This window comes from Ornithodoros turicata, chromosome 7 (assembly GCF_037126465.1).
Source record: "Ornithodoros turicata isolate Travis chromosome 7, ASM3712646v1, whole genome shotgun sequence".
NCBI classification, from domain to species: domain Eukaryota; kingdom Metazoa; phylum Arthropoda; class Arachnida; order Ixodida; family Argasidae; genus Ornithodoros; species Ornithodoros turicata.
The window spans coordinates 1,963,561-2,035,649 of NC_088207.1; the positions used below are offsets into that span (position 1 = coordinate 1,963,561).

The following is a 72,089-nucleotide window of genomic DNA, read 5'->3' on the forward strand; positions in this document are numbered from 1 at the left end:
TTGTATCTTCCTAACCATTAAAGGGACTCTGAAATTTGCCGAACCCGCCATATATTTTTTTCCAGGAAGCGGTGCTTCCTGCAGAGAAACTAATATGGTAGAAACTTTTCCGGGCAAAATCGCTCCACTCTGTGAGAAGCGAGCGCTTCAAGTTTCTCTTCCGCATTCCTCCTCTCTCGCGCGCATTCTCCTGCCATGGAGGTAAGAAACTAAGGAGACGCCCTAAGCGTCTCTCCCAATGGAAGCAGGCGTGCTCTGATCCGCGCACGGCATTGCGGTTAGTTGCCCACAAACGTGACCCATAAACGTCACGGCAACGAGTCATAAAACATGGCTTCCCTCATGCCCGTGGCGGGTCTTACCCGAATTCAGAGACGAGCAGTGGCCGAATAACTTGCTTCCGCTTTCATAAGATCTTTGGAGTTAGAAGTTATCATATTGAAACACAAAATAGACGATATGAGTGTGGAAGCAATGGATCACTAAATTGCTAGAAGATACGTACGTCATCGTGACATTGCTTGGCTTTCTTCTATTTTGCTGAACTTTTGCTGTGACTTATCACGCGGCAAATGTTGAAACACCCCATCACCTTCAAATTGTTGTAAAAGTGGACTCCTTGAAGGCCAGAGGTTTGCTGAAGATGAGGTTTGCTAAACTTCCAAGCCTCCGTGCAGACCGCCATAACGCCGAAACATGTGGGGATCGCGTGACCGGGCAACTAGATGGGCGTGGCATTGCCAGGAGCGACCGCTAGAGGAGCGCCTCTTACCTCCACGTCTCCTGTGGACCGATCAACTATGCGGGCTGTGCTGATGGCCCCCGTTACGTTACCGTTGTTGCGCAATGCCAAGCGATGCTGGTGCTGCTCCTGCCAGTTGCAATGTCACACAAGGTCTCTGGTCGCGTCTGAGGGCCGAAGCATTAAAGGACAACGGAAGCGAAATATGCCCATTGCAAAAAAGGGTCCGAACAAGGCGTCAATACTACGTAGAATTATGATGTCACTAATATTTTGGAAGTACGCTGTATGGGTGGGCATATTTTTAACGATTACGAGCGCGCTGGGCCGTCCATCCGACACGATCGTCCATGGAACGCGCCCGCTGCCGCAGAGCATTGCGCCAAAATCTGAGGAGCGCGTGACGTCAAATATCTCTTGAGCTGGAAGTGCGGCTTCCCGGTGAATGGGATAAACACGGCGAATTCCGGATAACGTCTGAGGATGTTCGATTCGGAGATCTCATGGAAGTCTGAATGCGATATATTCTTATGACAGATGGGTTCGTACCTATGCTTCTTCGTCTCCCGTTTTTTCCCAGTAGCGGGAATCAGACGTACGCCGAAACGCAAAGCGGAGGTGAAGATTTGTGCCTTTCGTTTTCGTGAAAATACAGAAGGGGTCGCTCCTTTTTTTCAGCCTGATGTACTTCCTTGACAAGCCAAGGCTGATGCGCGGCGAGAATAAGATTCCTTTCCTTCGGAAATAAATGAAATATGATAGTCATCAAAAAAGTCAGACATCGGCGGAATTTGAACTTCGCATCTCTCGATTTCCAGTCGAGCGCCAATGGCCAATACGGCCACAGAAACAACCACAGACTAGTAGAGCGTCTTTGTTCTGAAACATATCCTGGCCGAACACAAGGTAAGACAGCCAGCAAAGTAAGCACCAAGACTCTGACCCCTAGAGAGAATGAGATCACCTCCCTTCGGATGGATTTTGGCGGCCAGCCTCGGTAGTGTTGCCTTTGTAATAAACGTCAGTCGATGTTTAACGCAATGCTGTCTATCCGTCTGTCTTTCGTGCAAGGAACACTAATCCTCGCGTTGCAGAAAGGAAGTTGGCAACATGCTGTAACACAGCCAGGAAAGACTTCACAAGCATGTACACTTTTTCTTGTCGCGAAAATCAACCTCCGATCGCAAAACAACCGCGAAATGAAGGTCAGGAACTCCAACAGGACAGACAACGTGCGTCACTTCCGCGGTCTGCTACGGCGGGGCGGCGACGCTCACCAGGGGCTCAGAGTGCTCAGCGGCCGAGTTTTATATTGAGATTATGGCGGCATTTCAACAAATATACGTATGCACAAACATGCATACAAATATACACTTGCGCTGGCAGGTGTAATACTAATACTATAGTATGTACTAATATAATACTAAGCTCTAATACTGTAACTAAAATACGAAATAACTAGTAGCTGAAACATCTATACGTAGCAGCTGCCGTTCACGCCCGTGGTTAATATAGAATATCTTCGGTATTTGAGCCATTTTCAACTTCACAGAGTGTATTCTTTAGTACAGGGGAACAAATTAAAAACGATCCTGGGCTTGTCAAATATCCTTTCATGGTCCCTTTAAGCTTCCGCCACACCGGCAAACTTGGATAACTAGCACTGACGATATGTGGCCGTGGACAGACTGCAATACACCGTTCGCGGCAGTCGCCGCACTAACAATTCCTAAGCATTACTTTCGACGACAAGCACGAACAGCTATCCTTAAAGTGACAGTCGCATCCGTTTCGGGCGATTTCGTAACTTTAGTGTCATTTTATTCCTTATGGACTGCTGAACATGCCATCGAAAACCCCACACCAAATAGTGGCGTTGTTCGGCTGTTATTCGATGGAATACACGACAAGAGCAGACGACGGATGTTGTTGTATTCCGCTAATCCCTCTCTCAAAAAAGTGTGGAAACGTATTTATCTAAGAACCAATCAGGGCGCGGCCTCAAGAATCTGGACCGGGACGCTTTCGATCCGCCGTCGTCTGCAAGCTCTGCAAGGCATTTGGATGTCAACATGTCCGACGCGAGCGAATGTTACCTGTCGTCGCTATCAAGAGATTTCCTCGCGAGGACAGCAGTGATGCAGTAATAGAGGACAATGATCCTTATTCTACGGATCCTTTGCAACGACACTAGAGATATTGAGACGAAAATGGTCGCGACGATCATACGCCGTTCGTCAGTTCGAGCAGCTTCTCGATTCAGGGCTTGACAGACGCCCACTTCAAAAACAACAGCCCAACAGCTGCCTCTGCAGGTTTTGCAATCAGAGGAGCCGAACGTGTACTGTGTTGCCGTGCAGTGGGCCCGGTAGCGACGCTCTGCACTAGCACATTGTTCTAGTGCATTACGGAGCATCCTCTTTTTTCCCCGACCTATGCTACTGGCTGCAACTTCCTGCTCCAACAGACAACAGGTACAGTTAATATGTTTTTTTTTTTTTTCAATTTCTTTGAGGGGCGCTGGTTATCACTTTCAAACGATAGCTAGATAGCTAGAAATCTCGCAGACATCGCTACAAATTCCGTATCAAATCTTGCGTCTATCTCTTCCTTTTGTGCTGTATTTCGCATGAAATGCATGTTTCTCCATGACTAGCACCCCACTTTTTATCGCCTGAATTCGGAAAAGCATCTCATTTGATCCAGTCCCACCCTGCTTATTGTATTACGTGAAACATCTTGTTGGGCATGTTGGACTATGATGTTAACTGTACAGGACAAACACTAAGAAGGGTCATACACACACACCAAACACGTTTCAGTGGCATACTTTGTATATATGTTGCTTCATGTTTATATCCTGTGTAGAGTTTAGCTTGGTTGTCTTTCATGGCACAAGGTATATTTTAGTGCTTTTACCCCTTTTAATTGACACAGCAGATTTAAGAGTTTTTGTTTCTCACAGGTGTCTATGATTCACCAGCTGGATCTGGGGCTACCTGGATGTGCTGTTGCTCGTCCAATCGCCTTATGAGGGTACTAACAGATTCAGAAGGATAACATATTCCATTTACATGTTATAACTTACCTTACTATGGATACCAATTTTTTTTTTACAATGCAGTATATTGGTGACACTATGAGTTTTGCTACTTGCCTGTATTCGGAGCAAACTTGCGAAGTGGAGTAGTTTGTACAGAGCCAGCATCCTCCAACAGGAAGAGACAGGGACACGAACACGCACAGCAAAACAATCTGCTTTACTAGCAACTAAGTAAAAGATTACTAGAAGAAGCTGCCCACAGTTTTTCCAGAAGAGATCCCAGATTTTCCAGGTCTTGCACTTGTGTTCTTTGTTGTATTTCTTTCTGTTGTTCTCTGTGTTTGTTGTCTTTGTTGTATTCTGTCACACAGTTGCTATAGTGAAGTAGATAGTCTTGTTGTGCATGTTTGTGTCCCTGTCTCTTGCTGGTTGAAGATGATTGCCTGTATTCGTAGGACATGGAAATTATGTGAGTGTACATGTGTTCGCACACTTATTCCATTTTATGCAGGTTTCTTTCATATAAATTGCTGCTCTTTGCATCCTTTTGCTCCACAGCAATCCCGTGTTGTAAACTAACAAGCTACAAGTAAATCTTTCTGATCAGTCCAGTTGTAACTCATGTCAAGCAGCATAACATTGAGGCCTGTCTCATTCCTGCTGTCCATGTCTTGTTTCAGCTCTGTAATGTGGTGTAGATGTACATTGAACTGCACAATAAAAGGATAAGCAAAGCATGACAGAAATTTTGCTTTATCTTGAAAACTTTACAGTGCAACAATGGAGCATGTCTGTTTGGACTTAACATAATGGAGAATGGACAGGGACAAGGACAACAAACACAGTGTTCAACTAGTAACAGATTTATTTGGACTACGGGTGTTTGTTCAAATAAACCAGATGCTAGTTGAACACTGTGTGTGTTTGTTGTACTTGTCCGTGTGGGTTCTCCACCATGTTCAACTTCACAGTGATGCATTCAGGTGCAGTGCCCTGGGTCCCAATTTGCTTGTGGGATGGGTTAATGTACCAAGAGCTAGCAGCCTAGCCAGGAGGTCCAAGGTGCATGGGCATCAGATGTGCACAGGGGAGGGTCAACCTAACGACCCTCCTGAGGGATCCCTGAAATGCAACAGCAGTACAAGTGAGAGGCAAATGAAACAGCAACTGACTCACACAAAATATGTCTGCAATAACAAGTAGTTTATGAAACACTTTCTCCCTGATGCTACTTTGGACATCTTTGTCCATAAATGTAAACTGGTAAAAAATACAGCGAATTGGTTGGGAAATGTGAAGGAAAGTGCCTCTCGAGGACAGCTACCAATATTTTGACTGTTGTCCTTCTGTGCACTGTCCTCATCATTACCACAGTATTTAAACAAATACGATGGGAGAATTAGAATTACAAGCCCTGTGCAGAATATGACAACACCTGAACAAAAGACACATAAGACAGCATCAAAGTTTCGCCTCTCAGTGTGCGTAAGTCTTAATTACATGTAGGAAATAGAAACAGTTACGAGCATGAGACTTGTACCGTCCAAAGTTGTACCACATTAATGCACTCATGTCATTCACAGCAAGAAATAAGAAATGCTGTTTTGTGCCTTTAAATACTGCATGTGATTTCGTCAGGGTAGACACTTTCATATGTCAAACATGCGAAGCGCCTTTGCAACATTCATGCCCTAAAAGAGAATGGCTGAGCACAGGAGGGTGCTTCCCAGTGACCTATTTTCTACCCAGGGATGGCTTGACCATGTGCTCTGGATGCCGCAACTGCAGGCAGTTGTTGCTTTCAGCCATGTGCCTCTTGTTGTTATTATGATGTGAGTATTGCTGTTGGCGCAAGATGGGCCCTTCAACAAGGGTTCTATAGTCTTGTTCGACATAACAAGGAAACAAAACCTAGTTCGTCAGCTCTCAAAATATTACTGCACGGCAGATAGGATGGTTGGATGCAGAGAAGCTACGCTGAATCGCTACGCCCGATAATGTAATTGTATCTATTTCACTATTGCCAATTGCATCTTATTTTTGTGTGAGAAAACTCCAAATTTTACTATTGCACCTCCTTATTTCCAACAGCAGATGTCTCAACTCAGCCATGAGATACAAGCATTCTTTTGGATTTAATCTCAAATGTAGATGAGCATCTGTATAGTTTATGGGCATACTGTGGAAAGTATGTCCTACATCACATGCACACGAGATTTCGCGAGGCTGCGACTGTAACTGTTTTTTGTACTCCTCACTAGACAAAGTGTATTCAGATGAGAACTGCCAGCACAGGACTTAAACGTGGTTTTCAGAATGTGAGCTCCCTGTTGTTTCGGAAAGGGGGAAGCTCAGATCCTGAGGGTCAGCCGGGCTGCACCAAGGAAGATTAATTTGTTTTTGCCATGCTATACATGCCACAGTGATGTGACATGTCTAGCATGACAAAAGCAAATTAATCTCCCTTGGTGCAGCCCGACTGACCCTCAGGATCTGAGCTTCCCCTTTCCGAAATAACACAACATCAGCAGTACATAGACTGGTAGAAACCCAGCGAACCAGTATAAGGAAGTATAAAGGGAATTGCCTCAAGATGAGAGCCGCTGATATTTCTCCTAGGCACCGTCCGGATCATTGGCATGGTATCTAAAGGGTTACCTAACCCTTTAAGTACCATGCCAATGATAAGGATGGTGCCCAGAAGAAGAACAGTCTCTGTTCGAAATATAAGCGGCTCTCGTCCTGAGGCAATTCCCTTCAAATATCAGCAGTAGTATCGCCAAATAATTATGCTTCTACAACATATGCTTCACCATACCACGTTGACGCAGCTGTTATATCAGGATCTCGAGGTGCTGGTGTGGAACAGCTGAAAGCGCCAAAGGATGCCAGCTGCACACTTTTAGCTGTGCTAGTCTCTGCATACCCCAAGAACGACTGACACTATTGTTGGAGGGTGCTAGAAGGTGGGAGGCTTGCCCTACTTGGCATCAGGAAGTGGGTCTGAGTACCTGCAAGGCAAGGTTGCAAACAGTTGTGGGTTTATGAAAAGTGTAACTGTATCGTAACGTGGCATCAATTCATGATAAAATGACACTATAATACTATTTGGGTGAGTCACATTCTACAGCGGAGATGTTTCCTTATGCAGTCTATTGTTTTAGGCAGTGATAATCCAATATTTCTCTGAACAAGAAATATTATTTCATGCTAATAAGGGAGTACTATTTATGCTCTGTGTCATAGATGGAACCCCATTCAATTTGAAGCACTTTTTATTGTGGGAAAAAGTTACGTCTAATCTGATCAACTGAATTTATTCCATAAATAAGATCAAATGCCCCTAGCTGAAATTAATCAACTCATTCTGCACCGATTTGAACCAGTGGGTGTGTTCCAAGTGCGCACTACAGCATTTTACGTTTCACGCAAATCTTAACTGCAAAAGTGTCATGCAGTACTACTGAGTGCGCAGGTTGGAACAGCTATATATCTTTCTCGCATGGTTTGAGGCTGAGCCCCTGCTCATTTTATTGTTTTACGACGGGCCGTACATCCTAGCCGGCACACACGAATTCCGTGAAAGCGTCGTCGTAGTACCATATCTTCAAATCATTATAGCCCATTGGGGCTGCGAAAGAAATGTCACTTACCTCGGGCAATGGCATGCTGAGCAGTTGCCTTTGTTCAGTGGATATCGGCACGGCGTCAACTCAAACGGTTTCTTTTTTACTGGAATCCCTACGCGCATTCGCTTAATGTCAGTGGACCTGTAGACGTCGTCTGAAAAATGCGAAGAACAGACGCGTAGTTTTTCTCGTATGTCAGGGTTTGCACAGGAAATTGCATCTTCCCACTTTCGCTTCGTCTCGCAGTCCCTCGGCTCGTGAAACACCACTGGGTTAGCTGTGGGCGTCTTCATATAACCAGGACCGTAACAACGTGCACTGCCTGACATGATCACTTCGGAGCTCCCAGACGTGAAAGAAATGTCAGCGAATTTCCCATTATTCACAAGTGTCGAAAGCAGAGCAGACGAATTTCGAGACAATAACAACACGGTCGACTGCTCCCAGCCAGCGCAGCCCTCTGGTTCGCTTAGATAAATACGTCAAGTTGATGTCGGTCCCGCTGGAGCCTCCGCGGCTGCGGAGGCGGCTCTGATCTTTAAAATTCGTTTATTTAATATCTAAGCAGTTCCCAGTCATGAAAATTGGTCAAATAGACCAATGAACGATACCGAACATTATGGTATCAATTTGATAGACCCGTTTCCGGATGCGACTGTCACTTTAACGTTACGTGATTTCACTAGCAGGAGCTGGCATTGCACTAGTTCTAGTTTTAATCCTAGCTTAGATGGGAGCCAGTCTTTGTGACTGGTCTTCCGCCTCGATGCCAATACAGAAGTGCTGTTTTTAAATGTCCAGCGAACCTGTGCTGCACCGTTTCAAGTTCTTGTAAGACCTCAGGTTGAAATCCTGGGAGTTGTTTTTGACAGTGCAGGGGTCTCAGCTGTCAACTGGCCTCGAGTATTCACCCGCTGTAGTGCTGTGCTGCAAGAACTTAAATTTGTTGACCTGCCGATCACTTTAAGGGCACGGCTGTTAGCAACATGGTATTACAGTCGCTTCTGGTTTTTAGCGGCTGTTTCACCCCCGCCAGCGGTAACACAAGCTGCTATCACACGACACGCGTTCCGCTTTCCGTGGGGCGGATCCGTTGAGTGGGTCTGTAGGTCTCAACTCCACGGAAGCCGTGATCTGGGTGGCTTGGGAGTACCGGCCGTGCCAGAAAAGTACTTAGCGCTTCACTCGCGTATTCTCTTTGCGGCGCTCCGTGCGTCAGAGCACCCGGCCTGCTCATTATTGCAGTATTTCCTAGGATACGCCACCAGGTGGTTCCTCGAAGGTCCCGAGCTTCGTCCCAGGGCGGAAGTACTCCCTGCTTTTTTTTTTTTTTTTTTTGCGTGGGTTGCTGTCGTGCGGCGCTTGCGTGTCGAATGCTCAGACAAAGACATTTCCTTGTGGAGCGACCGTTATTTCTACGCCGCCTACATGGAAATGCGACCGGGTCCCGCAAGGCCAACAGTGCCAACGAAATTGGCCTGGCGGCGTATCACTGCTGGCTGGCTTGATGCACGGCGCGCTAGTCTCCAGTGGAAGCTGGCCCATTGTGTCTTCCCACTGCGTGAACGTTTGCACCGTTTTCGGATATGTCGCACGGACGGTTGTCAGTCTCGTGGCATGTCTGAGACAGCAGAACATTGTTTTTTGTGATGCCATATTCCACTTTTACTGTGGAGTAGGGCGGCGCAAATATTTGGGCTCCCAGCACTTGATTGGGCCACCGTAAAGTACCTGGAGCCCTTGCCGGTCGCACGCGCAGAGCGGAAGCAACTAGCATTGCTGATATCAAAAATTAACTTCCAAATTTGGATTCGCCGGTGCCGGCTGTCCTTTGGTGGCCCAGATGTTGAGGGCATGGCTATTTTTAAGGCAGTGAGAGCCGGGCTACGTGCGCATATCATCCGTGTGCAGTCACTATTTGGGTCTGTGGAGTGCTCTCGCCGCTGGCTTACAGCGACTCGGCTCTTTGATCATGATCAAGGTAAGTGGCATATCAAGTTCTAGTAAGCCCACTAGGACTGTACTTCTCCCACGTAGCGACTCTTCCGGAGTTTCAGGATTGTTCGCAGGGCATCGCACATACAAAAAGCAATCTGCCTTTGGAGCGTTGTTATCTGGTACATAAGATATAGCTTGTGTAAAAGAGCCTACCTCCATAGGTAGTTATCTTGCTTGATGACAATACGCACTCTAATCCATTATTACGCAGTTCGCCCCTGGGTGGACCGTGTCTTTGACTGGTACGGCCGATAAAAAGGTTGACGGGGCAGTACCGCTTGCGGTGCTGTTCCGGGAACGAATTTTATTCTTTCGTCAATGATTACTCTGTGTCAATCAGTATGCGGTTGAGGGAGCCGAAGGGGAGCCGGGTCCTTCATATATTGGAGAATAAGTAAGTAGTATACGACCTGTGTTAAACTACGACAGGTCCAGTTAGCAAGCTGGACCCCTGGGCCCTGCCCCTGAGCCCTGCGCGTATTTTTCCCCGCGTGGCGCGTGTGCGGAGGGTTGTCCACGTGCTTATCGGCGGGGGAGGGCTGCGTCGCGCTTACCCTCTCGTATTTTTCAGCCTGGGCCGACTTCTTTCGCCATTTTTTAGCTTTGGCCGACTTGGGTCGCGTATTTTTTCCCGCACCCGGCGGGCGGCGCTAGGGTGGAGGCGCTTACCGGTGGGTGGCGCGTGGCCGGAGGGCTGCGTGCGCGCTTACCAGCTCACATTTTTCAGCCTCGGTCGACTTCTTTCGTCATTTTTCAGTCTGTGCCGGCTTCAATCGTAATTTTTTTTCAGCTACAACAGGTGTCCAGTAGGCTGTTTACATGCAAAGGATAGCCATACACAAAAGTACAAGTGAAAATATATTTATTAAAGTCATTAGTGTCAGAAATTATGTTATGACTCTGTGTGAAGGAGAAAAACCCAGCCAAGAAACCTGATGCAGAAGAAACACAATACACGTAACAAATGATATACTTATTACAGGTGCAATACAATAGCATTGAATAGGTATCACAGATCAAACACAATACTTTTTATTAACTGTTATCATACACACAAGTTTTCAATGAATCAGAAGGGATAGCACATTTAATCAAAGAAGATGTTCTTAATCAATATGATTACAATCAAAATTACAAGTTTTATTATAAAAAGTCTGAGATGTGAGAACCTGATAGATGTAAGTAATTTCGAGCACAATATGGAAGCTAAGTTTAATATTCCAATATGACACAAATTTAATTAATCAATTTCTATTGAAGTGAATAGCGCAGACATAAGGTAATAATTCGAATCAACACATAGCATTAATATAGAACCTATCATCCAACATGTAGGGAAATAATAGCTACACCATATCAAAACGAGAAACGATCACCACATTTAATCAAAGAAGATATTCTTAATCAATATGATTATAAACAAAATTATAAGTTGTGTTATAAAAAGTATAATATTCCTATACGTGAGAACCATCAGTGCAATAGCGGGAAGTTCTGATAGTTGTATGTAATTAACTGTGAACACCAGAGACCTGGAAGACTATGGGACAAGATCACAAGAGTAAATAAAATCTATACCACTACAAAAAAGTTATTCTTAATCAAAACAACATAGTAATCTATCATTCAGAAAATCAGAAGGAAAAATCAAACTCATTAGAAAATAGATATGTTAAAAATGAACTTCACCACATAGCACGCTCCTAGCCAAAAAACAGAACTAATGATATCTGCCCTGATTTGTTGAAGACTGGTGCCAATAGATGTATGGAAGACCACGGAACACGAACGACACGAACACAAGAAGAAATAAAATCTATACCACTACAAAGAAGATATTGCTAATCAAAACAACAGAGTAGTCTATCATTCAGAAAATCAGAAGAAAAAATCAAACTCATCAGAAAATAGACATGTTAAAAATTAACTTCACCACATAGCACGTTCCTAGCCAACAAACAGAACTAATGCTATCTGCCCTGATTTGTTGAAGACGAGTGCCAATAGATCTATGGAAGACCACGGAACACGAACACGAAAAACACCTTGCATTTAGCATGGTTAGACTGAGAACAGTGATCGCCAAGGAAACGAATATTTCACAATGTGTGTAAGAATTCTCATACGGAATCAGAGCTGACCACCAAATAGGTTTTACTCGACTACACTCTGTACAAGTTCAACACCCGAAGGATAGAATTGCCGGAGAAGGAGCGGTCATTGAAATTTAGACGCATGATACATCAGCCTATGATTACAAAAAAGCTAATCTTTTGCGAAAACTTGTAATATTTCAGGAATTAAATTCCACTGTGCATGTATATTTCTCAAACAGTTGCACTAGCCCAGACGTAGTAAAAGAAGAACAGGCGTCTTATTTTCGACAACAAAGTCGTCCATTTGTATGACTGGATAGGAAAAATGAGCCGTTCGAGATAGGGCAACACGGAAATAAGGCAAGATAAGTGATTGCGGCGGGAAAAGTCAAAGCGTTCGCGACGCAGTGTCATCAACTTTTACAATTGCATTCGGGTTCACTGCCTGCGAGATAATACGAAGCATTCGCGAAAAGCGAATCTATTATCAAGTGCCGCAATGCAAATGGAGGATTTTACAAGCATGATGTGCAGGCGAAGTCTACATTTCTAATCACGTAATCTCCCTAACACACGGCACACAAACGTATATGAAATAATTTCCAAGTGGCAGTCCGATTTTGGGAGTAACGGATCACACAACCGCTATCAGAAATGATTAACCAGTATACAATGAAGATGAGCGTTATGCATAAACACAATGGAAGATATGTTATATTAATTATAATAAGCAGACCAGCGCAGGTCACACATAAACGTAGATCCAATTCACAAAATATACTCGAGATTTCCCGCGGCCATACAGAAAAACTAACAAATTATTTTAGTGTCATAGCATCCGGGCACTACAAATGGAAAGGCCATACTTTAATTTTATAAGTCTTTAGCTCATAACGTTGTAAAACGCAAATTCCACACTAAAGATCTTTTTCTTCTTTAAATTTTCAAAGTCAAAACTGCACACTATTTCTTGCATTTTTTTTAAAGATATAGATATAACATATAGATATATAGTATAACATAATGCGAATTCTTTATGTCGTGGATATTAAAAGTTACGAATACTTTTCGAACGAAATTTACTTAAAACTCGAAGAAAGGGTCACCCGCGTCCTCGAAGACGTTTCGGCAACACGCCGGGCCGCGTTTCCCCAATGCCGTACCCGAAACCGAACGCGATTCTGCGCCCGACGCGTTAACGCGGTACCGCACGCGAGCGTGTTGCTTTCTTTCGGAAACGGATTCGTCGACGCGGGTGACCCTTTCTTCGAGTTTTAAGTAAATTTCGTTCGAAAAATATTCGTAACTTTTAATATCCACGACATAAAGAATTCGCATTATGTTATAGTGTATATAGAAAATATCAATCCATTCGATTAAATTCTTTGTCATCGTGAAAGAGTGCTCGTCAAAGTGAGCGAACTAAAGCTTGCGTATTGTGAAATGACACATTCTACAACACTGATCATAAATCGCAACACCTGTTCAAATTTTAATTAAACTCTTACTCATGTGTGGTAGTTGCCACTTCTCCTGAGTGTGAATCGATAAATTTTAGCATTTAAGCCACAATCAAATATCTTGCATAGTATGTTTGAGTATATGCACAGATTTTTAATCTATATCTTTAAAAAAATGGAAGAAATAGCGTGCAGTTTTGACTTTGAAAATTTAAAGAAGAAAATGATCTTTAGTGTGGAATTTGCGTTTTACAACGTTATGAGCTCAAGACTTATAAAATTAAAGTATGGCCTTTTCATTTGTAGTGCCCGGATGCTATTACACTAAAATAATGTGTTAGTTTTTCTGTATGGCCGCGGGAAATCTCGAGTATATTTTGCGAATTGGATCTACGTTTATGTGTGACCTGCGCTGATCTGCTTATTATAATTAATATAACATATCTTCCATTGTGTTTATGCATAACGCTCATCTTCATTGTATACTGGTTAATCATTTCTGATAGCGGTTGTGTGATCCGTTTCTCCCCAAATCGGACTGCCACTTGGAAATTATTTCATATACGTCTGTGTGCCATGTGTTAGGGAGATTACGTGATTAGAAATGTAGACTTCGCCTGCACATCATGCTTGTAAAATCCTCCATTTGCATCGCGGCATTTGATAATACATTCGCTTTTGGCGAATGCTTCGTATTATCTCGCAGGCAGTGAACCCGAATGCAATTGCAAAAGTTGATGACACTGCGTCGCAAACGCTTTGACTTTTCCCGCCGCAATCAGTTATCTTGCGTTATTTCCGTTTTGCCCTATCTTGGACGGCTCATTTTTCCTATCCAGTCATACAAATGGACAACTTTGTTGACGAAAATAAGACGCCTTTTCTTCTTTTACTACGTCTGGGCTAGTGCAACTGTTTGAGAAATATACATGCACAGTGGAATTTAATTCCTGAAATATTATAAGCTTTCACAAAAGATTAGCTTTTTTGTAATCATAGACTGATGTATCATGCCTCCAAATTTCAATGACCGATCCTTCTCCGGCAATTCTCTCCTTCGGGTGTTGAACTTGTACAGAGTGTGGTCGAGTAAAACTTATTTGGTGGTCAGCTCTGATTCCATATGAGAATTCTTACACACATTGTGAAATATTCGTTTCCTTAGCGATCACTGTTCTCAGTCTAACCCTGCTAAATGCAAGGTGCTTTTCATTGTGATGCGTAGAATTCATTATAATGATGACAAAGATTACATTTATTGTTTCAGTTATGCACTTGTTGATTTCGATAAATTACAGTTCTATTTCAAACTCTGAAGTTTTCGTTTGTTGTCTTCATTGATGAATTCCGAAGACATTAAATAGTTTATTCTGATTATTGGGCGCTTGAATCCAGCGTTGATTAACGCAGGCGATATGTTGTCGCCGTGTTTGTATTGCTTCAACAACTTGCACTTTGTCGCGATGAACTTGCACAGTCTCTTATTGATGTTTCCTTTCTTTGTATGAAGACTCTTGAATGGCGTACAAGAGAGTATTAGATGAAAATCGTCTGGTGGTCCACCACAATTGATATGTTTGTTGAGTTTCAACAAATGATAATACATCAGACCTTGCACGGCAATATTGAACTTCTGCTCATTCGACATCTTTGCAGAGACTGGTAGAAGAAAATAATTGCGTTGTCGTGGTATTGGAACATATCATGTGATAAGATTTTATGTACTTCCCATCTCAGATATGTGTAATTTCAACAAATCTGTAATGAATCGTGTGATACAGACCGCCTGTATATGATAATTTGATCCGACTCCTTGCTTGATGAATGCAATGCCCATTGCAATGATTACAATTACATCTGGTCTAGTGTATTTCAATTCTTCGTTAGCAAACATCAAAAACTCCGTCATCAATCCTAGTGGCCCTTCCGACGTTGACGTGCAGATATAGTATTGTAGATTCGGCATATAAATTCTTGCACCTTCAGTTCTGTAGTTTGTAGCATATCTCCGAATAGGACCATGTCTAGGACGTATTGAAATGCAGCGATAATGAAATCGCTTCGCGGCTCCTCTTTTTCGAAGCAGTTTTTTAATCACATCTTCCCATGACTTATGGTATCGAGTACAAAATCTGTCCATCATCTCAATGCAGAGCAATTGTCTCTTCTGTTTTCAAGTGCACGTCTACACTTCATTAAAAGCATATCTATGTTTATTTTATTGATTAAAATTTTATTATCTGGTTTAGAATGCTATAATCTCCACCTGTCGTGAGAATTATTGTTTTGACTCTGTTTCAAGTATTCACTCGACTGATATTCTATGAGTTGTGAACTTATTGCCCGAAATAATTATTGTCTTGTATTTGTTTCACTTGTTCACTCTATTGATAAAGTAAGTACCTCTAAGATGGGAATGCCTCATAACCCTGAGTTACATTTCACATTTGATATTTCTGTGTGGTTCATTAGAAATTTCTGTTGCAAGATATTACAAAAATTGATGTAATTAAATTTTTTTCTCGTTTTTGATTGAGTATCGTTGCTACCAATTAATAATTTGGACTTCCTCTACATGTTCAATAACAATATCGCATCTCTACAAACTTAGTCGACTTGACAACCACTTTGACGAAAGATTTCCGTTTCAAGGAAAGGATGCGAAAAGATAGTGATCCCCGCGAGTGATATCGACATCTATTTGCGCTGCACAATAAAATATATTGCCTTTGAACTCTCTTATCTGACCTCTAGAGAGTCCCGTTTGCTGGACGAAGTAATATATCCCCTAACCCTTTGAGTGATAAAGCATGCGGGGTGCTATGGTCACATAGATAGAGACATAAAGTCTCCCGGCTTTGAGGAAAAGAGTGAAAACTGAGATGAAAACAGTGCATATTTTCTACGTCTTGGATATCTCCATCAAGGTTCGTAGTGTTTGTTAGAATGAAAATTGTATATTGGTCGATTTTATGACGGTTCAATGATAGATTATTTTCCTCTGTTGTTGTTTACGTGTCGCCACGTGTTCCTCTGTTCTTCAGCGTTAAGTCTGTGCTATAGTGTAATATTTCGCCTTTGATACATTGATTAGCTATTACTTCACTATGTGTTGGATGGTGCGCAGGTTTGGCTCTCTATTAATTGTAGCTGTTGATTGTGTTGTTTCTCGTTCTTTCCTTACGTCTCTGCTGTTCACTTAATAAGAAATGGATTAATTAAAAGTTGAGTAATGTTGGAATATGAAACTGAGATTCCCTATTGCGCTCGAAATGTTATGACAGATATTCACGCTATTGCAATGATGGTTCTCACGTATAGGAATATTAGGGATTTTATAGTACAACTTGTAATTTGATTGTCATCATATTGATTAAGAATATCTTCTTTGTAGTGGTATATATTTTATTTCCTCTTGTGTTCTTCTCGTTCGTGTTTCGTGGTCTTCCATACATCTATCGGCACCCGTCTTCAACAAATCAGGGCAGATATCATTAGATCTGGTTGTTGGCTACGACCGTGCTATGTGGTGAAGTTCATTTTTAACATGTCTATTTTCTGATGAGTTTGATTTTTTCTTCTGATTTTCTGAATGATAGATTACTCTGTTGTTTTGATTAGGAATATCTTCTTTGTAGTGGTATAGATTATATTTCCTCTTGTGTTCGTGTCATTCTTTGTCGTTCGTGTTCCGTGGTCTTCCAGACAACTATTGGCACCTGTCTTCAACAAATCAGGGCAGATATCATTAGTTCTGTTTGTTGGCTAGGAGCTGGTGAAGGTAATTTTTAACATATGTATTTTCTGATGAGTTTGATTTTTTCTTCTGATTTTCTGAATCATAGATTACTCTGTTGTTTTGATTAGGAATATCTTCTTTGTAGTGGTATAGATTTTATTTCCTCTTGTGTTCGTGTCGTTCGTGTTCCGTGGTATTCCATACCATCTATTGGCATCCGTCTTCAATAAATCAGGGCAGATATCATCAGATCTGGTTGTTGGCTACACTCTAAGAAAAAAAGGAGTACTTTTACTCCTTTTGGGGAGTAATTGCATTGCCACAAAAAATAGTCCATTTCGGGAGTAAATGTACGGGAGTAAATGAATGTCACAGAGTGAAGACCGCATTTCACGCGCTGTTGTAAGAGTCCGAGGTACATGATTGGTGCGCATGCATGAAAATACTTTGAAGCAAACCGTCAACGGTGATATATCGAGTGATATAAAATCTTGCGCCATACTAGGGCACAATTTGCGAAGAAAGATGCGCTAACTGTTTATTACTCTGTGTAGCTGGAAAATTGCTACGTTGTCTGAGTTATACAGCCTTATGTCGTTCAAATTGACCAAGGGCACATATTTACGTAGACTGTTGCATTCAGGAGACCATTCGCGAAGTTTAGTGACAATTTGCAGTCCTGGGGAGTAAATGTCGGGACTAAATGTTGGGTTAGGGGACTAAAAGGGGGAGTAATTGCAGACTAGGGGAGTAGAAGCTGCAATTACTGCTCGTTTTACTCCTTTTTTTCTTAGAGTGTAGGAGCGTGCTATGTGGTGAAGTTCATTTTTAACATGTCTATTTTCTGATGAGTTTGATTTTTTTTCTTTTGATTTTCTGAGTGATAGATTACTCTGTTGTTTTGATTACGAATATCTTCTTTGTAGTGGTATAGATTTTATTTCCTCTTGTGTTCGTGTCATTCTTTGTCGTTCGTGTTCCGTGGTCTTCCATACATCTATTGGCACTCGTCTTCAACAAATCAGGGCAGATATCATTAGTTCTGTTTGTTGGCTAGGAGCGTGCTATCTGGTAAAGTTCATTTTTAACATGTCTATTTTCTGATGATTTTGATTTTTTCTCCTGATTTTCTGAATGATAGACTACTCTGTTGTTTTGATTAGGAATATCTTCTTTATAGTGGTATAGATTTTATTTCTTCTTGTGTTCGTGTCGTTCGTATTCCGTGGTCTTCCATACATCTATTGGCACAAGTCTTCAACAAATCAGGACAGATATCATTAGTTCTGTTTGTTGGCTAGGAGCGTGCTATGTGGTGAAGTTCATTTTTAACATATCTATTTTCTGATGAGTTTGATTTTTTCTTCTGATTTTCTGAATGATAGACTACTATGTTGTTTTGATTAAGAATAACTTCTTTGTAGTGGTATAGATTTTATTTCCTCTTGTGATCGTGTCCCATAGTCTTCCAGGTCTCTGCTGTTCACAGTTAATTACATATAACTATCAGAACTTCCCGCTATTGCACTGATGGTTCTCACGTATAGGAATATTAGACTTTTTATAACACAACTTATAATTTTGTTTATAATCATATTGATTAAGAATATCTTCTTTGATTAAATGTGGTGATCGTTTGTCGTTTTGATATGGTGTAGCTATTATTTCCCTACATGTTGGATGATTGGTTCTATATTAATGCTATGTGTTGATTCGAATTATTTCCTTATGTCTGCGCTATTCACTTCAATAAAAGTTGATTAATTAAATTTGTCTCATATTGGAATATTAAACTTAGATTCCATATTGTGCTCGAAATTACTTACATCTATCAGGTTCTCACATCTCAGACTTTTTATAATAAAACTTGTAATTTTGGTTGTAATCGTATTGATTAAGAACATCTTTGATTAAATGTGCTATCCCTTCTGATTCATTGAAAACTTGTGTGTATGATAACAGTTAATAAAAATATTGTGTTTGATCTGTGATACCTATTCAATGCTATTGTATGGTACCTGTAATAAGTATATTATTTGTTACGTGTATTGTGTTTCTTCTGCATCAGGTTTCTTGGCTGGGTTTTTCTCCTTCACACAGAGTCGTAACATAATTTCTGACACTAATGACTTTAATAAATATATTTTCACTTGTACTTTTGTGTATGGCTATCCTTTGCATGTAAACAGCCTACTGCACACGTGTTGTAGCTGAAAAAAAATTTCGATTGAAGTCGGCACAGAATGAAAAATGACGAAAGAAGTCGACCCAGGCTGAAAAATGTGAGCTGGTAAGCGCGCACGCAGCCCTCCGGCCACGCGCCACCCACCGGTAAGCGCCTCCACCCGAGCGCCGCCCGCCGGGTGCGGGAAAAAATACGCGACCCAAGTCGGCCAAGGCTCAAAAATGTCGAAAGACGTCGGTCCAGGCTGAAAAATAGGAGAGGGTAAGCGCGCACGCAGCCCTCCCCCGCCGATAAGCACGTGGACAACCCTCCGCACACGCGCCGCGCGGGGAAAAATACGCGCAGGGCTCAGGGGCAGGGCCCAGAGGTCCAGGTTGCTAACTGAACCTGTCGTAGTTTAACACTAAGTCGTATACTACTTAAGTAAATTAAGCATATAGGGAGTGGTAGGCTAAAACGATAAGGAAGATGGGCTCACTTATTTTGTGACTCATCTGACCAGTCAACAATACAAGAAGGGCACTCTGATAACACGGTTCGGCCCTAGATGGGCCGTGTCTTTCAAAACACGGCTGATAAAAAGGTCGTCGGGCAGTATCGCTTACGGTGCTGTTCCGGACAAGGACACAGATGGATGAACACGAAATTGACAACCGTAGAGGTCATGCAAAGAGCGCATTGGTGTACTGCTCAAGAAACATGCAAACCGAAATCAATTAATCACTTGGAAAAATTACGAAGTGCCGACGCCTTTTTCTTCTTTTTGAATAGGTTTCCCTATTCAAAGGTCCCGGTGCGTAGAACAGAGGTTCCGTAAGCGTGCGAAATTAAACACCCGCTACTCGGTTCATAGCCAATGTCCCAATGATCTTTACTAAAAAGAAGTCTCTTGGCTACCGTCAACTGTTCACGAATTACTGAGCCTGGGTGGGAAGGAGCTTCATGAAACACCTGTTATCGACCTCTAATACTTTCTCTACCTGAGAAGTTTAACGAAAGGTTTCAAATTATATTTGTGTCCTACGCGATAAAACAGCGAATTCTAAGAGTCCGTTTTCATTTAAGTCGGTGAGCACGGCCGTAAGGACAACGCTCCTTATACACCGTTTTCCAACCAAGCCTCGTCCCCAGCATGCTCGCAGCGCGCCAAGCACTTTCCTCCTCTCTGGAATGTGCGAACACTCCTCCTGACTTCCGAGCGGCTGTGTTCCGTGTGTTAACTGCGTACGTTGACGTCGTGATACAGTTGTCCTAATGCGTTTCCCTGCGTACTAGTGCTATGTCAACTAATGTACGATCGACGGGTAACCACTGTGTCATCTTCGGATGCACGAACAACTACCGGAAACGAAAAATGCTGGAGAATGAAGTCTGTGAAGTGCACGGCCAGCAGCGCGGGCATTGCGGTTGCAAACTGTTTCACCTGCACAGATTTCCGCATGACGATGAGGAGCGTCGGCAGTGGATAGCATGCGTAAACAGAAAGGATTTTACGCCCTCACAGTCATCTCGCGTGTGCTCTGAACACTTTGTCGATGGAAGAAGAACAGAGAGGAACCCGACGCCGATGATCAACCTTGGCTATGAAAGAAAGGTGCGTCTCTCTGGGAGTTCACAATGCGATTGTTTCGCCTTATTAAGCAATGTCTCACATGCTTCATGCATATCTCAGGTGAAGGTCGGTCGACGGCGCATTCTAAGGCAACCCTACCTGCCGAGAAAAAAACGAAAAGTGAGTAACCGGAATCACGTTGGGTTTCAATTGTGAGACCGTGAAAAGTACTGTTGAGATTACCCGGTGTTTGAACACCCTGGCAGATTTCGTAAGCCTAAGCACTGGAATATCTCTCTCCTCATGATACATTTGTCAGTGACTTCTCTGAAAATCGTTGTTAGGTTCGTCCCGACGAAACGCAACCAAGAACAGTTCCCGGCACGGACTTTGTGGAAGGTGCAGCAGATAGCAGGGATCAGGTGCCTATTGCTACTTCGTTTCCCGGCATGGACTTGGTGCAGGTTGCAGCAGATAGCAGGGATGAGGTGCATATCACTACTTCGTTTCTTGAGCAATATGTACATAATAGCATTGTCCGTACACAGCTTGCTTCACACACCATAACCTTGCTGTCCGACGTGCAGTTACTGATAGCATGTTTTCTCATACTTTTACTTCTTCTTGAAGTGTGGCTCTAGTGCAGAAAGCAGTCCCCCTGAAGTGCAGCACTGCAACACCGGTGGACCTGGCACATCACAAATATTTCATGTATTTCCATCTGTGCCAACAACTTCTGTTGAAACACAGACAGACAATGACTCTGCAAGTATCTTTAGTAGTTCTTGTCTTTACCCGGTGTTTGAACACCCTGGCAGATTTCGTAAGCCTAAGCACTGGAATATCTCTCTCCTCATGATACATTTGTCAGTGACTTCTCTGAAAATCGTTGTTAGGTTCGTCCCGACGAAACGCAACCAAGAACAGTTCCCGGCATGGACTTTGTGGAAGGTGCAGCAGATAGCAGGGATCAGGTGCCTATTGCTACTTCGTTTCCCGGCATGGACTTGGTGCAGGTTGCAGCAGATAGCAGGGATGAGGTGCATATCACTACTTCGTTTCTTGAGCAATATGTACATAATAGCATTGTCCGTACACAGCTTGCTTCACACACCATAACCTTGCTGTCCGACGTGCAGTTACTGATAGCATGTTTTCTCATACTTTTACTTCTTCTTGAAGTGTGGCTCTAGTGCACAAAGCAGTCCCCCTGAAGTGCAGCACTGCAACACCGGTGGACCTGGCACATCACAAATATTTCATGTATTTCCATCTGTGCCAACAACTTCTGTTGAAACACAGACAGACAACGACTCTGCAAGTATCTTTAGTAGTTATTGTCTTTAGCAGCACAGGCAATATAGAAATATAGTTAACACAGAAATTCTCTGTGTTCATTCAGGATCGCAACCGTGACGTAGCCACACAGTGGGAGGATCTAGCCTCAGCGGACCATACATACAGCTTGCCACTGAACTTGGGAACTCTCCATTCATCCGTGAGGTCTCGGATGTCGACTTCTGACATTCTGTTTTACACAGGACTGTCAGAGGAAGTGTTTCAGAAGATCCTTCTATGCCTCGAACAATCATTTCGGCCCCTCTCACAATTGCCATTGGAGGACCAGTTACTGCTTGCATTGATGCGCCTCAGACTGGGGACTTTGTACCGAGATCTTGCTTGGCGGTTTTCTATATCTCCATCGTCTGTTTGCAAGATATTTAACAGTGTCCTGAAGTCACTGAATGAAATTATGAAATACTCCGTGGTTTGGCTGCCGAAGTCAAGGATACAAAGCAGCATGCCAGATTCATTCATTCAGAGCGGTTACGAGAACACCAGGTGCATTCTAGACTGCACAGAAGTTTTCCTCCAGAGACCGAAGAAACAAATGGCCAGGGCACAAACGTACAGTTCCTATAAGGCACATAACACACTTAAGTTTTTGATTGTTATTGCGCCAAACGGCTTTATAATGTATGTGTCCAAAGCATATGGGGGTCGGGCCTCTGATAAGTTCATTGTGAAGGATTGTGGAATTCTAGAGTACTTCGCACGAAATGATGAAATCATGGCTGATAGGGGCTTTACACTGGACCCTTACCTGGCAGCCCAAGGGGTGAAGCTAAATGTCCCAGCCTTCACTAGAGGTAGGTGGATGCTGAATGTGCGAAGTGTGCTTGTGATATTGCTGTTAATTCATGCAACAGCTTCGCTTATCTCAAACTTTCCATTCCATTAATGTTCTGACATTTAATATTTGAATTTTTAATTTCTTGTGATTATTCAAGCCATAATACCTAGTTAATGACGTTTCGCTGTACATGGTCTCAGTGCTCAGCTGAGGCTTGCTAACCAATACCAAAAGTGTTAGTTAACCTACAGAGTACTTGGCAAAAAAAAAGTAACTGAGCCGAGTACCAAATAGCAATACAATTTTTTCCCCGGCTATTACCGTTGTAGTAGTGAAATCCGGGATGTGCTTTTTTTTCCTGAAAAATAGTGTGAGGCGGACTTGGCAAACTTCGGAGTTCAATTTTGAAAATACAATTTCTCAAATTAAATTTCATAGAAGTGCTCAGAAGTCATGGCAAAATCTCCCCCGAGATAAATAGCATTACCCCATAGTCTTCAGACAAGTAGAATTTGTACTACTTTTTTTCTTGTCCACATCGGGTGAAATACTGTGTTTGTACCCCCTCAAGGCAAGGCACAGCTGTCTGAAGAGGAGGTCACCAAAACCCGACGGATTGCATCCGTTAGAATCCATGTTGAGAGGGCCATCAACCGGATGAAAACCTATCGAATATTCAAGTCATCCCTTAGCATCAAATGTAAAAAGACAATCGATATGATGATTTTTGTGTGTGCAGGACTGTGTAACTTTAAGCCACCCCTTATTGCTGAAGTAACAGGCACACAGGAGCAACAATGGGGCCAGACTGCACATGAACCATGAATAAAATACTTCAGTCATTGAACTGTATAGTTGAACTTTACTGTGTACCTGGAAGAACATTTCAATTTCTCAGTTCCCGTGGTATCTTTACATCTGTGACAGCTGCCCGTACTCCAAGTCCATGTCCAGTGTACCTTCCCGGCCCATTTCCTCAAGCCGTGGTAACATACTTCCAAAATAAAACTTCTTTAGCCTTGGAGTTGTTTTTCTTACATAACTTTCACTGAAAGGTACCCTTGCAAGTACTGCAGTTGCTACTGACCACACATAGAAGAAGCACAGTTTTTTCTGAGTGCACAGCATTGTGTACTGAACTTGACTGTAGTAGTTGTTTGGACCGCTTTCTACGAGAATGTAGTCCTTGCCTTTCTTGGCTATGTCATACCGCCCGCTGCCAATTAATTCCTCACAGTCCTCTACGAAGGGACACTTAATTTCCAATATTGCATCACAGGACTCTACAACACCGTCCGGCGTGGCCGAAAGCCACGGATAGTCTTTGCACACATGTGTACCACAGTGTGTAACACGAAGCCCAAAGTCAGATTGGAACTGTTGGCGAGCAACTGCTTCATTCCTTATGCCGTGCTGTGTGGCAGCATTTCCATGAAAACTTGGAGAGGTGAGAGACTGCAGTGCCTTGGCCGTTGATGTTGTTGCTCGCTTCGGGACCTTTTTGATATTCGAGGCAGTTATTCGCAGCTTTCTGGATATGTACCACAGGGAGCTGTTCTGTGTCCTGGTGGCTTCCTCTAAAGTGGTCATTGCAGAAACAGAAAGATCAATATATCTGTTGTAAAACGTGTTGCATGGACCACAAGATGCTGGCAAACTGGCGATGTCCTCATGTGATGAATGCTGGACAGCAGGAATGCCTGCTCGATGCTGTGGCTGCCGTGCTGGAGCTGCCATTGTTGCATGAAATAATGTGCCTGCAGTGAAGAACACCGGTCACTATGGTGCGTCATACATTAAGCACACATTTTAGTATTATTATTTATTTTATTTTCATACTTTTTATTATTAAGCATACACTTTATTAAGCTTCCAGGCTCAATGAGTCTCTGTATGCTGTGCTCCTACATATGAAGGCGAACGCATTTCAGGGCTATGAACCACAATTTTTACTTACATGTTCCCAGACTGTTGAGACTGTTCCCAAATACAAAAAAGAGGTAGCATTTTTCACACTCAGTTAACTCTGCAACTGCAGCATAATACAACAGATCATGTCACATGATGATGCTCACCAGGTATATTTATAATGTTGTGAAATGGGGACCTCTTGTAAAACTCCTTCAGATCGTTGTCGTTCCCACACAGCTGTGGCAAAGGGGGCTGCGGCCTTCTTGGGACATCTTTGTCTATGGTTCTCGTCTGTACTTTGAAGTTGATATCTTGAAGAGCTGCAGGCTCCATGTTTCTTTTGGTGCCCTTATTCCATGCAGCTGCTCTATCAGTACACGCCTCCCCAGTGAGGCCCGATGCCACGGCAAGATCCACCTTCCACAACAGGGCCCCAACATGGCTGCATACTTTGCCTTTGCCTGCCATACATGTGCAGCCACTGTTAACTACCTCACCAGCTCGCTGACAGCACACCCATGAGTCATGATGTACTTTAACTGATTGTGATGCCTGTACTTGACATTTCAGTAACACAAGAGAGCTGTCAATCTCATGCACAAACACTGCACCAACCCAGCCACTCTGAAGGTATGTGTACGAGTCCATGCTTCGAAAGGCGTTTACATCCTTCAGGTCGCATGCCTTGTTACTGACAAGATAACACACAATGTGAGGCATTCGTACCTGCGGCCACTTCTTCATATCGTCACTCCAGCCTGCGATAGAGCTTGGGTGCTGATATACTTTGTTACCTGTGCAAACACGAGAGAAATCAAGCATCGCAATCAGTAAAGGTGCTTATCTGCGCAAGATAGAACAGGCACGTTCACACGCAGTATTCACACACATGTGGCATACGATATTGGGGCTCATATGTGCATGGCTTTGTCACAAATGGCAACTGTACAAACAACCGCCTCAAGTTAAAATAAAAACAGCATTCCCATAAGCTTTTCCTGAATAATAAATGGAATAATTTCCATCTGCACATCCTCTAACAATAGTGCTTTGGGCTGAACCTCCCAGAGAGACCCAGGCGTCTTATGCCGTTAGTTTGCGTGGTGCACCATTGCGCGAACGTAGCCTGAACGAAAGAAACGAAAACTAGCGGCGCACAGTGTTCCGCCAATATGATGAAGAGATAACAAATATGGCAAGCATTCAATACGAAGAAAGGAATAAACGCTCACCTCCAATGCATATTGTTGGTTGGACAGATCTTCTTCCTTCGCCTGTGTCGGCTCCGGCCGATACGTCTGTATTATTCATTCTAAGCTGTCATAGACAACAGTCACCGTTTTGACAGGTTTTTCTTCTCTCTCTGTCTCACGGAAAACTCCACGCAAAGGCACAATCCAAGAAGCTGCTAGTCGAACTGGCAAACACGTCGATACGTGCAGCAACCCACAGCACGCAAAGGCTTTCCCATTTATCCGCACAAGCCAGCATGGCGCCGACGCCCCTTCGCACGCTAGACGGCGCTGCGCTGCCAAAATGGCGACGCCCACAGAAAATTCATCCTCGCATCCTCGCTAAACGCATCCTCGGCGGACGGCTTGCCAGGCGGCGGGTGGATAATGGAGGGAGAGGAATATATACATTAAGAAAAAAAAGGAAAGGTCTGCCAGACGGAGTTCGGCTTGCTATGAAAGGAAATGAAAAGAAATGGAGAAGAAAAATGGATAAAATGGGAAAGCAAAGGAAAGGAAAAGAAGAAAAGAAAAGGGGAAGACAAAGAAGAAAAGACAAAGAAGATAAGAAAAGGAAAGGAGGAACACAAAACTAAAACTGAAAAGGACCCTTTTTCACATATGCGCGTCGTGTCCTGGGAGCTCTTCGGCTAACCACGTTCTAGGCGCGTCCGAACAAATGCACGTGGGTACCACAAAAGGACCAAAATCGGTCCCGAGTTGCGCCGTTCGTGCGGTCTCCCCACTGGTCCCCCGCTTCTCTCGTCCCCGCACGTGATCAAAGAAAACGCTTGGCGCTAACAGACGAGGCACGGACAAAGTATACACAAAAAAGTGCGCTAAGTTCCCACACATTTATTTGAAGAAATCACCCCCACATTTATACAACCTCGATCGTATATACCGGGTATTCTTCCAACGCGCGTCATGGCCATGCGCATGCGCTAAAGCCTTTGTGAAAAAAAAGGCAATTTGAAAGGCGTCCTTGACGTAGTTAAGACAAAATGGCAGGAATGTTAATAGACAACAACAACTTTAGTTCAGGATAAGGGGTGGGGAGTTTCATCACCGGGGGCGATACTCTACCCCACTGCTGGAGGTGAAGCAGCGAATGAAGGAATGGGTCCCGTTACATTGAGGATCGAAGTCCTATGGCTTCCAAAAAGGCGAAGAGAGGCCTTTAGGACAGAGCGTTGGTGTGTTGGATGCGGCCAGGGGCAAGTAGTTTGGTGAGGGAGAGGGGACGGGAGTCGAGCTCGTGGAAGGAAGTGGAGAGTACGGAGCGGGAAGGGTGGTAGTGTGGGCAATGGAGAAGAATGTGCTCGAGACCGTCAACTGCACTGCAGTGACTGCAGTGGGGAGAGTAAACTTGTCGCAAGCAGTAGCGCCACTGAGCTGTGAAGGCCCCGTCGAGGCGCATTCGATGAACTAATGCGTCGTCTTGACGAGAGATATGTGCTGGCATGCGGAAAGCGAGCGCTGGGTGAACTCTGCTCAGCATTGCGGGGTGTAGTATGTCGGCGGTCCGTTGGCGGGTAGCCAGAGGAGTCACAAGGCTTCGAAGTATGGACCGCCGATCGCCTCTGACCAGTGCAATACGCGTCCGTGTCCGAGACGAGAGAGCTGCTTCGGCGGTGCTGTCCGCCAGTTCATTGCTTTCGACACCGCAATGGGCGGGAAGCCATTGGAGAGCGAGCCTATGTCCTGCTTCGTAGACAAGTTTGGGGCGGAGGAGCCTCGGATGCCAGAATTTTCAATTGCTTGCAGCGCACAGGCTGAGTCAGTAAAGACCACCCAATTCCGGGGGGAGAAAGGAACGATGTGCTGCAAAAAGCAAAGTATGGCGTAGAGTTCCGCAGCTGTGGATGATGTACAATGCCAAAGGTGACGTCCTTGAACTACGCCTTCGTCGGGGATGACAAACGCTGACGCAGACTTACCACTTCGAGAGGCGCCATCGGCGTAAGCGGTGGTAGAGGTGGAAAACTGCGCGTCTACGAGAGCGAAAAACTGGGCTCGAAGGACTTGAGGGGGAACCTGAGCTCTGCGGACCTGAAGGTCAGGAAGACGTGCGAAGGTGGGTGGCACAGGCAGAGTGCAGGGGGCATTCGGTGGTGTCACAGTCCTAGGTGTGAAGCCGGTGAGAGCGTGGCGTGTCCTCAGCGCCACGCGATGGAGATCACTTTCAGGACGGTATCGAATTTTCCTGAGGAATGGGTGACGGGGAACGCTCGCACGCAAACGTAGGAAGTGTCGAGCCGTTTCCCGCTCACGGAGGACCTCCATCGGGAGTTCATCAGCTTCAGCTAGGGCTTGCCGTGTTGCAGCCATTCTTGGAACGCCAAGGCAGTGCCGAAGGCTTCGGGCGAACAGGGACTGATGAGTATTTAACGATGTTTTAGAAACTCTATGGAAGACTGGAAGGCTGTAAAGCACAGTCGCCCTCAACAAAGCCGCGTGGCTAAGAGGGAGCGTTGATCACAGCCCCAGCCGAAGGCAGAAAGATGTTGTATGGCAGGAACCATGGCTGCACTTTGATTTCAAGGTGCTTAATGTGGCGAGCCCAGCGCAGTTGGGAGTCCAGGACCACACCAAGGAAGCGATGGGAACGCACAAGCTCGAACTTCCGTGCACCAACACAAAGAGGGAAATTACTCGTAGCCTTGTGGGTGAAAGGGAGCTCTACGCACTTTTCGGGCGAAAGGTCCATTCCAGGTCGCGTAAGGTCGAGATGAACGTTGTCTAAGGCTTGTTGTAAACGGCGCTGAATGGCTGGTCGTGACTTGCTACTGTCCAAAGGGCAGCGTCATCGGCATACACATAGAATGCGACCTTGCGTGGAACTGTCGATTTTAGTCCTGCCATGACTACATTAAAAAGTGTTGGTCTGAGAATGCTTCCTTGGGGTACGCCTTGATGAACAGGGTGCTTGGAGCAGTGGCCGTGGGTTGTGCGGACAGCGACAGTTCGGTTCGTAAGGAAATCGTGAAGCTAGCTGAAAAGTCGACCAGAGACGCCAAAAGACCGCAACGCGCGGAGGACCCAGATGTGCGAGACTGTATCATAGGCGCGCTTCATGTCCAGGAAGACCGATACCATGATCCGCCGATGAGCACGAGCATGTCGGATTGTAGAGACCAGATCGAGAACTGGTTCCATAGAGTTTCGGTGGCGGCGAAATCCAGCCATTTCCTGAAGGAACGCACCTTGTTTTTCGAGCCACCAGTCGAGGCGATGCAAACCCATTCTCTCCATCAGTTTGCCCAGACAGCTTGTCAGGCTCACGGGGCGAAAGGAGGATAGGGCATTTGGGGGTTTGCCTGGTTTCAGGATTGGAACAACTAAAGCCTCCTTCCAAGTAGATGGCACGGATTCCTGTCGCCAAGACGTGTTATAATCATGAAGGAGAGCTAGGAGTGACGGCTCGTCAAGGTTGCGCAGTACGGCGTAAGTGATTTTATCTGGTCCTGGGGACGATCGCGCATTCATAATCCCCTTGAGACCCATTCAACGGATCCGCCCCACAGAAAGCGTCACGCGTGTCGTGTGATAACAGCTTGTATTACCGCTGGCGGGCATGAAACAGACGCTAAAAACCACAAGCGACTGTAATACCATGCTGCTAACAGCCGTACACGAAAAGTGATCAGCAGGTCAACAAACTTAAGTTCTCGCAGCACTGCACTAATACTCACTGCGGCTGAATACTCGAGGCCAGTTGACAGCTGAGACCCCTGCACTGTCAAAAACAACTCCCACGATTTTAACCTGAGGTCGTACAAGAACTTGAAACGGTGCAACACAGGTTGGCTGGACACTTAAAAATATCACTTCTGTATTGGCATCGAGGCGGAAGACCAGTCACAAGGACTGGCTCCCATATAAGCTAGGATTAAAACTAGAACTAGTGCATGCCATGCCCTGCATGTGAAATCACGTCACGTTAAGGATCGCTGTTCGTGCTTGTCGTCACCATGCAACAGACAAAGACTGCAGAGCGTTGCGTACGGGATAACGGCACGAAGGAAAGTAGGACCCAGTAAACCACAAACATCTTTTCGACCGTACCAGAAAAATCCAAATATCTAAGTCCAAAAGTAACGTCCACTCGATATCCATCATACGTACACTGAGTACATTAGAACAGGTGGACGTCCATAGAACGTGCAGTATACTAAAGTTACCGATATCTAATGCACATCCATTCTGAAGGGCGATCAACGTCTAATATATGTGACAAAATTTGGCGTTTTCAAAGTGAAGTCATAACTGTAATTCTTGGCCATGGGCGCTGATGTAAACGGATTCGTAGTCTCATAGGTTCTTCTGACCCTTTACATATCTCTCTCGCTTTCTTTTGTGTGATGTATCTGTACAATATATCCTCCATATCATTTCCCAGTGGATTCGGTTTCGTACTCTTCCTATTTTGTCTCATTCCACGGCAAATAACCGTCGACCGAAGTATTTCGAGCCGCACGAGAATAAAAACGCGGCTGCTTGAAACCATATGCTAAAGCCACAAACGTAATGCTGGGCATATTGAATATCTTCGCGTTATTCACTGGCTTTGCATAAGCGTCATGGTCATTGACATCCTAACCCGCCCTGTTGCTTCGGCGTGCTGTCGGGTTCTGTGTCTTCTGCTTTGTGCTCGCGTTCGTACATTGTAATTGCCTACGCTTGGGACTGCAAAGTGCGTATGTTTGCCCGATTTGTTATACTAAACTCTCCTGACACAGATTTGAGGCGTATTTCACTACGACAACGTGAAGTTTAACTTCTACGACGCCGTTGCTGATTGACTTCTCCCTCACAATGTCAAAATTCCTTACCATAAATCATGTTAGGAAGCGTGCTCGCATGGAAGTTGAAAGTTTGTTTGAATCAACGGGCCCATCGGGCATTCAGGATGCGTTCTCCAATTCATCGTTGCAAGCGCGCACGAAAAATGAGAGCCCGCAAAGCGATTCAGATAGCTGCGCGTCTACTTGCACAGACGCTTCTTCTACGAGGAGTTACAGTGCAGCTAACACGGAGAATGTAGGTTTTCACGACGTGTTACCGGAATATGAATATGCTGTCATTGATACAAATAGATCGTACGCCGGTGGGGTAAAAGATGGTTTGGATGACATGCAAGGTGGAAGCTATGAAAGAACAGACTCTTCCTCACATGAGTTCGCGTTCCTTTCAGCGGACAAAAGTTCAGATGAGAAATTCCCCTCCCGATTGACAGACTGGGCAGTTAGTCACAACATCGCACACAAAACGTTATCACATCTTCTCAGCCTCTTGAAAGAGCATAGCTGCTTTTCGAACCTGCCAACAGATGCCCGGACCCTGTTGAGGACACCCCGTCGGACAGCTGATGTTGCCAATGTTACAGAACTCCCACCCGGACAGTACTGTCATTTTGGCCTAAAGAGAGGCCTGATGAATAATTTGGTTGATGGCACCCAGCTTTTGCATCAGCTGAGCTTGTCATTTAATGTTGATGGCTTGCCTTTATCAAAGAGCTCGAGACAGCAACTGTGGCCCATTCAGTGTTTGACGCATTTTGGTAATAATCAGAAGCTGGGACCATTTGTGGTTGGAGCATTTGTTGGACCCTCGAAACCCGATTGTGCCGACACGTTTTTGAAGCCTTTCGTATGTGAGCTAAAGCAGCTGACTGAAGAAGGAATTTCTGTTTCTGGTAACGCTGTCCCAGTCAAAATAAGAAATTTCATTTGTGATGCACCCGCCCGTGCTTTTATATTTAAAACAAAAAGTCACAGTGGCTATTCCGCCTGTCCGAAATGCACGGTTGAAGGTCAGTTTCAGAACAAAATGTTTTACCCTGTCAAACCCGGAACTATACGAACTGATCAGTCATTTAGGAGTCAAGAAGATCCAGAACACCACCATGGAGAATCAATTTTAACAGAGCTCCCAATAGATTGCATTAAATCAGTCCCCTTCGATCCGATGTACTTGCTTTACCTTGGAGTCGTGCGAAAGCTTATCAATCTGTGGTTTGCTGGGCCATTACCAGTCAGACTCGGCCCGGTAGATCGCAAGGAGATATCGCTGAAGAGTGCCGCTCTAGAAAAAGACGTCCCACTGGAGTTTTCGAGGAAACCGAGGACACTAGATGAAAAAGACCGTTGGAAAGCTACTGAATACAGGACTTTTCTCCACTACACTGGTCCCGTGATCCTGAAAGATATTTTATCTGACACTGTATATGCAAACTTTTTGACACTACATGTAGCAGCAACCATTCTGTGCAGTAAATCTCTCTGTCAGGAGTACGCTACGTATGCTGGGGAGCTTCTTGAACACTTTGTGAAAAATTTTCAGAAAATCTACGGAAAAGAAGAGGTGTCATATAATGTTCACGGATTGCTACACCTAGCAGACGACGCACATCTCTACGGTACGCTGGATTCGTTTTCAGCATTCCCATTTGAAAATAACATGCAGACAATCAAGAAGCTTCTCCGTAGACCTGGCTCTCCTCTGTGCCAAATATACAGCAGGATGGAAGAAAAGCGCATGCACACAGAACGCCATCAATGAACGGAACAATCGACACAGTTTATTCTGTCAGGCGGCCATGACGAGCACCAGCTTCCACCTCAGTGCAGGCCTCCGCAATACAAAGTGCTAAGAGCCCCATCTTTTACACTGAACTTATTCAAGAGTGACAATTGTTGCGAGATCAAAGGGGACATCGTGGTTGTTGAAAATTTCGCTCATCTGAAGTCAACCGGCCATGCGTGCATAATCGGGAAGAAGTTTTGTAAAATGGAAGCCTTGTACAATTTCCCGATTGACTCAACAAGGTTGGGCATTCAGATTGTGAGCAAACTTTCTTCAACAATGTGTTGGCCTGTGGAGAACGTGAGAAAGCTTGTAAAGCTGCCGTACGGCGACAAGTTTGTGGTAATACCACTCCAGCATACTGCTTAAGGATCCAGGAGGAGTTCTGGGATTATAATAATGGAGTTCTTAACCGCAAACCTGTGTTTTGTCATTGAGCAATGCCTCTAAACCAAAAACTCTCTATACAATGTCTCTAAACCAAAACTAGATACAAAGAAAGGCAGTGTGCCTTTCACGACGTCGAGTTTCTTTTGCAGACCGTTGATTTTTTCTTGGATTCAGAGAGACTTACGGCAGTTTGTGATATCCTGGCACTCTGCTGATAATTGGGGTTCACAAATCGTACTCTTATGCAGCTGCACACTAGGGTGATTCCTGTGACGTGGTATGGTCCTCTGCAGTCAACAGCAGTGAAAAGTATGTAAAAGCTACACTTGTTTGTTTCCTTGTGTAAGTTTTGTTGCTTGTTTTCAGATGGCAAAGTACTGCATTGTTGAGTTTGTTGAAGAAGGTAGCGTTGAACTAGTTCCATCGAACTGGATAACTGGGAACAAGTGCTCGTGGCCTCCTGGACCTGGTGACAAGACACACTTGATCAAGAAGCGTCAGCCTCCAGGACGAGAATGGAAAATGTACAAGGTTGCAGTCAAGGGAGCTTATGGTAATGCTTGAACTTCACGAACAATCATAGCCACTGATTCAGACACCTTCATTCTTGCTTCACTTCAACAGATAGGTACGAAGATGGCCGGAGGAAGCTTGAACTTGCGCAGTACACTTCAGATTTAGACTCGGGTCAGGAGCTCAAAAAGCGAAGAATACAAAGGCCCACCAGATACGACGACGAAGACGTACTCTACAGTGCACCCACGCCACCACTGAGCTTTCCACGAGCCTCGACGTCCCACTGTAATGCATCCCTCAGAAGGAAATTAGTAGTTTTATTAACTTTTCGTTCTCTAATTAGAGCTCCTCGTAATGATACACCTGATGAAGGTAACGCTTGCAAATATTTTTTTAGGGTGCAGTATTCATATATTTGCTGAATGTTTGGGAATATTTTTTCAGATGATGCAGCATTGTCCACGGTATGGGATACCATAATTGGTAATTATTAATTTGTGGGTCTTATCCCTGTCCTAAAGTGGCCTCGGTGTGTTACCTCACATGTACACGTATACATATATTACGTAAGTCGTTAGTGGGATCGCAAAGTACTGTGCCGACATGACGACTGATTAATACTTGTAGCGCACTTATACGTTCCTCACTCAATGAGCTCCTTCTTCAGCCTATACTAACTGGGCTTCTTGTACTCCTACTACTATTAGGGGAAATTAGTGTAGAAATCAAACAACATCAGTCGTGAATTTTCTTTCTGCGACCGTTACCCCACTCATGCACAACATTTCGTTGACATAACTGTTGCAGAATGGGGTCTATCCCAATCTTATGAATCTGCTGGTTACGTCTTGCATATTATGTGTTTAGTGTGTAGCACTAGTTTGAGCAATTATATTTTCGTTCTGGTAGATGACATCAGTGACATCCAAGCAGCAGATGAGAGCGTTGATTGCGGAAACTCACTTCGAAAAGGTAACTGTAAAGCATTATTTCTACACAATTACTCTCCGCTCTACATTACTCTGTTCCGCTGTATAATAGCAAAAAAAAAGGAAAAAAACGTTCTCGCGCATGACAGAGTGCAGCCATAGAAGCATAGATTTTGTTCTTGCTGGTTATGCGGGTGAACGTTTTGTGCAAGCAAAATAAGTGCGTGAAGTTAGGTGAAATTTGATTATTGGCCTTTCAAAGATGCTTTGGCAGAAATGTCTGAACACCAGATTCGGGATTAGCTGATAATTATCTATTGTATAAGAAATATCCTGCTTGGTAGGATATCCAGCTCTGGAAATAGCATGTATCCCTGAATGTGCAATAGCAAATACACATGCCACAAATTTCCATGGCTGCCCTTATGCTTCAGTCGTTCTATTTCTATACAGTGCATAGTTCGGCTTCCCTGGAGATTGACCAAGAACGTACAAAACAGCAACAGCAGCCGACACGCACTAATAGAAAACCGTTGCCTCCTGGTGGTGAGTAACTTGCTACATGCACGCGTTTGTACATAATGTTGTGCTATTACACATCTCAATTGGCTGCTGATGTACATGGAATTTCAGCGTTTCACTTGTGGTTTAGTCCTTATAATGGACGTGATTGCTTCAAGAGGTAACTTATTTGAGGGCAAACAAATTGCTTACCAGGGTGGGACAATAACTTCCTGTCATTGTATATTGCAACTTAGGTCAGAGTTTTAACAACGTTCTGATCCCATCGGCTTGTGTAGTGAAAAACTAGTGTGAAGCAATTTCGCGTCAGGCACGATTACTGACTGATGCATGTTATTATTGCAGAATTTCAGCATTGAGGTGCTGACTCGTCTCACAGTTCTTCGCATGGTACTACAGCAACAGTCTGAACTGTTGACAGCACTTTCAATGAAATGCACAAATGACAGTGTCATTCTGGAAGAAGGCAGCGTCTTCAAGGATCAGTTTGACGACATTGCGGCGTTGCAACGCTTTGATGTGTCCCTGACCGAAGCAACCAAAGGATCTCTGGTAATACTGCACGAATTTCGTACGGGCTATGACACGTCAAGCACAAAGACAACTGCCTGGAAATAGTTAAATGCTTGCACTAAACAACATATATAGCTGTCACTGCAGGTACACTAAAGCAGTTTAGTAGAGCGAATGGCATTCTTGACATTTTAATAGAGAAGTATCTCACGGGATGACAAGAACATGGAAATGGCAGAGAGCAACAACCCTGCACGAGCTACATTGTCTGCTGTTGGAGTATACACAGCCCTTTACGTGAACGTTATATTGATCTGTTAGAGGTAATGTAGTGCCAATACATCAGGAATATAAGCAGATAATTATTTCAAATAAAAATACGCTTGCTTTAATGCTTCCCGTTGCTGGTAATTGCAACAATTCGATAGAGGCACAAAGCCGTCATGCTGTCGCGTTATGGCTCCTTCCATTGCCAGACGGATTCCGATTTCATTTGTCTTCTTCTAACCTTGCAGGTTCGCTACTTGTCCAGCATTGGGGGCGTGAGCCCGGAATCTTGTACTAGGCGAATACTAAGGACGCTGATGTCAGATCGGGTGGCGGCAGAATTTTCGTGGCAAGGAAAAAAAGGGAAGCACTCATTCTGCAACCTTAACGTTTCCAGACGCATTATTGGTAGGTAAAGCTTCTTGCAACCCTAGTCATTTAACTCGTGTTTCCACCCTCGTGGGCAAGACGGAACCTTTTCCTGTGTGAAAGCAGAACTGCATAGTGTATAAAAATTTCGGTTACAACTTGCCTGCACAGCTAATGCGGGTGGTGGCTTAAATGCATTATGAGGGAAGCATGCTAAGCAGCTGTTCTCACAAGTTCTAATGGATTTCAATTGGTTGGACCACTGAGACGTTCAGCCGATTCATCGTCAGGGTGCGCAGCACTCACTCATCATCTTCGTTAATAGTATAGCAGTGCTCTTGTCTTGTTAGTCGTTTTCCCCTACTAGTTCTGGAATAGCTTGACCCGCGGTGAGCGGGTTCACATCTTCATTTTTCTCCTATTATCATCATCATCAACCGAAGGTTGGGTGCTTCTGAACAGGGGCCCTATTCTCATCAATGTCGACCTCGATTACTTTGAGTCTCGCCAGTCATTGGTCGTTACATGAAGAGCATTGAAGAACAGAAATGAATGTCATGCGCCCTTAACCGTTAGTCAAACTCTTAATCCTGCAATCTTCATGATAAAGTAGATAAAGCATGAATAGTGCAGGATCAATTGCTTGAATTAATTGAGTGAGGGCGCGTGTCATTCACTTCAGTTCGTCACGCCTTCTTCCCGTAATGACCAATGAGAGACAAGTCTCAAAGTAATCGAGGTCGATTACTTCACGATAATAGGGTCCCAGGCTGTGTAACTTCCAACGGTGCAGCATTGTCCTGAGAGACTAATTATAAGGTGTGCAATAATTACTATGTGAAGAAAAATGCTGCAAAGTGGGGGAAGCCCTGAAGATGCGAGTGTTTTATTTGAGTTGTGTTGCCCTGCATTTTTATAGGAACACGCATGTTTTCTTCGTTTCCTTTTATGCAGCTGCTGTTAAGTCTACACGGAAATGCAGTGACTATACCATTGAAAGCGCAATAAAAGACTGGCTCCGCCATGCACCTGCAAGAACCCGGGACACCTCCCAGAGGTATGCATTCTACAAGATCTCTGCTGCCATCAGTGTAGTGCATGTTATGGCTGTCCAAATATTTTGCCCTTGAATAATGTTATGTAATTGCAGCTTCATTGGTCAGAGACAAATAACGTTTGTTTTTTTAAATATGTAGCTCATCTGCAAAGGGTTCCTAAAATGAAACATATGCTCACTGAGGCCTCGCTGTGTGGACATTGCTTTCCTGAACAAAGGACAAGAATGCACATACTGTTTTTTTTTGTTTTTTTTTAGCTTCAGAGTTCCACAGTGGTGCTTTGTGAACCTGTTTACTCACTCAGGAGGATGAGGAGCCTGCCAACAGGACATTTCGTACTCGGTTCAAGTGCATTTTTTTGGACAGTGTCATATATAAACAACTAATGCTCCCCTTGTAGTCAAGTCACTAAGCATACACGCTTGCATCCACCACGAGGGAAATTCAGTGCTCAAATGAAGAAGTGGACTGCGCAATGCAAAGGTGTACCTGCGTGACAGTGTTTCGTGCCAAATATTTTAGTGCACTTAATATATTAAGCAAGTACAAAGTCATGTACTACACATTTGCAAGTACCTTATTTATACGAATGGTACCAGATATGTACTTATTAGATATGTTCAATTTCAATATGCTCAAAGCATATTCGAATTGTATAACTGCACGTTTATGACAGAGTGTTCTCGCAGAGTTGTAAGACTGGTAATGCCTTCTCAAGCCATGCTAAATGCCAGCATTTCCATTTCTGCAAAACTAAATATAATGTATCTCTACATTAAATATATGTACTTAACCAGTGCATTCATTAATAAAAGGTAGAATGTCATATACTACGCATTTCAGTAATGTGCCAAGGTACTTGGTTTCGCCCAGTTTTTGTGTAAATCCACCTCCGTATAATCTTAATTAGAACCGAATGAAGCCATCAAAAATTTATTTCAGCTATCTTTCAGTTCCTACTTCAGGCAGGGACTGATTATAATGTGTTGGTCATTAGCTCTTTTATGGTTCCAGTCTTTCAAACTATGTCGATGAGCAACCCATCAGTGTATCTCTGTTCTTGGATTTTCATATTTATGTGTAATGTCACTGTTCTCGGTTCCGCAGTGCATTAAATAAAATGCATACTATTTTGATCTCATTCCCACTGTTTGATGCTGCTTATAAACAAAAAATCACCAGAAGTGCATGACACACGAAAAGGTAGATCGGACATCCGATGGAGATTCCTTTGGTTCAGTGGTACATCCTTTAGGTTGTACAAAATCCAGCCTGGACATCCATACAACGTACCAGCAACATGATTTCGTCAAGCATTCGATGATCTATAATACGTCCTTTCAGCGCAGTTTGGATATATCTGGATATCTACTAGACATACCAAATATCCAGGCCTATGCATACTCTGGACGTCTAAAGGACATTTCTGGTTTACTGGGGAAGTGCTTAGTATGTATTGTCATCAAGCAGGAGAGCCACCTATGGAGGTAGTCCCCTTTGGACATCGAACTGAATTGTTAGTGCGGCGACTGCCGCGAACGGTGTGTTGCAGTCTGCAAACGGCCACATATCTTCAGTGATGGTTAGTTATCCAACTTTGCCGGTGTGGCGGAAGCTTAGAGGGACCACGAAAGGAAATTTGACAAGCCCACGATCAGTTTTAATTTGTTCCCCTGTACTAAAGCATTCACTCTGTGAAATGTGAAGTTGAAAATGGCTCAAATGCCGAATATATTCTATATTAACCACGGGCGTGAACGGCAGCTGCTATACGGTCCGCCTCCGAGACGAACTGGCCTGGACATCATGCACAGAACATGCTGCTGATTCGTGGACGGGCTTTTGCGAGCAAACTGCAAAATTTTCAAACAAGCTCGCATGATTCGCCATGAAATATGTTTTAATTTGACCTGGAGACAAGATTGTATCTAACCGTTGACACAGAACCCTATTGCCCGGATTCTCGATTCGCCCTGAGTGTTAAGCGCACACGAAGGGGCCCTTCTGTCCATGCTTCGTCAACGGACGGAAGGGTCCCTGCGCGTGCACTTAACCCTCAGGGCGGAGCGAGAATCCGGGCCTATGTGTTCACTGTCAGCATGGTTAGCGGAGCACACTTTGAACTTCTTCTTCGTCAGAACTAACCTCCATCGGTGACATTTTACGAGCTGCTGAGTACCGAACGATACATAGACGTTGTGTGCGTCGCATAATCTCTTCCTCCATTGCTGACAATTTGCCTTTCGACATATTTCAAGTGATTTGGACGGCAGATATACGACTTCATTGTTGTCCAAACCGAAACCATGCACCCACCCCAATAAACCATATATATCCCAGGTACATCTTGGCGATATCGCAAATTGGATGTTAGGATATCCATGGGAGCTTCACAGAGAGCCCGTTTACGTAGAAAGTACATCCATGCGACTGCCAGATTCCTACTGTTTTCACATCCCAGAACCGTCGCATAGACATCTATTTTGGATATTTGGATGTTCCAGGGATATTTTAAAATTTATGCTATTTTTGCATTGAATCAATTTGAAATTGATAGTTATTGAATGCTGTAGCAAATAAATGCTGCACACAGTAATTAAACAAAAAGGCATCTACTTTTGGCAGCACACCCCGCTTGTGGAGAGCTGCACAGCGACCTTTCGGCCCTAATCCAAGACCAATGCAGACCACAGGTTAATAAATGTGCTCCGGCCTTTCACCATATCAGACGCAGGCTCGCTTTTTGGCCCCTCCACCGCGTACGCGGATTTCAAGAGATACCAGCGCGAGCATATACTGAAATACAAATTGTTGGAGTACGTGCGTCAAGTGTAGCGTGGCGTATCACATTTGCAACGGTGACAACGTCTTTACAGTTAATTTGTGAGTCTGCAAACCACGTCAGCTTATACCTGCGAACGTTCCTGTAACATCTGAAAGGGTGTTGAGTACTAGGAAAGGACTCGTGACAGAACCGCCATGCTGTCATTGTTTTATTCCGGATCGAAAAACTGTTCGTTCCAATGTTGCCAGGCGCCCACTTGTATTATGTCCAGTGGCAGCCATAGTGTGAACAAGCGTAATTTAAATGTCAATACTACATCATCCCCCCAGGAAAGAAAAGGACGGGGTGATAGGACAATAGCACAAATATTCAAAATTTGAACACATATATGGTAGTGTTTAGTCAGTGATAAAATCGTTGAGACGTGCAGGTCGTCTGCTCTGACGGCGCGGACGAGATTTCTGGGAGGAGTTGGGATAGTCCATTATGGGAACGTCTTGGGTGTTTTCACCAGCAGGAACGGGATCTTCCGTGTGACTCGGTAAAGAGAAGTCTGTCCCGGGTGCATTTGCCATCCAAGTGAGAAAATCATCGTGACCTTCGGGTTGTTGAGTCCTGATGATACGATTCGGCACTAGCTTAAAGAAGCTTGCATTTCTTTTAATGGTGCTTCCTTGCCTCTTGGCTGTGACTTGAGTGCCCTGGACAGATGTTACCTGGTAGGGTAGTGGGTCATATGCACTCGATGTCTTGTTTGTCTGTTCCCGCTTGCAGAGAACCGTGTCCCCAACACTGAGCGTGTGTGGAGTAGTGTTTCTCTTGTTGTCGGCATATTTCTTGCGTATGATACGGCGTTGCAAGTCTATGAAGTGGTGATCTTCGTGTGCTGGTTCTGTGGCGAGATAGCTAGGTAGTGCGAAGTTCATTTCTCTGCCGAAAAGTAGGGCATAAGGAGATTTTCCCGTGGTCTCATGAGGTGTGGCTCTGTAAGCCGAAAGGAAAATTCCAAGCTGCTTTGTCCACTCCTTTCCCTCGATGACTGTTGCTTGCACGAATCGTTTGAGAGTACGCATGAAACGTTCCACCTCGCCATTGGCCTGCGGCCAATATGGCGTTACTCTGTGGTGCTTTATACCGTGGTCTTGCAGGAAGGTTCTGAAGTCGTAAGACTGGAAGGGGGGTCCATTATCGGTCTGTATTTTTTTGGGAAGTCCAAACAGACTGAACGTGTCCTTGAGTCGTTGAGTCACTGTTGCAGCTGAAATGCTTGAAAGTATGTGTACAACAGGATAGCGTGACATATCGTCCATGATGACCATTGCGTATTTCCCATTTGGGAATGGCCCGGCGAAGTCTATAGAGAGGGCACACCAAGGTACCACAGGTTTTGATGGGACCTCTATGGGGTCTTTTTGATGTCTTACAACAGTGGCTTGGCAGGGTAGGCAGTTTTTCAATTTCCTTTTTACTTGATCTTCCATCCGGGGAAACCACACTTTGCTCCGAAGTAATTTTAATGTTTTCGTGATGCCCTGGTGCCCCTGATGTGCTAGTGTGATGGCTCGTTGTTGGAGTGAAGTGGGTAGCACGAGCTGGTGTTCCTTTAGTATGAGGCCTAGGTCACTCACTGACAGTTGATGTCGGACTGAGGTGAAGTCTTGTACTGCCTTCTCGGACCACATGGACGGGTTGTCTAAGGCCTTGATTACTTGTTGAAGAGGCACATCCTGTGAAGTTTCCTGAACAATCTCCTCTAGGGTCATATTGCGAGGGACGCAAAGTTGTGTCAGGAAGTTGACATATTCGTTGAATGGATGATGTTTTGGTGTGGCTGGGGTAACTGCTTGTAACGGGTGTCGTGACAAATAATCAGATGGGTTGCTGATCCCACGTGTGTGTTCTACAGTGAAGGAGTACTGTGCTAGCTTCAGGGCAAGCCTTTCAAGTCTGGCAGATGGGGATGCTCGACGGTTGTTGAGAATGAACACTAACGGTTTGTGATCTGTGAGCAATTTGAAATGGGTTCCATATAAGTACAGATGGAAATGTTCTGTACCCCATACGGCTGCTAGGAGTTCCCTCTCAATCTGAGAGTACCGTGTTTCAACTGGCGTGAGTGCTTTGCTTGCATAAGCCACTATTTCACGTTTTCCATTTTTGTCTTGTGAAAGTATGGCGCCAAGGCCTGTGGGTGAGGCATCTACCGTCAAAGTGATGTCCAGGGAGCTATCAAAGTATGTCAAACTGGATGCCGCCGACAACTTGTCTTTGAGTGTTGTGAATGCATGTTCCTCCTGAGGTCCCCATACCCATTTAGTGCATTTTTTTGCCAACCTCCTCAAAGGGTGAGTTAGATCAGTCAGGTTGGGAATAAATCTGCCACAGAAGTTTATAGTTCCAAGGAGGCTCCTGAGTTCGTGGATGTTCGTAGGTGGCTGTAGCTGGCAAAATGCTTCCACTTTTGAGGGGTCGGGGGATATGCCTGCTGCTGAGAAGAGGTATCCGAAGAAGCGCAGTTCGGGCTGGCTGAAGGAACATTTGTTTACATTTATGGTCACTCCAGAGACATGAAGTCTTTCTAGGGTGTTGTGGAGAGCAATGTCATGCTCGGCTTGAGTTTTTCCGAAAACTAGAATGTCATCGCTGAGGTTGATGACATTGGGGATGCCACTCAGTGTTTGTCTAATGGCGTCCTGAAAAATCTCAGCAGCTGTGTTAATGCCAAACATCAGTCTTTTGTATCGGAACAATCCAACGTGGGTTGCGAAGGTCGTAATCACTCTGGATTCAGGGTCAAGCTCTAGTTGGTGGTAGCCGTTTCGCAAGTCTAATTTTGTGAATGTTGTTGCTCCGTTCAGTGTAGTGATGATGTCGTCCACTGTCGGGCAGACATGTCTCTCTCTCACAATGGCTTTGTTTGCACAACGCATATCAAGACAGAGTCTGATCTCCTCAGGGTTTCTTGGTTTTGGTACTATCACGATCGGAGACACCCAAGGTGTTGCACCTTCTGCCACTTCTATAATGTCTAAAGCAAGCAGCCGGTCTAGTTCTGCCTCCACTTTCTTTCTTAGTGCGAATGGTACTCTGCGGTAGGGCTGTGCAACTGGAGCTACCTCCTTGTCTATCTGTAAGTGCACCTGAAAGTTTTTTAGTTTTCCGACCCTTGAGCATATGCTCGGAAACTGGACTAGTGGAGACTGTGATTTGTCGACTGTGTATGCAACTTTGATGAGGTCGAGATTTGTGGCTGCAGTGAAACTCAGTATCGAGCTCACACTTTTCTCAATGATGAAGATGTCCTCTGTGCTTGTCTTATCCTTGTAGGAAAGCGTGGCACAGATCTTGCCAATTATTGGCAACGGTTGCTGGGAGCCAAAAGCGTAGACACGGGTATTTGACTTTTTTATCTCCGGTTTTCCTCGTAGCTGACAAAATTTGTCTCTGCTGATTACGGACACCGAGGCTCCTGTGTCAATTGTGAACATTAGGGTGGTGCCGTTTACTGTTAAGGCGACCTGAGGTGTGTTCTGCTTAGAAGTACTCGATACTGTTGCCACAGCAAACACATTTTCGTCACTGTCAGAGTCCTGGGTAATTTCAGCAACCTGATATTTGCTGTGAGATTTGCACACATGTGAGAAGTGGCCCCTTTTTCCACAGGTGTGGCAGTTTTTGTTTCTGGCAGGGCAGTTTCCTTGACCCCCTTGATGTGGCCATTTTCCTCCGCAGTGTCGGCAACGACTGTTTGTGTCTCGCGTGTTCGCACCCTCCGTTTGTTGAGTTGGTGGTGGATGTTGTGGTGGGCTCTTGAAAAGCGCTTGAGACTGTTGTTGTCGTTGTTTGCGGCCCTTCTGCCGGCGAAAATTTGCTTGGACGGTTTCTTTCTGTTGCTCCATAATGGAAGCAGACTTGTCTACATCTTCTAGGAGGCGGGCTTGTTTGAGCAGGTTAGTTAGGTCCAAGTCTTGTTGCATTGCTAGTCGACGAAGTCTCGTCGAGTTCGTTGCGAGAATAATCTGGTTCTTTACTTCTGTGTCCGTGTCGGAGAAGCCGCAGTTTCGCGCCAAAAGTCTCAGTCGGAGGTGAAACTGGTCCGTGGTTTCATCCTGGAGTTGTTTAGCTTGGCGAAACTGGAATATTTCGTATGTCGCGTTAACCCTGGGCTTGAAGTATCCGTCGAGTCTTGTTTTGGCTTCGAGGAAGACATCGACATTCTCAGCGTTGTCGGCTTGTTGGGTGGCGGGAAGTGTGTCGAATAGCTCATGAACTCGCTCACCTGCGTAGTGTAGTAACAGCGCCTTCTTTTGTGCAGGAGAAGATATTCCAGCGGCGACTGTATAGTTCTCAAATCGGGAAAGCCATCTTTGCCACTCCGACCCGATGTTCTCAGTGTCTGTGATTTCGAAGTTGAAGAACGGGATTGCGGATGCGATGGCCATCTTGTGCGCGGTTGAGTTAGGCCTAGCTCTCTTGACGCTTCAGTGTGGAGCTCCTTTGTGGCAGTGAGTAGCTGCTGTCTTACTTGTTGCGAGGTTTGATGAAGGCAGGCGATCCGATCCCATCCTCGTCGCCAGTGTAACATCTGAAAGGGTGTTGAGTACTAGGAAAGGACTCGTGACAGAACCGCCATGCTGTCATTGTTTTATTCCGGATCGAAAAACTGTTCGTTCCAATGTTGCCAGGCGCCCACTTGTATTATGTCCAGTGGCAGCCATAGTGTGAACAAGCGTAATTTAAATGTCAATACTACAGTTCCTGACACCCCATCCTAGCCTCTATCGTGTTTTTAACTCAAGCTACCACCTATAGTGTGATTACTTGGTAAATAACGTAGTAAATCCCAAAATTTTCCCCGTTTACTTACGTCATGCCACTAACAGTCACGTGTCGTAGATGTCTTCGAAAAATAACGCGCGATTGCTCCCTTCTTTTTACATCTACCAGACGTCCCAGGGATATACAAAGTAAGACACTTTTCGAAGTCACATTGTGGACGTACAGGTAATGTCGCATAGACGTGGCGGATATGTGCGACGTGTGCGACCTTTGTGGGACATACCTAGGATATTTCTGGTTTACTGGGACATGGTCCCGCGGGCTGTTCCTCCTCGTCGTTCACAGTTGGCTGAGGGAATTGCATTGCGATGACGTAAGCCCGCTTCGAAATCATAGATCCAGCGGTCACGCCCTCCTATTTTTGTCTGATAACTACGCCCCCGTTGTACTGAATACGGTTAAAAGTCGACGTGCGTACGATAATGAGGGATCATGAGAATTGTTTCCTGCAGAGTACTCGGAATTAGCGAAAATCATTTCATGGTCCCTTTAACAATAAAAGTGTGCCTCTCGCGCCACTTAGCGGCACGCAATGAAGACGGCGTTCCATTTATGAGGACTGAAATAAATGTTGACCATGGTGCACCCTTAAAAATGACCTTCACAACATAGCACGCTCCTAGTCAACCATCATTCCGAATGACATCGTTCTCTCCCCTGATTTGTTGAAAACAGGAGACACACTTATGCAGACTTTTCCACATTTCAGTCGAACAGCCATTATTCTGAGACTGAACACGACAAATGTTTAGCTCGATAAACTTTATTAAACGGACTGTAAAGTGCAACATAACTACACTCTAAAAACAGAACTTCACCGCATAGCACACTGTGCGTCCACCATTGCGAAGAATGATAGGGTTATCGCTTCTGATTCGAAGAGAAACGGGGTCGTACGCCTTTTCGTGGCAATTTTCATGTATCCAAATTGCCACCAAAAGGCGTACGCCCATCTCTCTATTGGAATCAGAAGCGATAACCCTATCTTTTGTGGCAATGGTTGGCTCACAGCGTGCTTTGCGATGAAGTTCTGTTTTTAGAGTATACCAGATTTTAAGATACCGCCATGCAAAACTTGGAATTTGATGGCGCACACAAGACGTCACCTCTCAGTTCTTCATACTTTTCTAAATATTACTAAACATACATATTAATTATATTAAAACATACTAATTAAATATTCTGAACACTTTTACAAACTGATATGGAGGCGATATTCTACGTTCGCCGAGGAGAAGCGCGGGAGCCTGTCCGGGAGTGGCGGACAGGTACGACGTCATGTTGAAGTACTATAGATAACGCATTAGAGACGGGAGTAGTAGACGGTAGAGGATATTCCCTGTATCCCATGAAATAGGGAGATAGATTCGACCATCGCTACCCTCCTCGTCTGATATCGGAGGATATTTGGAGCCGGATAGTTTGCGCCCAAGGAGGAGCGCGAGCCAAGACCGCCCCGCGCGTTCCGCGGCCGCGCGTCGCGTAGAGAGCGGTTTCGTTCTCGCGTTTGAACATGCATCAACATGCAAAATACATCTTATTCCCTTTCCACATCTTTTATTACATCCCCGAGCGGGGAGTTTCAATCGTCATTTACCAACGATCAACTCACCTATCAACTTTCTACACAAAATGGAAGCTGCATGGAAGCTTTTCATTCGATGTTTTGGAAAGGAATATGATGAGCGGGAGATGGCGGACGAGAAAAAATGGCGACTTAAAGGAGCATGGAAATGATCGGAATAAAATATGACGGGAGAAGTAGAAATTATGATTCTGAGCCCTGTGATACATATTCGCACAAAAAGTTTGAGCGTAGCGCGCAATCCTGGAGCGCGAGGGAGCTTTGAATCTCGCGGCAGAAATGCCCCCTCACTCGGCTGTCAGCCGCTGACGTCATGTGACCGCGCCGTCTTTTTCCTTATTTTTTGCGATTTCTCCAGCGCGCGCTGGCAAGCCGACCGGGAAGGAAGCGTTGTTGCTCATCGGACGCCGTGCGAAGGACAGGTGATGAATTGAACACTCTTTAGGCGACACGTCTGCTCTTCTCGACAAAACATTTTATGGAGTTGGAGGCTAAGTTCCTCGAGCTTCGATTTCGCCACACGAATGTACCGGAGGCTGGTAAGTGATGCTGCTAAGTGTGAACGAACATTCGGATTGAAATATAGTGCTTCTTCTTATTTACAAATGCATAGTCATGAAGACGCGGCGCAGTGACCAGTGTTTTCACTTGAAGATGTTGCCGACCATCATGACTTCTCCGTGTTGTGGTCAACACTATGGGCTCTGAACCGCATGGACACTGGCATCTCTGAGGCGAAAGAGCGGACCGATGAACGCATAGCTGTGTAACATTGCGCTTACCATATCTTAGTGATACCAGGAGCGTAACGTCTCCACAAACACTACAACATGAATACCAAAATAAAGTTAGTAAAGTTCATCTGCTAGCGATCTGTGGGAAACCCCAAAATACATAGTCAAATAATCATTTTCTTTTTTGAATGGTCATACGCAGAATACAACACTGGCACATGGAATAAATCTCCAACTGACAGGAACGTATTTAGTCGTATCACATATATATATGCTGCACACACAGGCACAATACTGTTCACTAATGAACGACACCTCAGCACAATCGGAACAGAAATCACAACCGCGTACGATCCACCTCAACCCGGGCCGTCACTGCAACACAGAGGCCTGGCTACACCTTTTACACTGCCCGCAGTCTTGTTTTATGCAAAACTTACGAGACAAATCATGTAAGAACGCAAGTGAATGTCAAACGCAAATAAATAGCAACAGCGTCTCAGTCGGTAAGTTGCCATGATTCCTGAGCTAGCAGACGATTCTGGCGGGGAGCGGACGCTTCCGGCAACCAATGAAGTGCTCGGACGCCTGACGTCACCACACGCCAGACTCGGCTTGGGGGAGACTGTCGCCGCGGAGCGCATTCTTCCAAACTAATTTTCTCAGGAAATTCGCGCTTTTCGAAGGAAATATTTTTCGTAACAGTTTATGAAGGTAGTATGTTCATATCAAGCGGTGAAAAAATATATGTTCCAAATGATTTCCATGCTCCTTTAAACAAGAAATATACATGAAGCAAAAGCAGAAGCTGTGAGGAGGTTCCTCGCACACGAGCGTCTTATAGAAATGAAGCGTCATTCCGCAAAAAGTCAAGACGATCAAATCGATTGGTGAGATGTACAATAAATCCATTTCTCACAACATCACTTATTCATTGTCTCGTTTACTTTTGCATCGTGATGTCTGACGCAGGTCGGTTTGCTTTTATCCACCCTGCAAGGGTTATTATTTGCGGTCCTTCCATGTCGGGTAAAAGCTATCTCGTTCGTAACATTCTAAGAAATCTAACAGTATTCACTGTAGTCCCAGAGCAAATCTTTTATGTTAGCAAATATGATGCGACCTGGCAAAATGAATTCGCAAATCATGCTACATTCCAGAAAGAGCTACCAAAGACATGGGATGAGAGCGTGCCTACTTTGATTATAGTCGACGATCGCATGACTGAGAAGAATGTGATGCAAGAAATGGTTCATCTCCATACGAGAGCATCACATAATAAGAACGCATCCATTATTTTTCTTTGTCAGTACTTATTTCACAACGACGTCAACTATAAAACATTATCTCACAATAGCACATATATACAGTTGAACCTCTATATAACGAACTTGTAAATGCTGACTCTTTGTTTCGTTAAATCGAGATATTCGTTAAATGGAACACGCCAAGTTAAACAAAGATGGCCGCCGCACTACCAGCGCCGCGCATTCCGCAAAACGTCATTTGTCATGAAACAGGGCACAGGGCACTAAGGTAAGAAGGGCACAAAATATCAAGCTTTATTCATTACATAATGCTAGGTAACACGTAATTTGTGCACAGTGTCGCTCTGAGCGTTCATTACCTTCGTAACTCCGGATGAACCTCGACTGCTTTTTCCTACGCGCTCGCGTATCGAAGTTTCTTTGGTTCACTTTCACTCATGACGTCCGGAAAGAACAATAGTACGCCGCCAAAAAGAACAAGAAATGGGTACATGTCGCGTAGACGCCTGCGCCGATGGAACCCTGAACGGCAGCGGCATCATGCCCATTTTACCACCGTCAGCATTAGCGGCGCAAACAAAAAAAAAGTAATGAAAAGGCACAAAACCACAACGTACTGTCGTCGTCAACACAAGCAGATAAGACTTCGCGAGGCGTGAGCAAAAAATGTCAGCAATGCGTGTTTTCTTGTCCGAAAACGGGTGCGAAGAGAGCCTCGCGCCGGCGCGACGCACCGTCGCGACGCACCGTCGCGGCGCACTTTATCAGTGCATTTGAGCAGGCAACAGAGAAATCATTTGGTTATCTAGTGATGGACCTACACCCTCTGACGCAGTCTCAATTTCGACTGCGAACAGGCATTACTGGAAACGTTCGCCGGTTTGTTTTCTTGCCAAAATGAAAAGTCTGCGTCATCATTTAACTTTTCTAAAAGTCCTTGCAACGTGTACTCCTAAAGAGCGCGATGAGATTTCAAAGGAGGCGCCACCTCATAGCATAGAAGCTCTTTCTGAAGTCTGTAAGAATATATTGAATGGTAATATTAAGCCACCGCCCAGATTGTTCAAAGAGCTGGAAAAGTATAAACACACCATTCAATACATTGCATATAAAACGCTGCACAAATCACGAAATAGACTAAGATCCTTCCTCTGCCGTCAAAGGGGTGGATTAGTGCCACTGATCTCCTTATTACTCATGGGATTAACCAGTGTGCTCGGTGGTGTCGCAGGTCGTGCTCTAGCAAAGACGGTAGGTGTCTGAACAAATGGCTACAAAAGTTGAGGTATTGACTTCTATCGAATCAGTTCTGGAATCTAACGAAAGCGATGATATTAAAGTAAAACGAATGTTAACTGCTATGTACTACATTATAAAAAATCATCAGAAGCCATCTAAGATATGAAACAGAGCCAGCACCCACAGTACAGGAAGAAAAAAACGAAGAGTCACTTCCAATGGGACGCTCATTTGATTACAATTCGCTTCCTACTAACGTCAACATTAAAAAAGTAAGACGCGTAGTCTCAGTGCTACCTAGGAGCTTGACTTGGAATGATAAGGGAGAAATCATTCATAACAACCAAACAATCGCTGGTTCTAATATAAAAGAATTGGTGTTGCATCTGTCCGGACACAAGAAAGGGGAGCCTGCTTGGTACCGAAAAGTGGCAAAGTTCGTGCAGCCACACAAAATACGTCAGAAGAGGAAAGCAAGGAAACGTATACTCTGGGAAACGTATAAATCGCCCCAAAGAACAAAGTTGCTTTCATCATCATCATCAGATGAATATATCACAGAAGAAGAATTAATTATAGGGATCCAAACGCTGGTTTGGAGGGGGTTGCCCGATACTGCAGAGGTCAAAACATCTCTAAGCAACAGGCAATCGAAGAACTACAGCGAGATGACGTCTACACACTTTACAAAGAAGGAAAACGTAGATTTAAGAGAAGAAAGACAATCTCACTGCACATCGACGATCTTCATCAAGCAGACCTTATTTCATTCCTGCAGTACAAGAAATAAAATATAGGATTTTCCTTCATACTCATTGTGATAATCTGCTTATCAAGACGACTCATGGCTACACCCATTAAGACCAAGCGCGGTGAAGATGTGAAGAAAGGATTGATCAAGTTGTACAGGAGCCATAAAACCTATCCACATCTTTTGCAGGTAGATAGAGGGAGAGAGTTTTACAACAAACATGTGAAAGCATGGTGTAAACGTCACTCAATACACATCTATAGCTCTAGATCTATATACAAATGTGCTTTAATCGAGCGGGCAATCAGAACTATTAAAGATAGACTTTATCATTATTTCGCCAGTAAAAGTCATCACAAGTACATTGCTGTTCTCCCAAAGATCATCCCAGGCGAAAATTTGAGCTGGGAAGTCAACTGGTACCAGCTCGTTCCCAGTTCGCACCAACTGGTGGTGAACTGGAACCAACTGGTACCAAACTGGTGGCAGCTAGAAAGTAAACTGGTACCAGTTCAAGCTGGGCTGGTGGCAACTGGGAAGTAAACAGGTACCAGTTCAAGCTGGGCTGGCGGCAACTGGAAAGTGAACTGGTACCAGTTCAAGCTGGGCTGGTGGCAAGTGGGCACTGTGTGCAACCAGTTTAACCTGGGATGGCGGCAACTGGAAAGTGAACTGGTACCAGTTCAAGCTGGACTGGTAGCAACTGGAAGTGAGGTGCCAGTTTGAACTGGACCAGTTTACATATTTGGGGGAAGTTTCGGTTTCAGTCCCAGGACAGGTTAATATGAAGATTGCAAGATGAAGTTATAAAAACGATCAGAAAGTAACTTGATTAGTTGAAATAATCATATTTCAAGTTTTGGTAAAGTTCTTTAGTGTTAACGAAAGTTATTTTGGAACTCTTATAGTTGTATTTTATGCGTTCCTGCTCCCGCGATGAATCATGCGTTTACTGTGCAACGGTCGCTTGCTTAGCAGCATGCTTGTACAGCGATTATTGCCCGGTATGTTCTTAGCGTGATGTGTGACATATAGGCGTTGGTTTTATAATCTAAAGGATTTTTCTGCAAGTTACGACAGTGCGACAGTACAATGAGCGCCAGCGGCCGGGCGGGTGGGTGTTATAGGATTACAGCTCGACTACAGCTGTGGAGACCGCTTTATATCGTGAGTACTATATACTTAAGTGCTTTTCCCTTGTGCACCATTTAGAAATATTACTTCCACTACAACCGCTTCTCTTTGTTCTGCGTCACATTCGTGACACCTTTCACGTTTTACGAGTAACATCCGGTTTATGTTAACGTTACCAGCAACTTTTTTCATTCATGTTTTTGTTTTTGCTTTTTTTTTGTTCATTCTTGTGTTTTAGTTCCTTCGCACCACGGATGTTGTCGAACTAGCGTAGTGTGCAGAGTAGTATTCATTGCCCCCGAAAGCCGGCGAATCTCTTAGTTGAAAGGTCCAACTACTGCACAACGGAAATGTTGAGAGATTCGCGTACTTTCCGGGGCCACGACTGCTCAGATTGAGTGATTGTCCAGGCACACACCACAGTTACATGTTGCAATTGAATGCATATTCACTTGTGCCTTTTCAACTTTCCAGAAACCTTAGCTGCTGGCTGCTGGGGCTCAAAGGAAAATATCGATGCATCGTGTGCTATTAAGAACATCTCAAATACTTTGTTGAATGGTTCAAGATGTCCACAAGGCAGTCAAGCAAGGGACCAATCAACCATGAAGTATTATCTATTCCATGTAACTCTGTAGTTCATCTACTGCTATAATTTAATTATGTTATAGTTACGCTACATGTACATTAGAATATGTGTAATGTTTGACTACAAATAAAATGCAATTTTGCATTGCAGTTCTTTGGATCTGCTGTTGCTGGGAACAGCGATTCTGCAAAGGGGCACCGGTTACACACAAGCTAACCTCTGTCCGAACAGGCCGCTCTAAGTGAAGCCACTTCAACCGGTCCCTGCTCAACAATGAGGTTTGCAACCAGTTCCAGTCGAGACTGCGACCGGCCAGAAACCAGTTGGGCCAACTGGTACCAGTTGATCGAACTGGTCCCTGTTCGATAACACAGTTCGCCCAGTCCCAGTTGCAACTGGACCAGTTCAACTGGGACTGGGTGAGCTGTGTTATCGAACAGGGACCAGTTCGATCAACTGGTACCAGTTGGCCCAACTGGTTTCTGGCCGGTCCCAGTCTCAACTGGTACCAGTTGGCCCAACTGGTTTCTAACCGGTCCCAGTCTCAACTGGGACTGGGTGAACTGTGTTATCGAACAGGGACCAGTTGTCCCAACTGGCACCAGTTGATCTGGGGCCGGTTGAACTGGTCCCTGTTCGATAACACAGTTCAACTGGTACCAGTTCAAAAAATTTTCGCCTGGGATAGCCGACTACAATTCGTCATATCACTCGACTATCAAGATGGCCCCGAACGATGTCGATAAAAATAACGAGATTGAACTATTGAATAGACTTCACAGTAAAAATGACAACAAACCAAACAAGATTCCATTGAATATTGGTGATCAGGTGCGTGTACTCACAAATAGATCAATTTTTGACAAGGGGTACATTAGGCACTGGTCCTTAGTTGTCTACACGATCACGCGATACAAGAACTTGGATCCACCAGTGTTTTACATAGCTGGTCCAGACAGGGCCGAAGACGATGCAACTTACTATGCCAATGAATTGCAACGCGTAGTGAAATCGCAAGACGACCCAAACCCAATTGAACGCATAGTAAGTCGAAAGAAAATAAATGGTGTCACACATTATAATGTGAAATGGCTAGGTTGTGATGACTCATTTAATTCCTGGGTTCCAGCCCAAGATGTCGCGAAGTTCTGATTTTTACATGTATCTCCTATCCAATGATTGCATGAACATGCACCTGAACAACAGTCTCAATGACTTTACAATTTCTCTGAGTGCACCACTACAAGTGAATGAAGAATATGAAGTCGGCCTGCATGAACTTTCCATCTCTAATGTATTCTACAATGTTCCACGGACTAACGAAGCTACTATACATATTACTTCCAGAAGCATTATTGAGCTACGTAAGGAAGTTGTTGTGATATCGACTTTGGAACATGTGCTGCAAAATTTTTTAAAAGAATTCAACATCGCATTTGGTTATGTTCATGGAAGGTACACGTTCCAACTACCTCAAATAATTCATTCTATTAAGTTTTTGGATGAAGAACTGCAACAAGCCATGGGTGTGTCCACTATACAGGGTTTGAAAGTTGCAGGTGCTAAAGTTCCACGTCAGAACATGTACATGGGAGAGGAAGCTATCTCAAGGATGCTTTTAAAGGAAGAGGTGACTATCATTACACAATATGCTCCAATCATATTCACACCAGGTCACTCTATCACTGTCACACTAAATCGCTTCTTTAAAAGATATGAAATCGATGCAAAGAATTCCAAAACAATACCTATACATTATTGGTCCCACATCTGTTTGTTATCCCTGAACAACTCAAGAGACTCCTCAAATTAAACTCCAATAAGCTGTTAGAAAATACAACACAATACATTGGAGATCCATTTACATTCAGTTTTGGTGTTGTTCTAGAAAAAGTAGTACTTGCAAGGGAAGAAGTCAAAATTCCACCAAATTATTACGAGACACCACGTTCGCTTCTACAAGCTATCAGAGATGTGATAGGTAGCAATGCTATACTAACGTACAATGAAGATACACAGCTGTTTAATTTCACTCCAGTTGATGGAGTAACTATAGATCTTTCTGAATATTTGAGTAATATGTTGGGTTTCGCACCAATTCAGTCTATTGCAAACAGCACCACCGGAACCACACCACTCAATCTTAAACCATTGTTTCATAATTTCATGATTTATTGTGATATTATCGAATCATCTCATATAGTTGCAAAAAAGTTTCCCATTTTGAAACTCGTCCCATATTTACATAAAGATGATCCCCAGATTCATTACAGCTTCCATAACGTGCAATATTTGAAGCTGTTACAGAACGAAATCACGTCAATTTCGATCAAGTTGTATGATGAGACTGGTCGTCCACTTCATTTTAGAGGACCAGGTCGTACAGCTCTAGTTCTACACTTCAAAAATGTATCTTAAAGAAGTGCCAGAGATGCATTATGAATCAGGACTTGGTGATCTTGTACCATACAAAGGGCCACTCTTTCAAACTGGGAATGGCTTCTTTAGTTCTTTGCGCAAGCTAGTATTGCCACTATTGCATCGTGCAAAGCCTTACATAGCCCGTACTGCGATGAGTGCAGCGAAAAATTTGGCGAAAAAGTTATCTGAAGGGCAAAACATCAAGCAAGCACTGAGAGCAAGCTCAAATGAATCAGGCACACAGATTTTGAAGGACATTGCAGGCAGCGGACATCGAAGGAAAAAGAGGAAGAGAAGAGACATTTTCGATTAATCCTCTGTAACCATGAAATAAAGAATACACTTTTTTTTTCTCACATTGATGTTGCTTCTTTATAAAGAAAAAGGTTTATGTATGGAAAAGGGTCGCACTCCGAAAATGGCGCCCAAGAGGGGTTAGAAGTCGGGACAATGGGTCGCCCCCTTTCACATGTAGAAAGTGTGGCGGACAATGCTTCGAAGCGGCCATCGCATTCCGAAAAATAGGTGACCAAGTAGGGTTGGGTTGTGAGGGCGATGTCAAAAGGTAAAGGGGGATTGGAGGACAATGATTCCAATCCTGAACAGGATCGCATTCCAAAAATGTGGTCAGCGGGGGGTTAGAGGAGTGGATTGGTTGGTGGTTAGCAAAATGGACCATGGTCGCTTTTCACGATGTTGACAATGCTTCGAATCGTGAACGGGATCGCATTCTGAAAACAGCTGGTTTCACATAACAGGATACGTGAAATAGGTAAGTGCGTATTTCATCATGATCGTTCTAAGTAGATTCGCTGTTGGTTCCTGTCTTATGGTAAGTCATACATGATGTGCTGTCTGCGCATATGTAAGTTGTTGGTCGCAGTGTCAACGCTCGGCCTTTGCGCATTCTGCTTTCTCTTGCCAGCTTTGCTCTCTACATCGACTTTACTTTGTATCTCTCAGTGTCGCCTTCTTGTCCCAGCATCTTTCATACGGTGAAAGGTATACGATACCTATAGAGCCATTTTGACATTGGGTTTTGTGTAATGAAATTTAACTATGAGCAAATTGTTTCCATTCAGCGTTGAAGAAGAGTGATAAGCGCTATAGTATGTGTCGTAGCAATGACAACGAAGAGAAACTGGATTTTTCGTAGTACATTGTTCTGAGAAGTATTTAGTTCTCTTATCGTGAGGTTATACTTTTCATTTCGTTTATTTTTCTGACGGACTTAATTGATTTTGGTGTATGGGCTAATTGCTAAAAAACTAAAGCCTAGTCGACTTACTAATGAAACGATGCGCAATATGGAATTCCTCATGAATAGGCAACTGATTCACCACTACAGTAATTTTATGATTGCGTTTCTTTATGCCCAGGTGTGTGTGTGTGTGTGTGTGTGTGTGGGCGATTAGTATTTTCTTTACTTCTTGATACGCCTTGATTTTGACTTTTTCAGGGTCGTGTTGTCAATGACAGGTTATTTTGTCATCTTACTGGCTGGTTGATGAATTGACTCAGTCATTTTCGGGCAGATTGCCTTCCTAAATTTCACTGACATCGTGGTGAATGTGTCGACTGATGACTTAAGCCATTGTGATTGGTCGATGTGGTTAACTGACCGGAATGGTTGCCCACATTGATGCCTTAATTGGTTGTTATCAGTGGTTTGCTAGTACAACTGACCACTAGATAGCAACTCGCGAATTATACCAATGAAGAAAGTCAAGACCATCAATCAGTCAATAACACCGACTAGTCAGTACACTGTTAAAAAGTAAGAAATCGATCACATCTGCTACTGAATTACATTCAGATGAATTTATCTACCAGGCAACCTAAATCTCCATCCCGATGAGTCATGCAGTGGAGGAGCGGGTGTGCTGCTGGTAATTAATATGTCAAGGGTCTGCAAACTAATGTCGACTGATTTCCCTCAGGTGGTGAAGAACATGTTCAGAACGTGAAATTGCAGCCACAGGAGGAAACAGGGCATAGCTGTGACGTTTTCCATGGTTTTTATTTTCCTACATATAACAACCGCCATCCACAAAATATTTTGCCATCTGTGTTTGCTGGAAGTTAACATTTCAGTACTCTCTTCTTTTTATGTGCATGTATCGCTGGCCTCACAATTATGCTGCATTACACTTTGCCTTGAGGAAGTTCAATGTGAACTCCATACTGTGGCTGGTTTCATCACTGCCGCTACATGTACAAATATGGAAGCTTGTGAATTGGAAAATCCCCCGTTTTCGGCAAACGACGCTACGATACCGAACACCGAGTCTTCCAACATATCAGGTATCTACATTTTTTGCATTCATTACTCGTGCTTGCACAAGTGTAATTAAGATCTGCTTTTGCTATTAATGATGTACCCAAACAACGTGAGAACGATAAATAAGGAGTGCCCATTCCATTTTAGATATTTATGGTGGTGAAAGCGGCACCATCCCCACAGCAACAAGCAAAAATGAGGACAAGGTCCGTATGCATGCATGCCGCCCCTGCAATTTTACAACACAATATTTCACGCGATTCTGTGAACACATCAAAGCCCCTTTGGAGCTGTGTTCATTCTACATGGTCTCACATATGCCACCACATTGAGAGACGATATCTTCGTTATCTTACGTTGCCAATGCTGGGTTGTGTTTTTCTGGTATTCACAATAAAATACGTGCCCAGGAAAGCCCATGGTCATTGTATTTTGGTATGTCACCCGTGTCGTGTTTCATGTGTGCCTGCATGCAATTTGCTGCATGCATGCACGGACGCGAGGAACGGGCCGGTGCAGCCCAGGAGCCCCGGGAACGGTGTTACTTCTAAATACACGATGCATCTGGTTACTTTTAAAGAGGTAACCCCGGCAGAGGTAACGCTGTACCCATCTAGTGTACAGGTAACAATATTGCAATTTTTTTACCTTTACTAGAAGTAACCGGACTAAGAGTGTAGCTTCGAGTGTAGTTCAATTCTACCAAGTTTGTGGCGCTGTCGAACACTATGACGTCATTTGTTTACAAACAGGTAGAGGTCTATTGTTGGACCTAAACGAAAACGATCTAAGCGTGTTGCACTCCTCCGCTGGCAGCTCAAGGTCTAACTCAACGGCTCACGCCCGCTGCACCTGCGTAATGCTATTTTGTATCTCAAGTAACTTGGAAGTAACGCGTTCTTTTTTTTAAGTAACTCAGTAACTGCGAGCTACATTTCAGGCTGAAGAACTTCGTTATTAACTTAGTTACATTTTGCACACGGTAACCTAACTTGTAAGGAGTTCTTTTTGACCAGTAACTTCTCGGTCTATGCTTTAAACCGTTTTCTAAAGCACCACTCCACTATTTATTTTGTAGCAAGTTTGTCTTGTGTTTTTGCAGTAACCAACCGGAATGCAAGGGCCGCTGTCATTGGGGAGATGACGTTTCTTTGGCTCTGCGAAATAAAGGTGTTTTTTGACACTGGTCCATTCACTTTGTAGCATTTTCCAATGACATTCACGAGCCGCCCGATTGGTCACGTTCAAAAAAACTCTCGATTGCAGCATCTTTGTATAGTTCTGCTCTCCTTCGTCATCGTGAATTGAGGGAGACAGGAACAGGGCGCTGCAGCGTAAAAAAATATCCCTTGAGAATTACGGCCATCGCCAGCCATCATCACTCGTCTTGAAATTCACGAAGCAAGAAAAAAGAAAAATGCGGTACGGTATGCTGTGCTGTTATAGCGCATATTATACGAAGACCGCTTACGGTTTATCCGGACAAATTATTTAGTTGAAAACTGCACTTTAGGTTTTTTTAGCTTAGTTTAGTTTAAAGTTGAAAACTGCACTCCGAAGCGTTTTATAGAATAACGCGCCCTGTACGTATCTCGCTGCTGTACAAGGTAGACCAAGCGACAACTACCGCGTACCTACGTCCTTCCAGCTGCAGCATAGGCTACAATTGAATATCCAATACACAGGTCACGACTGTCACATTGAGTTGGAAGGTCTGCTTCCCGTCACTCTAGGGGACTTAGCGCGTAGAGGATGCTTAGCACGCAGCAGGGGTGTTCAAGACGCGCTTTCGCGCGTCCGGACGCATAACCTTCTCATGTTGCTAACGTTTCGGATTGTTTCTGGAACGGAGCAAACCGACACCAGTATTTTTTGTCCAGTCGAAATGAATTGAATCAAATGATGTGACATATCCCAGACTGATACACAGGTATGACACAGTATTCCTTGTAGGATATGCAACTTTTCGACACTTCAGTCGAACAGACATTATTCTGAGGTGTAAGACGACAAATGCTTAGCTGGATAAACTTTATTAAACGGACTGTAAAGTGCAACATAACTACCAGATTTTAAGATATCGCCATGCAAAGCTTGGAATTTTGATGGCACACACAGGTCATCACCGCTCTGTTCTTCATACGTTTCGCACTAATTAATTCTGAACACTTTTAGAAACTGATATGGAGGCGATCTTCTACGTTCGCCGAGGAGAAGCGCGAGAGCCCGTCCGGGAGTGGCGGACAGGTACGACGTCATATTGAAGTACTATACATAACGCATTAGTGACGGGTTACTAATTACTATCAGACACTTTTTGAAAAATAACAGCAACCCTTCAGAAGTTCTGTTTACATTTTCGTAACGTGTAACAATGTCTGCGCGGTGAGGAGCGATCTGTCGGCCTTTCTCTCTCAGCGTCGCCGTGTCGTTTGCTTCTCCACCATGACCCACGGACCCGGTGTGCGTAGAGTGATCGGAAGACAGGTGGCGAATACATCGGGGCTTGAAGGACTGAGCCCCGCCCCACTCCTCCCGAAACTTTCCAAAGCTGCGTCAGGACCTCTACGAGAAGTCTACCAAGCTGACGCTCGTCATGAACACTTCGAAGAAATGAAAATCCCGTAGAAATTTGCCTCACAAGGTCAGAACGTGAAATCCCCGGCACCCTGCCCGACCTCTGTGCATCAAAATAAAAAAGAAGGGGGGAGGGGGTTCTGCCGGGTACACTCCTGCAGATTGAAAAAATTTCCGCTTACACACCAGAAGATCAAAGCTGTGAAAGTCGGTTGGCATCGTTGCTGCGTTCGAAGCCACGCAATTTCTACGGAATATTTTCAGGCGTCTTTGAATGTGTACTGACTTGAGTACATCATGGCCGAAAGGGCTAGGAGCATGCTATGTGGTGACGTTCATTTTTAAGGGTGCACCATGATAAACATTTACTTCAGTTCTCAAAAGTGGAACGTAGTCTTCATTGCGTACCGCTATGTGGCGTGAGAGGCGGACACTTTTATTGTTAAGCTTCCAGCACACCGGCAAAGTTGGATAACTAGCACTGATGGTATGTGGCAGTGGGCAGACTGCAACACAGCGTTCGCGGCAGTCGTCGCACTAACAATTAATTTCGTCTACGGGGCAAGCTTACGCTTGTCACATCCCACAGTTGGCAATACGTCAATCAGTCAATCAGTACGCGGTGGAGGGAGGCGAAGGGGAGCCGGTCGTTTATATACAGGGTGTTCAAAGTTAAGCTCTCATTAGCACTTTGTAAATAGGCGAACAAAAGAAAAACTGGTGCTATTTTTCTGTTCCTTGAGTAAGAAACAGGTGCTACACAATTAGCAGCACCTGTTTCTTACACAAGTAGCGCAAAGTTGTCATCCGGTTTCCTGTCATCGCTGTGTTTGCGTAGCGCTCGTGAAAGCTTAATTTTGAACACCCTGTATTGGAGAATCAGTAAATTAAGGATATAGGGAGTGTTAGGCTAAAACGATAAGGAAGATGGGCTCACTAATTCTGTGACTCATCGGACCAGTCAACAACACAAGAAGGGCATCACTGTGGAACGTGATAACGCTGGTCGGCCCCAGGAGGGCCGTGTCCTTCAAAGCACGGCTGATAAAAAAAGTCGTCGGGCAGTATCGCTTACGGTGCTTTCCGAACAAGGACACAGACGGATGAACACGAAATTGACAACCGTAGAGGTCATGCAAAGAGCGCATTGGTGTACTGCTCAAGAAACATGTAAACCGAAATCAATTCATCACTTGGAAAAATTACGAAGTGCCGACGCCTTTTCCTTTTTTAGAATAGCTTTCGCTAAAGTTTCCGGTGCGTAGAACAAGAGGTTCCGTAAGCTTGCGAAATCAAACACCCGCTGATTCTCACACCCGCCAATCACCCAAGGATCTTTACCAAAAAGAAGTCTCTTCCCTAGCGTCAACTGTTCACGAATTATTGAGCCCGGGTGGGGAGGAGCTTCATGAAACACCTGTTATCGACCTCTAATACTTTCTCTACCTGAGAAATTTAACAAAAGGTCTCAAATTATATTTCTGTCGTAGGCTATAAAACAACGAATTCTAAGAGTCCATTTTCATTTAGGTCGGTGAGCACGGTCGTAAGGACAACGCTCTTCACTCTTAGAAATGAGCTTCACCACATATCACGCTCCTAGTCGACCATCATCCTGAATGACAGCGTGTTCGCCCCTGATTTGTTGAAAACAGGATTCTGTGCCGTGCATAATGGCGCAAAACAGGCCCCGCCTCCCGTTTTCAACAAATCTAGGGCGAGAGCATTGTTACTCGGGATGACGGTTGGCTAGGAGCGTACTATGTGGTGAAGTTCATTTTTAAGAGTGTAGTCGGAGGACGGCTTGCCAGGCGGTGGGTGGATAATGGAGGGAGAGGAATATATCTATTAAGAAAAAAGAATAAAGGTCAGCCAGACGGAGGTCGGCTTGCTATTTAAAAAACTGGAAAATGGGGGAAGAAAAAGGGAACAGGAAAAGAAGTAAAGGAAATGACAAGAAATTGGGAAGAAAAATTGAGAAAATGGGAAAGAAAAGAAAAGGAAAAGAAAAATAAGAAAAGGGGAAGACAAAGAAGAAAGGAAACGAAGAAGAAAAGACAAAGAAGATAAGAAAAGGAAAGGACGAACACAAAACTAAAAGTGAAAAGGACCCTTTTTCACGTATGCGCGTCGTGTCCTGGGAGCTCTTCGGCGAACCACGCTCTAGGTGCGACCAGAACGTTGTCATTCGGAATGATGGTTGGCTATAGGAGCGTGCTATGTTGTGAAACTCAATTTTAAAACTGTAGGATGATTATTTAATTAGTGAGCGTATGCAAATGAGCCGCTCACTGCTCAGTTCATAGCCGATGTCCCGAGGATCTTCACCAAAAAGAAATTTCTTCGATGGTGCCACCCGTTCACGAATTATTCAGCTGGGAGACTTTCGTGAAACACCCTGTATAATACAGTCTAAAAAGTGAACTTCATTCACCGCATAGCACGCTCTGCGGCAACCGTTGCCACGAATCATATAGTTATCGCTTCTGATTCGAAGAGGGACGGGGGCGTACGCCTTTTTGTGTCAGTTTAGATACATGATAATTGACACAAAAAGGCGTACGCCTCCCTCTTTCCTCGAGTCAGAAGCGATAACCCTATCATTCGTGGCAGTAGTTGGCGCAGAGCGTGCTACGCGATAAAGTTCAGTTTTTAGAGAGTAGATGGGGCAGTACTTTTAATTTGGTCAACCCCTTCAGCGTGAACCGCATGGCCTGAAAAGCGACTGAATTCTTTCCGAAGCGAATTCGGGACCGAAGTTTTTTCGGAGAACAGAATTCCGGGACGAGTTCGGTCCGATCTGGCCAAGCCGGATTTCTCCTCGGAAGTGCGAAGTGACGCCAACCGAAAAAGTAGGAGGCATTCAATGGCAAGCCAGAAGGAGAACCATAGCAACGGTGACGTAACAATCGGGTCGACTGCTGCCGTGTGTGCGGCTTCTACCCCTATCAGTACAGGGATTATCTCATTGAACTGGGTTGTTGAAAGGCGATCTTCCCCAAGGTCAGAAGTCTTCGGCCGAAATAGGGGTGAATTTCGGTAGCATGCAGTAATGCACAGAAAAAAGTTCGGGTCCTATTTTGGATCGGCCAGTTTTCGGACAGTGTTTCGTGCGATGCGGTTCATCCTTTAAAGGGACTGTAAAACGAATGTTAAAGGTATATAGAAACTGTGCGTTCCTGAAAACTTGCAACTTGAACGGTTTTGATATGTAAGGGACCTTTTTCACGCTCTCGTCGTATCCTATAGCGGCTGTCCAGCGAAGCACAATCGGCGCGTCCCAAAGCACAGCCGGCGCCATATTGGAGCCATCTATTCAATATGTAGTGAACGTTCTTCAGCGCCGTCAGGGTCACAGAGCATGCGCAGGAGCGATGTCAAAAATGTCCATAATTCTGGTATACTCGTACATTCAGCATTTTTTTTTTCGAGCAATCAAATTTTAAAGGTTGGTACGCCATGCAAAAATTGTGTACTCGCGCCCCATTTGTTGAGAACGGGAGCGACAAGGCCGGGCATCTCGCCGGACGTGGTCAAAGGTGCACGGTTGGTGCCTCCCGGAACACCAGAACGTAAACCACACAGTAAACTTTTTACACTTTTTTGGTGTAAATGGCTTGTCTCATGGCGCACACCTTTTTGGTGTTGCCTTCACACCCGAATCAAGGGTGCTGTCTAAAACAAACCTTAATTAGGTGTATTCATCATAAAACACTCTTATAATGGGCATTTAAAAACAAAAACGCCGTTAAAAGGGGAGTATTCCATTGAAAACACCTTCCAGGATGGAGTTGTTTTGTGCCAAATACTCCTTTATTTTTTTAATTTCGTGTTAGCGCCGCGAAGCAGCTGCGGCTATAAGCAGCGTACAGACGTGGACAGATAGAGAGATGGACAGCAGGAAGGAGTGGGCGACAGAGGGGTTAGTATGCGTCCTGGGCCGACTTCAGGGGGAACCGTGCCGATATTCGTCTGGACAGTCTTCAGAAAACCCAGGGAAAAGCTCAGACCGTGACAGGATTCGAACCCGTGTCACCTCTTACACTCTTAAAAATGAACTTCTCCCCATAGCACGCTCCTAGCCAACCATCCTATCGAATGATATCGTTATCTGCCCCGATCTGTTGAAAATAGGAGGCGTACGCCTTTTCTGTGGCAATACACCTCTACATGTTTGTAAACAAATGACGTCATAATGTTCGACAGCGCCACGAGTTTGGTAGAGTCGAACTACGTTCAATGCTAGTGGCGAAGAAGGTCGCGCCCGAAAGGCACGGTCTTTAGGGAATAGACGAGTTCAGAAAATCCCAGGTCTCTTTGCGCACGCATTGCATCCTGGGCGCTTGCTGAGCGGGGGAACGAAGAATAATCCTTCACATTTCGCTTTCGCTGACCGTGACACGTCGTGGACAATGGACCGGTAGGTGAGACATCGAAACAGTTTGGAGGCCACCCCGTTTTTTTCGTATTAGTAAACTCCCACAGATCAAAGCGGCGCTAAGCACTCTGGGATTTTCTGAACTCGACTATTACAATGGTCTCTGAATAGGACGCGACCTTCGGTCCTACTTTTGTTTCAATAGGAGGCAGAAAACAATCGCCCATTCGTGGAATCCAGCTCTCCCCTTCCGATCTGTTTTGGTTTCGGTGTGTATACCAACGTCATGATGACGTTTCTCGGGTAGAGGTTTATTGTGAACAGCATAAGTGTCACAAAAAAGGCGTACGCCTCCCGTTTTCAACAAATCAGGGCAGATAACGATATAGTTCGAGGTGGTGGTTGGCTGAGGGCTTGCTATGCGGTGAAGTTCAGTTTTAAGAGTGCAGTCTCTGCGTGGAAAGCGTTCACCCTACACTGCTAAAACAGAACTTCACCACATAGCACGCTCCTAGCCAACCATCATTCCGAATGATATCATTCTGTGCACTGATTTGTTGAAAATGGGAGGAGGCGCCTATCTGGGACAGATTATCTTGTCCCAGATAGGCGCCTCCCGCCTGTTTTGAATAAATCATGACACAGAATGATATCATTCGGTATGATGGTTGGCTAGGAGTGTGCTTTGTGGTGAAGTTCCGTTTTAACAGTGTAACCACTATGCCACGGGAGGTTGTGTAAACACTCCTTCTCAAATTGCTGGTCTAACACAAGCTCCCGCGGAAGCATACAGAGACATACAGTTCGAAGTTTTTGCGTTTGTGGCAAGCACCACCCTGAACACGGTAGACTCCCAGCCGTGGTTCCATCGTACAACATAACCCGGTACGCAATGCCTCACAGGCACGCCTCATTAGGTATCGTAGTGCCGAAGCATGAAGAGGACTGGGCACCCTCTGTAGCCTATATTGGTGTATCCGGTGGATCATATACTGAAATACAATTTGTTGGGGGCATGTTCGTTGAGTGTAATAGCGCGGTAAACGTCTGTAACGGTGATGGGACTTGGTCTTTTGCAATTAAAACGTACGCCTGCAACGAGTGAGGGACGCCATCTAAATCCCTGACATCCTTCCCTGTCAAATACTGTGTTTTTAACTCAAGTTATCGTTTTCAATGTGATTAACTGCTCAGTGTAGCTGTGAAACCAGTATAATTTTCCTTTCACGAATTAAAACACCATTTTCAACACCATATTCCCAGTTCAAATGGAGTGTCAAAAAAGTGTACAGGACGTAAACACCTCATTCAACACCTCACTTTACACTCTTAATGATCGACATGGGATAAAACGTGGTGTATGTCGATATTGCACCTTTAGTAATGCTCTTTTTACACCATTTGCTACAGTTTGCGGGATAGAAAAGGGTGTTTTTATAAGAATACGCCTGTTTTGAGCGAATAAAGGTGTAAAATGACATCCGTAGAAATCGCGTGGATGCGTGGTTTCGTACGCAGCAACGATGCCAACCGACTTTCACAGCTTTCATCTTCTGGTGTACACTCTTAGCTTCGTACCCTTATAGTAAAGGCAACAAATTGGCCAAGAAATTATCTCTATTTAGAATTGTTCAGTGTTCCCTTTCGCTTGTTTTGAATAAAACCTACGGTGTAGCTCATAAAATATCACGGTTACCTTGATGTTTACGGTCCTTTTACAAAGTATAACTCTTATGTAGAGGCTAGTGTGTAGCCTTATGGAATTATCACCTTGATGTTTACCTTGATGTTTACGGTCCCTTTTAGAAAGTACAGGGTTCGCCAAGATAAACTTCTGGATTTGTAACAAAGATAAAACGAATAAGAACAGTGTCGGAAAGCTAAAGTAGACGTTAGAGGACGTATTATGCCCCCAAATTTTATGTCCATAATTCCGCTTGGTCTGTTACTCTGCGGATAAATCGTGAAAATTAAACAACCGCCGCTGCCTAATCGGCTATACCAGTGTTCAAGCTACTTTGCTCAGATAGCGACACGGTCGAATGCGGCATCGCAGACAACTAGTCTGCATTCAGTTCCACATGTTCTACGTCATCCGCAACGCCGCGCTCGACCGCTTCGCCATCTGACGGAAAGGAGCTGAACCACAAACTGTGTTTCGCTATCTGAGCAAAGTAGCTGGAACACTGGTATAGCCGATTAGGCAGCGGCGATTTTTTTAAGTTTCACGATTTATCCGCAGATTAACAGACCAAGCGGAATTATAGACATAAAATTTGGTGGCATAATACGTCCTCTAACGTCTACTTTAGCTTTCCGACACCGTTCTTATTTGTTTTATCTTTGCTACAAACTCCGAAGTTTATCTTGGCGAACCCTGTATAACTCTTATGTAGAGGCTAGTGTGTAGCCTTATGGAATTATCACCGTTACCTTTCTGTTAAGGTTACTGTTGCCTTTAATTCTGTACTCTCTGCTTAGAAGCGTTAGCGTAGCCTTAAGGAAATATATTCCAGTTACCTTTATGTTAACACTACAGTGCCTGACAAAAGTTTACGGGACACAAGGTTGGCGTACTTTTTCTTCAGCGTGACAGTGCCGCTGCCGCCAGCACGGGACGACAAGTGGAAAGCAGAAGCAGTAACAGATTGTTATTCTCCTTTCCACTTCTCCTGTCGTGTAGACGGCCACAGCATCACGCTGAAGAAAAATTACGCCGACCTCGTGTCCCGTAATCCTTTGTCGAGCACCCTACCTCAATTCCTGGGACCAGTTCGCTATTAAATGCCAGACACAAAGACTGATCTGTGAGACTGATGCGATTAAGATGTTTAGTTAGTTACAAAACGACTAACTATAGGAGCCAGTCAGGTCCATCTCAGACGTCAGCGTTTGTGACTGGCTTTCAATAGTGACCTGTGTAACTTGGTGATGACGTTGATGTCAGTGTACACAGACCACAAGAAATGACAGGCAGTAGTTTCTTTCCCTACATATATTTACAACTATTCTTCGGTGCAAAATCCGAAAACAGTCCTTGGACCGGCTCTGCCACACACAGAAGGCTCAAGTGACACTCAAGTTACTCACGTGACAGAATAAAGCAATCATCGGAATAAATTTGAACGCGTCCTCAGAGCGAAATAAATTTTAAAGGCGATGCTCAACTGTAAAGGTTGTTTTGCTTTGCTAACTAAAATTAAAAGAAAAAATAATCTTAATTCGGGATTCTATCACAAGCAAAGGAACTTGCTTTCGCATTAGACCACCGCACCGTGAACCTTTCGCTTAAAGCTGCACCAGAAAGAACTTATTTGCGAATTGTGGCTATACACTTTGGCGACCGTGTTTTAGTTCATCTTGTCGGTAAATTCACTTTTAACGCATTAAAGGTCAGCTCCGGAGGAAACTTACTGCCACGGATTACAACAAAAACTCGCAGGCACAAAGGTTGATGCCTACTGAATGTACTTCCAAAATAGTTTCGGCGAATACCCTGTATTTACTGCGAAATCTGTTTTTTGGTTTGCCGTCCGATCGTCCGCTTGAACAGCTGACGTCACGCTCAGCTTTCGCTTTGGCTCCTCTTGGCTTGTTTGCTGCCTCGCAGTTTCGCAATCGCCAGCAATCACAACTCGTCAGGCTGAAAGCGAAATCGAGAGTCGTGTACGTGTGGGCACCTTTCTCCGCGTCTTAATTTGATCATCTTTTTACTCCGGCTAGTCAGTACACACAACCTCATCTAAGTTGTCACTTTGTGAGAGATGCAGCGTGAGTGAATTGTGAGAATGCCGTGCTTCTCGCAGTACGAGCAGGTACGCTACTAAGAAAGATGTTTCGTGCCAGGTTCCCAGTTGATATTGTGCGTGATTGAGTGGTACGAAACCAGTAGTTGAGTGCTCTGAACTTATCAAGGCAACTGTCGTGTGTGCACGAAGCATTTTGCATCAGAATGTTACGAGGTCGTTCACTTGACGGCCGATTTGGACTGTAAAAGTCGCTGGAAAGGGATGCGGCACCTGCCTCGTTCGACGACAACAAAGAGGAGAGGATAGCAACAAAGGACCAAAGTCGCGGGTAAGTGTCCGCACGAACTTGCACTATGGCTTGCACACAATGTAAGCATGTGAATGACAAATATGGGACTGCTAAACCCTATAATCCGCGGTTGTATGTAAAACTACGCAGTTTCTCAGAGAAGCTGGTTGAGAAATTACATGAGTTTGGAGAAGTCTGAGCTTGGGCACAGGGAAGACAAAACAGTCACAGCAGCTGAAATCAGCAACAACTTAGGAGTTCCTGTTTTGAGACACTCTGTGTCTGTCTGGACTTCTGTGTGATCACATTCAGCCATTTCCCAACCATGGAACCACACCATATCCTGCATACATGGTAGCATATTGTTGTTCCTCTTTAAAAGCCGGGCTGTGTCTGTGAGTGCCGTGTATTCAAGTTGTAATGTAAAGTTATTACGTGCCAGAAATTCCATTCTGTCCTTCTATACTAATGAAGTTGATTCCAGCAACTGAGTACCTTGACCAGTAAGGGATGACGATCAGCATGCTCGTCACAGATTATCAGAAATAGGTGAAGTCATGGGAAAGGCTCATCTACCTGTGAATCATCGTTTTGACACATGGCACATTGCAAGAGGGCCACATTTGCATTGTAGCACACAGTTATAACACATATGTATGCCGTCCATTGGTTGACAACATATTTCCTATGAGAAGGGGTATAGCTGGGGGCAAGCTATGCTGTCAACATTGTTGATCACATTTTGTAGCTCTTAAATATGTAGATGCTTTTTTGCACTTTTCCTAACAATATTAGCCTTAACAGGTATCATTATAATTTCTGCTTCTCCTTTCTCAGGCCCCAGGAAAGAGGTACATACAGCAGCACTGGTGAAGCAACGTCTGGTGCTACAATAATAGTGCCACAGTATCGTGAACATGTACATGTGTGCACACATGGACAACCAATGATGATGGCAACCTGTTTCCGGTAAAATGGCTCATGATACTCTGGCATGTCATGGATATTTGGATCATAACGTTGCTTCACATATTCATGAGCATCAAAGTCACCATGCAAGATGTGCAGATCAAGACATTGGGAAGCTGCTTTGGCCCCACGAAGGTGATTTACAGTATTTCAAGCTAGCAGCGATTACTAAGCAACTGTCCTGCATTCCTCACTTACAGGAACTGGAACATTCGAAGTGTTGTAGGGGATAGTGGGTGTACTTCCCCTTCTGAAGGACATCCCGCCATTGTGTGCACTAAAAGTTTCCTTGTCTCAGTGCTGTTACTCGGTCATGTATCAAAGTATGTCATGGTAAGTAGGTCATGTATCACTTCCACCTTATCTGTGTGCCACATATTGTATCTACACAAAAGGAATGTGTGTGAGAAAACTACTGAAACAGAGAATTGCATTGCTTCTTTACTGCACAAGCCTGTTCTGTCTGTTTTAGGAATTCTAATAATGCTAATTTTCATGTCAGGTTATGTCCAGGGGCTTTCTGGTGCTCTGCTCGATCTCTGTGGACGATAGCTGTTCATGAGCCCCCGAACAGAAGGAAGAGACTACACAAGGGGGGCTCACCACAAGAGTTACAGTGAATGAGTAAACGCTAACAACTCTGCAAGGCATTAAATGCAAGTTGACAGCAGAAGGGCTTAGGCGAACATGTACAAACAGTCGCATACTTAGGATTTTTAGTTTTTGGCATTTCATTCGCCATTAATCGGTGGCTTCTGTAGAAGCGTAGGGGATGGGGAAACAAACACAAGATTTTGGAGCACACAGTAAATGGTACTCCATGTTCCTTAGCCATTTTTACTACATGAAGTGCCAGGGAAAAATCAAAGGGGTTGGGACGCTTTCATAGACGTGGTTTGTTACATCATGGGTGCGTCATGCATTGCGCTCCATAATGCTGATCAATCTGTTTTTTTTTTTTTTTTTCATGTGTCATACTTCGTGAGATAAAAGCTCTCGAACAGATGCCTGACTAACGCACGAATGTCAAGGACCTCAGAAATGCAGCCAATTCCACTGATAGCCCTGAGGTCTGTGACGTCAGAGCTGCTTGAGCTTTGCTATTCAAGGTGCCCATTTTCTACACTCTATTCCAACCTTGGTTTGTAAAACACACATTGGTACGAAGAAGCTTTTATGTTCATGTGGGATGGTGGTGTTGCAACCCCTTTCACTGGTTTGTGGGGAATGACCTGATTCTGCACCTAAGACTTACCACAGAACACCTGAACTGACACCTGTGTTCTGTCCATCTTGCAGTGTGCTTGTTTACCTGTTGCGAGGGATTATGGGGGGAGTCAGGTAGTTTTATGATATCTGTGTATGCAATAAAATTATGGTATATTCAGTGTTACGTGTAAAATTACAGTATCTGTGGAATGTGTGGAGGTGTGCATTGATTCAAGAAGTAAATCGGCTCCTGAAACCAGCATGCAGATCCAGATGTAATACTGGTGTCTTTCACATATGGAAGCAACTCATCTTCATTTCTTTTCTCTTTTTTTTTCTTTCTTTTTTTGTGGTTGATTAATGTGATGACTCATGGCTGCACTGCACTAGTAAACCAGCCGAAATAAGGTGCAAGATATCCCTGATAATTACACTTGCATGGTGTCCTTGTACTGTGCAGTGTATTTTAGTGTTCGTTTATTTTTTCCTTCCTTTCTTTTTCTGTTCAGCTCTCATAAGCCACGTATGCCCTCATGTAAGTATCTTGTTGTATCTGGTGCTTGCTCTCTCGACAGTGTAAAATTTCGGCAAATACGTTCATCGCGAATCTACACTAAGGTTGTCATTCAAGCCTAATTCTTACGTACGTAGTACCTGCAGTGTGTATACGATAACATGGCGTTGCCAAACACAACTCGTTCACCCGGTTATAATGCCAAGAAATGCGATTACTGCTCCTGTAACGTCAAACGCCTGGAACGTATTCGAGAGTGAGAAAGATATGCGCAAGTGATGCAGCAGTGGTGAGCCGTAACTATAAGAGAGTGAAGTCTTCAATTAAGCGATGAATTGACTTACTTTATCAAAGACACCTACAATGCGAATAAAAATATCTTTCGTATGTAGGCGTAGCACAGTTCCGTTGACAATATACGCGACGTTCATTGCGTTCTTAGCCAGTCTGCCGCTGGCCGGAACGCGACAGCATAGTTGCACGAATCCTAACTGCACAAGTGGTATCAACAGCGTGTTCTAGCATTGGCAGATCATCCCAAATATTAAGAAAGCGATGCGATCAAGAAACCTACGTCCATCGAGCAGACGCTCCCTGCCACCATCGCCTGTTTACATTCCCGTATGCTCCGTAGAGAGGGAGGGAAGTCTTGAAGAACACTGATATCACTTACGTCGGCGATACAGACCGCGTGAACAGCTGCCGTCATAAAAATGGCGGCCCCCATGTCTGTTTCGAAATGGTTAATTTACGATTATTTAAAATGTGGGGCTGTTTTGTGGAAATGAAGGGTGCTTTCAGACACAGTTCGATATGGGCTTCCAGAATATTGTTACAGTTTCAAGAAGTCAAGGTATCTCCGGAGCTGACCTTTAATTCAATCAATAAAATCAAAGGACAGAAACATCCATGGCGTGAGGGAAGATGCCCTAGGTCGCTTAATATAATCGGGAAGTTCCTCTCGTTTTGCGATCTAGTCAAGGGACGGCAAAATCGTTACGCTGCAAAAAAGAGTATCTTCTAGAATTTCGAGAAGGACAATGAATTTCACTGAAACTCACCTGAAGCAATTTTCAAGCTTAAACATTATATCCAATTATATATTTCCAAGGTACGATATTAAAACCTAGTTCTCTTTTCCGTATTGAGTTGTTATTTGGTCTCTCGCTATTTCCTTTCGCTGTCTTTTGAACGTTATTTTATTTACTGTTTTTCTTTATCTTTTTTTATTTCTAACGAACATCTCAATGTCTGTTCTTCCTTCAGCGACTGACGCGGTGTTATGCTTTGCTTTTACAAGGCATGAGGGAACATGTTCGTTAGGCGGACATGTTCGCTGCGCACATGTGCACGCTGCTATTGTGTCTCTTCACGTGTCAATGAAAGTGTTCATATAAAAATTAAATCAACATTCCTACCGATTTTAAAAAAGTGCCAAGTACCTTCCGGGTCCGTGCTAGCAGTAACAGCACAATACGCGTTTATGATTTCCAGTGTCGTCTATCTCAGAGATGTATTCTGGCAGTGGCATTCATCTCCTGTGCACCTTCAATGGCGAACACTGCGAACGCCCGCACCTCAGAACGGCATGATGCCTGAAAAGGTAGTTTCCGCGTTTAGTGGCATGCAGAACGTGTTCAGTATAAAAACAGTTTACCTTTGACACATCAGCGCCACCTCCGTCAGCAGGGTTCGAACTGGTGACAGCCGAAAACCTCCGACATGAAGAAGCTCATACGATGTCAAAACTGGTAAATTATCAGTGTCAAAAAATGGCGTCCAAGATCTGCAGGCAGTTGCATGTCAAGGGGCGAATGATGAAGAACGAGAGAGGGAAAACTACGAGCGCGCGTGGCCAAGGACGCTCAAGTGAGGGTAAAACTTATAAGTAACATCGCCCTTACT

General features: G+C 44.3%; 2 protein-coding genes and 2 long non-coding RNA genes across 4 annotated transcripts; all 4 read left to right on the plus strand.

Annotated features, from left to right (window-relative positions):
• The first annotated feature begins 20,097 nt into the window (after positions 1-20,097).
• On the plus strand, positions 20,098-20,814 carry LOC135399444 (uncharacterized). Its single transcript, XR_010424265.1, has 3 exons — positions 20,098-20,486; positions 20,565-20,624; positions 20,789-20,814. It is a non-coding gene; the product is annotated as an uncharacterized LOC135399444 (long non-coding RNA).
• A 1,038-nt stretch (positions 20,815-21,852) lies between these two features.
• LOC135399823 (uncharacterized) lies at positions 21,853-23,403 on the plus strand. The gene is made up of 2 exons (XM_064631563.1): positions 21,853-22,594; positions 23,150-23,403. The coding sequence occupies exons 1-2, from the start codon at positions 21,955-21,957 to the stop codon at positions 23,401-23,403; spliced, it is 894 nt and encodes a 297-aa protein (XP_064487633.1). The 5' UTR covers positions 21,853-21,954.
• Positions 23,404-33,221: 9,818 nt separating this feature from the next.
• LOC135399824 (uncharacterized) lies at positions 33,222-37,719 on the plus strand. Its single transcript, XM_064631565.1, has 9 exons — positions 33,222-33,252; positions 33,324-33,500; positions 33,660-33,679; positions 34,125-34,187; positions 34,598-34,690; positions 35,012-35,218; positions 35,695-35,854; positions 36,770-36,872; positions 37,012-37,719. The coding sequence occupies exons 1-9, from the start codon at positions 33,222-33,224 to the stop codon at positions 37,031-37,033; spliced, it is 876 nt and encodes a 291-aa protein (XP_064487635.1). The 3' UTR covers positions 37,034-37,719.
• Positions 37,720-50,633: 12,914 nt separating this feature from the next.
• LOC135399445 (uncharacterized) lies at positions 50,634-51,946 on the plus strand. Its single transcript, XR_010424266.1, has 2 exons — positions 50,634-51,241; positions 51,683-51,946. It is a non-coding gene; the product is annotated as an uncharacterized LOC135399445 (long non-coding RNA).
• The last annotated feature ends 20,143 nt before the right edge of the window (positions 51,947-72,089 follow it).

Excerpts from the sequence above, each read along its gene's own strand:
- LOC135399824 (XM_064631565.1), top strand. The coding sequence starts at position 33,222 with ATGTACAAGGTTGCAGTCAAGGGAGCTTATG. Across the intron at positions 34,188-34,597 it reads CGGAAACTCACTTCGAAAAG|TGCATAGTTCGGCTTCCCTG; the intron begins GTAACTGTAAAG and ends ATTTCTATACAG. Across the intron at positions 36,873-37,011 it reads ACCCGGGACACCTCCCAGAG|CTCATCTGCAAAGGGTTCCT; the intron begins GTATGCATTCTA and ends TTAAATATGTAG.
- LOC135399823 (XM_064631563.1), top strand. The coding sequence starts at position 21,955 with ATGTCGACTTCTGACATTCTGTTTTACACAGGACTGTCAGAGGAAGTG. Across the intron at positions 22,595-23,149 it reads TGTCCCAGCCTTCACTAGAG|GCAAGGCACAGCTGTCTGAA; the intron begins GTAGGTGGATGC and ends TACCCCCTCAAG.